Here is a 72,089-nt window from a genome sequence, read left to right on the forward strand (position 1 = left end):
TATTAATTCTTAAACATTATTATTCTTACATTTGTATAATCAAAATAAATTTGTCTATTTTTAAATATATTTTAATTTTCAGATTTAAAAATAATTAAGGATGTACATTTCAACTTACGAATACTACTTTCTTCTAGTTTTATTGGTGATTCCTGTATATTTGTTTTTTCGTTTATGGTCTTGGCTAGGATGGGAGCTTTTTGTAAATAATTAAATTACCAATTAAACAAATATAAAATTTTGAGATATTTTATAAATTAGTATAGCATAATACATAAAATTTATGATAATAAGTAGTTTATAATATTATATGTCAACTACATGTATGTAAAGCGATAGTAAAATATTCAGATTACTTGAAATCTTTCAGATAATATGGAAAATATTGTAATGACTTATTAAGACACCTGCGAGTAATAAATGAAAGAACAAGCATCATCTCTTTCTTGTATCTATATATTCATAACCGATTCAACTTGTCAATTGTAACTAAGATAAATATCTTGAATTAAAGAAAAATAAGTTTAAACGTTCTTAAGTTGTTGAGTATCTCATTCTATAAATATATATTAATTTGTATAAGACACACAAGATTCATACAATGATCTATTCGAAGATCCTTTTTAAAATATTAGTTCATAACAGAATAAAATTTTTTTTCTAAAAATAAAATTGTTTATAACACTATAAATAAATTTTTAAATTATGAAAATATTTTATTAAATACAAAATAATAAAAGATTTCAAATATTTACTAAAAAAATTTTCATTTTAAAATAAAACAACTTGAATTATATTTTATTTGTTATTGAAAGCTCATCAAGACCCATACGTCCTTGATGCTTCCAAATACGATATCGTGCGACATCTTTTCTGGTTATCATTCCAATAACTTCATTAATATCATTTACAACTGGTAAATGTCGAAGACCAAGAGCTCTAAATAATCTGAATGTTCTTGGTAATGTGGCAGACTAAAAACCAAATGAATAAGTTAAATATGAAGATAACATACAGTATAAAATATTTTTAAAATTAGATAAATAAAATTAATTTTACGTGTTTCAATATATAAGGTGAAGGATTCATAAAAGGCCTAAGATCGATAGTATACGTTTTTTCTTCTTCGGTGATATAAACTTCTTCAATAGTTGGATATCGTGGATATTCATCTCTAAATATTCTAATACTTACATCTCTGTCCCAAAACTCAGAATACTCGTTGAAAATCTTATTTTGCAGCACCACTATTAGTTGAGATCGTAAAATTAAGCCACGAATTCGACCGTAACAATTGATTTCGTCCTATAAAGGGGATAATATACTTGTTATTAATATTTCTTTATTAATATAATTTAATAACACTTATTACTTATAATATTTAAATTATACTTTTTATTTATGAAAATAAATAAGCTTTAATAAATAAAGTAAGTCTTCGATAACATACGTGATCTCCTGAAGGTGGATCAACAACTGGAAAACCATTGAAAGTAACACATTTCAACATTTCTATAATATGTCCAACATTCTCAGTAGTCTTCAGTGTGATTACAGGATGGCTCATAATTTCACTAGCATAAATATTATTTGATAAAGGTGGTGCTTCCCATGGTAGCAGGGGTATACCTGCCATTTGTATGTGAATATCATATATTCCCTATATAAAGTATAATTAAAAATTAAATGAATGTACTTTAAAAAACCGTTATTCATGCTTTAAATTAAAAACTTCCTACCTCATTAAAAAAATCTCCGACCCATTTTGCGGTAATTAAAACTATTATAATTGGTAAACCAAATGATATTCCTTGAGTGGCTTCAATAAGAATAGTTGTTAGACTAATTGTCATTCTCACAACTCCACCTAATTGAGCAGCAGCTCCAAGCAAAGCATATTTTCCAGGATCAACAAATGTCTATAAATAATACATATATATATATATATATATATATACAGTCTAATTCTATATTGAAAGTAGATAGATAATATATTTATTAGTAAAACGAATTATTTATTTAAAAAATATTAATTTTATTCGTCTAATATTCAAATAAACCATTTAAAACACTTAAACAATCGTTTGACTTACGCAGCTGGGGCATAATTTGGCAAATCCTGAACCAATTAAACGACCCCAAGCAGCTCCAATAAGTAACGAAGGAATAAATAGTCCACTAGACATATTAAGTCCAAAGGTACATACAGCAAGAATGAAATATAAAGGTATAAAAATTATTAATGTTAAATCATTATGTGAACCTAAAAAAAATAATTTATTTTCATTTAATGAAACTTAATAAATAAAGAATTAATAAACTATACCTATTGGATCATGGAATAATGAACGCACACTGCTTTCTGGAGTTTGGAACCATAATGCTGCAACAGCACTATGTTCTCCATTTTTACAATACATTTGAACAGGATTTTCTGTAGGAAACTGCTTTGATGATTTACAATCATCGATAAAAAATATCATAAGGAAACCCATTGTAGCACTCATCACAGCCACACAGAGAGCTTCAACAACTTTTAACCATTTAAATTTAATATACTTTACGCGAAAAAATGTGATTTTGTAGTTGATGTGATTCCAAAGGGATCCAAGTAGTCCTCCAATAGTACCCATGATCATAAATAATGGAATTTCATAAATTTTATAGCAAATGGTTTCAAATTTTCCGAAATTTAAAAGTCCTGGATAGGACAAATCTCCCAGATGTCCATGATAAGCACTGAGAATAGTATTGAGAGTAAAAGTTGAGATCATACTTGCAAAAAATGTTCTCCATGTTAAACTTTGATTAAAAAAACTTGTACCTTCTTCAATACTAAATAATACACCCCCTATAAATAATGACATTAATAAAAATTTTAAATATTTAAAAATGTAAAGCTTAAATAAACATTTCTACCAATAGGTGCACCAAATGCAGCTGATACTCCAGATGCTGCACCGCCAGATACAAAATCTCGTTTCTCATGATCCTCTCTAAAGTATTTGAAAATCCCTAAATCTCTTTTAAATGTTGTACTTTTACCTTGAGAAATTCCAGCTGCTACTACCGCACCTGCATGTATCATAGGACCCTCCTTGAAAAAAATAAAAGTATTATTTAAATTCTTTTAATATTATAAAATATAAATCGGAATGATTATATATGATTTATAAAATTTAGTGAATATTGATAATTTAAAAATCTTACTTTGCCTCCAGCAAGTCCACCAACAACAGTTACTATTACCCCTATAATTTTAACAACCAGTGTTTTTATTCTAACAACCCTAGGAATTTTAATTCCATTCAAATAACATTTAACTTGTGGAATACCACTTCCAGCAGCTACAGGCTCTATATAAGTTACTAATACTGCTCCAATTAAAACTAGTATGATATTTAAAATTGTCCACATTACATAAGGAATCCATAAGCAATTGCTTTCATCATTATATATACAATTATCAACAACTATGATAGAAAATTTTAAAGAAAATTTAGTTTATTAAATATTAGAATATAGAATTATATATATATATATATATAATATATATATATTGTACGAACATATAGTGTACTAATGTATAAAAGGATACGTTTTTTTAAATAACCATATTTTAGTTTTGATAGTTGTTCAATAGAAATATCAACAAAGCACGCTATCAAAGCTGTAAAAATACCTATTACAAGAAATATAAACCATCTTGCTATATTTTTTTTTACTACAAATTTATAACCTTTATTTCTTTCTTCATCTTGAAGTAAATTATTTTCACAGGGATCATAGTCAAGGCTCTATAAGCAAATTAAGAACTTATTATAATTTAATTTATTTCTATTATTCAATTATTAAAAAGTAAGTCATTAATTATTAAGTAGTATTATAAAATGATTGTTAAATAAAAATTCTCTTGCTTGAAAATTATGACCCATACCTCATAATTACTAGATAAAAAATTACTCGCTCCAAGGGTAACTTGTTCAGAATTAAATCTAATGGATTGTCGAGTCGAAACACTTTCTACAATATTTTGGAATGATCCAACAGATCTATAATCGATATTCTGTAAGAAAAAATTAATTGAACCAAAAATATTTTGTAAACTATTTAATAAAAGGAAAATTCGAAATAACATACTCGAAATCTCACGCTAATATCATCATTTGAATAAGATGGAAAATTATTTCTTGGCGAACTAACCGTTCGTGGCCTAATAAGCTTCTTATCACTGTCTTCATTATTATCGTCGTCGAGGCTGTTATTGCTAATACTGGCATTGATAAGGACATTTACGCGCATTGAAGGATCTGTTGTCATATTCCTTATTTTTAATTTTAAGGGTTATTAATCTTATTGTTGTTATTTCACAATTGCGACATAGACATATTTATTCTAACTTACAAAAAATATAGTCTTTCAATAGTATGTTAATGTATGAACGAAGTACAATAGTTACGAAGTAATTAATATTTATTAATTATATATGAATAATTAATAGTAAGTAATATTTATTATGGTTGTATATCCACAACGAGTAAGCATTATTTTTTATTCAACTATCTACAAAGAATAATAATCAACAAAATACAAATTTGAATCACGCGTAATGAAGAGCAATATAATGACTAAAATTTAGATGTAATTTTTATAAAAGTTGGTATCAATGAACAAATTTGTAATTAAAAAGTTGGAGGATTGGAGTACGAACTTACTTCAATAGCTGCATAATAGTATAAATAATGTTATGAGTAGCAAAAAGTAAATTTTAAATAATATTAAAAACTTTTTAAACTAATTTTTCTTACAAATTGTTTTTTCAATCTGATTTTCGATAGCACAAAATATATTGTGAACATATTTTTTATATTATATTTTTATAAATTTAAAAATATTCACTGAAATACATTAATGTACAATCAATTAAAATTTTAATTAAACGTTTAAACATATTTAGTGATGAATCCTACATTTTAGTGTCTCAGTGTGTGATAAAAAACGTAAAAGATAGTGCTAATAAAATAAAGAAAAAAGACATTGATCATGATATTGTTGCAGTTTTGTTGGTTAGTTTAGACGAACCGTCGTAGATTATAAGGTGTAAATTTACTTTATTAATTTCATGCACATTTACTGAGCAATCCAAATAAAATTTATATTCTAACTCCAAATATTTTATGAGCGACAGTACTTAGATTTCCTAATATATTATAGATCGTTTTACACGATTATGCAAAAGAGAAACTGTGTGGTCGTATCATTGACGGTACGTCTACATCCATACTTAAGCAGTTATTAATTATTGTAAATATAAGTAAACCATAAAGTAATATTCAACTAGATATTTTACATTTAATAATTATGAGTGTGTGTGTGTGTGTGTGTGTGTGTGTATGGATGTATGTATGAAAGTATATATTTAAATAAATTCTTCATCGTATATATTATCTTCATTCGTGCATATTAGCATCATAGTTAAATTCTATGGTGGAAGATTTATAACAGTCATTTAAGAACATTAAAGCAGATAGTAATGAAAAATTCCAACAAATCATATTAAGAATTTTTATACATTTATTATATTTCTTCAACAATATTATTTTCTAATTAATTATTTTTATTTCAATTAAGAATAAAAAGATTTATTTTATTGTTACTTAAGAATTCTTAAAGTTTTTTTATAAATAACAATGTTTATATTCTGGTAAAATATATATTTCTTAATGTGTTTGAAATATATAATAAAGAAATATAGAAGAAATATAAAGAAATATGGAATAATATAGAATAAAAGAAAGAAATAGAAAACAACTTAAAATATTATTATAATAGAATTTAATCATTTTTCTATTTCAGTAATTATTAAATCCTTGTTTTTAAATATCTATGTAAAAATTAGATTTGTTGTTTGATGAATATCTTAGAGGTAATAAAGTATTAGTTTATATTTGATTACCCTTGTTTTCACATTACTTGTTTTTACATGCTTTAAAATTAGATTCAAAGAATACAATTGATTAGTGTTCTTCTATTTTAACGTATTTTATATTTGCATGTACAAGAATTTGTACCTATTGTACATAAATATAAAAAATTTTCGTTTCACTTTGTGGAGATATTATTTAGATAAATTATTTAAGAAGTAGTATACTATAAAAAAATTTCTTTTCAAATTTCAAGAACTATTTTTATAGTTCTTTAAAGATTCTATTTATATTGAAGAATAAATAGTAGAATAATTTATATTTATATATATAATTCGTAAACAAAAATTATATAATACATACAAGGATGTTTTATTTTATAAGTTTTTATGGTTATTGCTGTTATATTTGTTATATAAAAATAGCCTTTTAAGAACATATAATAATATTAAATATATATATTTACGAATCGCTTTTCGAACAAATATAAGCAGTAAATATTTATTTTTATTAATAAAACAAGATTAGCGAATTTCTATACGCAAACTGTTGTTCATCTTATTATCATATATAACCTAATCGTTTGTGATGTCTCCTTCATTTTAATTAAAGATTTAGTTTACCTTTATATGCATGTACAAAACATGATATTTTTTATGAATATAACTATTTTGTAGAAGCATACACGTAAATATTAAATAATAAAATATTTAAGCTCTTTTGATTAAGTAATTTACAAGTAACCATAAAAAACAAAGTCAAAAAATGTATAGAAGAAAAGAAAACAAAATAATAAATAAAAGAAAGCAGAATCCGATAAAAATGTAGAAAAATGTGCCAAAAGTAAATTCAAATATTACCATTTAAAAGTTTATAGATGATAAATAAAAAATACGATAAAATTAACAAAAGGTTTATCAAAATAGAAATTATACTAGCATACATTGAAACCGACTTAATTTAGCATATAATAGTCGAATATAAAATCATTGTTAATATTTCCAGTTTAGTGCTGTAGAAAAACTTTTATAAATTGGTATTAAATTCTAATTTTAACAAGTTTTCGCGTATAATTACTGTAGTCATTAAAGAATAATATTCGTTAAATCTACATTATTTATTAATAATATTACGTAGTTAAAAATAAAAAAACCATGTTAGATTATTAAAAAGCTTGAAAATTAATAAAATGTTTAAATAATTTGTTAACTTACATTTCTTACAATACTAAAAATTAAAAAAACAAATATTTTTAACCGTATAGTATATTGAATAATTTAGAAACGCAATTTATTATATATAAGGAACAGCGACTATTTGCTTTTTGACACATATAGTTAATTTTATTTGAATTTGTTGCATTTCAATTTTAAATTCAAATTTGGAAACTAGTACAAATATTTCATTCTACAATGAAAATAGTCTAGAATAATTTTGTAGTAAATAACTCAAATTATTGAAAGATATAAAAAATTTGCACTTAAAGTAATTTCATTACTTACTGGTACATCCAAATTTCTTATTCAGTTGGATGAAAAAAAAGTACTAAGTCATAGTTACATATATATTTTTCAAAAATGTTATATTATCTATAAACGTATAATTGTCGAAATTATATTTTATTATTTATTATTTTATATGACTACTAATTTTCTTGTATGACAATTCTTTACTACTCTATATTATTTATTTTATTTTTAATACATAAGTATTTGTAGAAATTCAGGTTAATTGTATTTTCAAATGTATTGCAATACCCAACAATAATTAAAAATGTTTTAAAGTATAGAAATCTTGTCAGATATTAAGTAACATATATATATATATATATATATATATATATATATATATATATATATAGAGAGAGAGAGAGAGAGTAATTTTATCTAAATGATTATTCATATCATATATATATTTCAATAATTCATTAATGATTACTTAATTTATATACTATTACTACTATTTATATACACACTAACTATCTCCGTATGTTCTTCATCATATGTAGTAAACGAAATATATCATAGTAGAAAATGAATAAAGAGCAGAAATCTAAATGTGTATTAACTTGAACACGTTTTAATATGTAGTTGAAGGAAGATAATGTATAGACTGACTTAGTGAAATGATTAAGCGAATTTTAACATTTATGAAAAATGTCAGCCGTCTTTTACTTTGATTCATGAATAAATATGAGTTTATTTTTATTTAAAAATTTGTTCCAGTATATAGTATTTTTACCATTTGTTCTGTGACTAAATTCTTGTTCACCTTACACACGTTTAGTTTTTATTATTCCTATCTATATGAAAAGATAAATTGTAATTTTCAAAAGTACTTCTTTAAATAAATTTTTATTGATATCATCTTTATGCAATGAATATCTTGATTGCAATGAAAAAATCTGGATTATCGATTGATCACAAATAAGCCAAGAATTAGGGTCGCTGGTTCATTTATACAAATGTTGTTTTTTATTCTTCTTTAATCAAGGGAATGTGCATGTGACTGTTATATTAGAAAATTATTATATTCAATCTGATTCTATCATAATAGAAGCTTAATTATAATTAATTTGGGTTTATAACGACATTTAATATTTTAATAACTCTCTTTATACACATAAATTACATAAAAAATAAGATTTTAAATGAACTCTATATCAATTGCCACTATACCTAGCAGACCCATATTTAGGATTGGAAACTTAAACAGTTATACTTACATCACATCTAAATTAGAGTAGGTAATAATTAAAAGTAGAAAAATCGGTGAATATCACTGAAAAAAGGAATAAATTGCTTTTAGATATTTTAAGGTGTAGATACTTTATAATTCTTTTTATATATTTTATCTCTTTATGAATAATTCGAGAATGTATGACGCTATAAGTTAAGTTGCTAGATAATTTAGAAAAACAAATTTTACAATTTCTCAAACTGTTAAAAACTTACAAATAATATGCAGCTAATAAGTTATATACATAATTTTAAGTGGTTGATTATGCATTGTTTATCGATACTTAAAATTTCAAAAAAATCATTCTGTCAGTAAACAATATCTCATTCGACTGTATAAACAATGTTTAATTTTAGTTTCGTAAAATATTTTTTAACTTAAATTAATGTAGCATACAAATTTATATGCATGATATATATATATATATATATATATATATATATATATATATATATCTTTATATGTGTCTTTATAATAATAATGTTAATTATAACATATTTATGTTAATATAACAATAACAATGTTTATTTTACATTGTAAGTTATTTTTGTATTATTCATACAATTTTATATAAAAAAACTTATAAAAATATTTGGGGTTGATAAATTTAATTTAGTTATCTTATTTTTTCAATAATAATACACGAAAAAAATGATTTTCTTGTACAAAAATATGAATTATGAATTTTAAATTAAAAAACAAAATTCTATATTTTACAGTAAATATGAATTTTGATATTGTAATTTTTTATTGATATTAAATAATTTGACGACCTTAAATGAACAATGATACTATAAAATCATATAAATTTTAAAAAATTCAAAAGAATGACTTATAAATATTAAATTTTAGTGGTTCATTCGTCCATATTCCAGAATCTAAACATGTGAATGACAGAGTGAACGATGGGTGCAACAGAGAAAGAAGATAGAATTAGACTTGGCAGTAAGTTTTTGTTAGGTGAGTCCCCACTCGTGCAAACTTTTCTTGCTCGGTTTCTTGGCACTCGGCGCGGTTTATGTAGTTCGATAAAAATTCCAGAGATTCTAGTTATTAGTGCTAGTATTCTAAGATAAGGCTCTTTTTTTATTGTTTTTCAATACTACTGATTCAGTAGTAATCAGCTTCAATTTGTGTATTACAGTTTTACAAATAAGAAAAATACGCGAGCGTGGTCGTTTTTGTTGACGGTTCGTCTCCGCCCGGAGAGCAACATCGCCCATCCTTTTTCAACTTTCCAGATCATCTAGTTTGTGTAAGTACAGTTGTAAATAGAGAAAGTCCGAACGGAGATTTGTAAGCTGCTTAATTAGCGTAATAATAACGTGGGTCTAGTTCGAGGAGACCTGGAAAAATTATTTTTAAAGATGTATACTAATTATATATAATCCTGCTCTAGCTTTGCATACAACTCAAATACTAATTAAATCTTTTTATTAGGGATCAGTGCATTTTTTGGCTTAGTTGTATTATTGTTGCTGTCGATTTTGTTTCTGTTGCTGCTAGTGATAACTCTCTTGGTGACGTTACATATTTATTATTTACTAAATTAATTATCTACAGATCACAAATTGTTTACCATTATTAATTGATCCAAAAGAAGTAGGTCTTCAAATTTACAAGAATAACAGATTTTTTCTTTAATCTTTAACAACCAAAATGTTTGACATGTATAATCATCACATTAACAATATCCTATTAAAATAATTATAATAATGAAAACTTTGACTCTTCTGATCAATATTCATTCAAACATTAAAGTTATAAAAACTATTGAAGCTCATTTACTTTATTATATTTGTTTGAATGTATGGGAATTAAAAAAGTATATCCTTTTAATTATGATTTAAAAAAATTAAAAATAAGAATATTATTTCATTTTAACAATTATGTTGTATGTTTGTAATATGTACTATCATGCTAATTATTTTACTTTTTTATTATTATATATTAAAATATGAAAATGTATGAATATATATTATTTTACAGAATTTTCTATAATTTAGGTAATTTTATGAATAAAATTTACCAAATAGAGTTGAACATATGTCGTTTTTAAATCATTAATTATTTTAAATATAAATAAAATATAAAAAATATTAAGTTAGATATTTGGTCTTTAAGATCATGAATCTTTAAGATATTTTGAAAAAGATTTGAATTCATAATAATTTATGGTTATGTATTTCAGAAAGAAGTTTTAAAAGACAATCATTCATTTTAATATTCTCAGTTAATTATGAGTAATTTTATATATTTACTCTTTTAATCTAAATTCTTTAATGTTTATTTCATTTTTTACAGCTGTGTACAATTTTGTTGACACAGATCTATATAATATTTTTAACAAATCAATTCTTTTAAACCTGTTTTCAATTTATTTCAATATACATATAAAATTTGAGCTATAGTTTTCTCACAATATTAACATATTAATAAAATGAATGTATAAAAATAAAATTATCTTTCTTATTACTTATAACATTTTATTAAATCTCAAACAACTATGTATTCAATATTTATTTTACAATCGTATTTTTAAATGATAATTCCTATATGACAGACATTCAAGAAGATAAAAATTATTTGATAAATAGGAAAAATATTTTTTTTAATAATAAATTTGAAATAATAAGTTTCTAAATTACATTAAAGAAATTAGTATTAAATGAAAATATCAATACTAACTTAAAATTAATTCTTGCTTATAACTCTAAAAGATGTATATCAAATTTTTTTAATTATAATGCTGTATTAAATTTGTTATAATCAATCTTATTGCTATAACCTGAGTAATTAAAAAAAATTTATGTACAAACAAAAAACACAAAGAATATTTATTAATATGTTTATAAGAGTTATTTATTTATTCTAATATTATATAATAACGTAAATAATATTCATTTATAAAGATAGGTATTTCGACTGTTTAAAAAATAGAAAATACATGATTATCATTTTCTCACATAACAGAATGGAGACAAAAGTTTTTGCTGATGTCTAAAACTTCGAAAATACTATTGTTTGTAACGTTGTAGGTGTTGTATAACGTTGTAGGCTTCACTTTCATCAACATCATTTTTAATATTTTCTGCTTAGTACTAATTGCAATTTACTGTATATGTTGCTTATCTCTTATTTTAATTATCATATATTTCTGCTTAAAAATAATTGATCTTTAAGCATTTAAAAAAATTTTTTAGCCGTTAATATAGATATTAATGTTGAACATAAACCCTTTTAATTATAATCACATTTTTTAATATGAAAATTCAATATTTATTATACTAATAATTAATAGTTCAGTTAATATAAGTTATCAGAGTGTTTTACTGCCCTAATAAAATTTTTTTTTTAATAGAAGTTAATAGAAGTTTTTTTTAGAGAGGTCAAGTTTTTGTCAAGTTTTTAATATAATAAGACATAAATGAATATTTTTTGTCATATTTACATTATATCACTTATAGCTATCTACAATTTAATATACTTATAATGTATTATCTTTTAATTAACTTAACTTAATTATTCAGAAATTTTTCTTTTTTAAATAACTTAATATATACTATTTCATTGATATATAATAGGATTATCTCATTGATAAATTGATAATATTCATTTGATCCAGTAATATCTTATCGATTATTATAACGATATTATTGTATCGAATTTATCGTAACAAATAGTTGAATATATTTAACTCTATATATAAGGAAGAAAAATATGTTTCACTTTATAATTAAATCAATATCATTTTTACTTACCGCGTAATAAACAATGATATCTTTTAATTTTTTCCTCTCTGTATTAACTTTCACTATCTATAAGCGATAAAGTTAAAATATTAATCTACACAAGGATAGTAACTAATGTTGGTACAAAAGCTCATTGTTGAATATATATTTGTAACTTAGAAGCTAATGAGATAAGAATGCTAATTATTAATTTTTCTATGAATAGGTATAATGAACAATGGTGGCGACAAGCAGCAACGTGTATGAGGAAATTGTGGGGTCACGGGGCAGCTGACCTCAGCCACCCCGGAATCTCTTAATGCACGCCATGCCACACAATCTAAATAATACCTCGGCTAATTCAGCCAACTCAGGCCAAAATTACCAGGCGTTCGGAAATCTGCAATCCTGCCATCGGCTTGAACAAGATGGATTCCAGCCTGAGGTAATACATTTTACGATTTTCTAATCACCAATTGTGACCAATATATCATTTGTATTGCCAAGCTTTCAAACTGCTTTAAGCAATGGATCAACATATATAGTGACCGATGCTTCATAGAAAATTGTATTTAGCTTCTTCAGCATTGGATTGCACGATTTTCATTTTTTTAAAGATTGTACAATTTTAGTTTTTCTAAATATTCTACATAAATAAGTTAGTCAATAATAGTATGTAATAAATGTAAAATTAATTAGAACGGCAATAAATTTGTAATTAATTTAGTATTGACGGTTTTGTATGATCATTCAAGTTTGAGTCATCCATGTTTATAAATTACGTCGTATTCCATAAATAATAATATTCAATAATAATCGAAAATTCATTTTTTGTTTAATAAAATAATTATTTAATCTGGAGAAGTTATCTAGATATCTGTAAAGTTAATTAATTGTGAATTTATTCTTATTTATTTTATTTGAAATCTCTAATAATTGTGTTTTTGTAAGAGAAATATATATACTTGTGCAATTATTAATAGATTAAAAAATGAAAGCTTAATATAATTATAGCAAATACTTTTTTAAAAATACACGTAAAATATGTAATCAATCTCTGTAATCACAACAAATACAAGAAATAAAATGTAAATTAATTTTTGCAGACTTAAATTATTTTTCCATACTAACAATTTTCAAGTTTCATTCACAAGTATTATTAACTAGAACTTTTTAGCACTTAATTAAGAAAACATTAATGTAATTGTTTTAACTATAGAATAGAATCTACTAAAAAAATGCAATAGTTTTTCATTGCCATAAAATTATGAAGAAGTATCTTTGACAATACAGAAGGAGCCAGTGGAGTTCGATAATAGGCATCTGCTGGGCGCTCCGGCGGAAGTGGAAAGCCTTGTATATAACATTAAAGAAGTTGCACAGCAGTTCCTATATCACTGGAAGAAGTTTCCAATTATACTACCGCCGGAACTATTTACGTGTACCGTACCTTCTGTTTCCATCGGCGATGACAGCCTCACACGAAAAAAACAACAACCATACCATTTAAGGGACATGTTTGTGGCTCCAAGTTTTGATGAACTCGACGCTGTTGCTGTAGATAGTAAGGGTGAATCTCGACGACTCACCAATAAACAACTAGAGAGCATCCGTGAGAGGGGGTTCGTATCAACTGCGATTTTTTTTAAATTTATGCTCGATTTATTAATAACAAAATTACATCATTTAAACTATGTGGCGATGGTTTTCTCATCATCATAAATGCTATAGGAACTCGAGCACTTAGTATTATTCATTGTGTCAAACAATTGTTTATCATACGCCTCTATTCGTATTCGAGTTTATTTAGCCAAATAATCATCGGCATAATAGTATGTTACAAATATTTAATTTAAATGAGATTGTAACTATTTAATTTCATATAATTCTGTCCTAACTTGAATAAAGTTATTTATTAAAATAATTTTTAAAATTAAATTGCTTCAAAAAATATTTTAGATAGAAAATTAATATAGAAAATTTTTTAATACTATTATAATAGGTCTGTTTAATATTTACTATTGTTGATGATAGTATATTGCTAATAATAGTATATTTACTTAAAATATATATATGTTTTAGTACACGAAAAATGTATATGGTATGTTTATTTCTACTTTTCATTATATTTTCTTATTCAAATGATAACGCAAATTCTATAAGATTATTATTAGTATATCATTACGAAAATTGCTTTATCAAAGAAATGGATCTTAAATATGCATGCCCGTTTCATCATTCATTAAATTCATTTTCTCATTTTTTTTCTTTATTAGTGTAATGTTACTTTCCTTCTCATACACATCTTTGTTTGATATAAAGGACTTTTATAATTTATTTTTATTAATTAATCTGTAATTTTCAATTTTATAAAGTATTTTATGTTTGTTAATGACATCAATTTTAAAAATATATAAATTTAGTTATGTTTTTTATACAAAAAATAAAAAAATGAAGAATAAACTTTAATAATGAATAATTTTTTAATTTTTTTATTTTTTATTATTATTATCATTAATATTATTATTATTATTATTATTATTAATATCACAGTTCATAGTACAGTCTCAGAAAACTAACATATAACAAATTTGCTATTTTCACATCTAAAATATAAAGCGAAGTAGGTTTAAAAATATTAAAAATTGTTGGATAGATAGATGGAGTTTTAAGTCTGATTTATTTATAACGATTTTTGGAAAGCTTGCACAAGGATAAGTACGGAAAGCCGAAGAAGCTGAATGCCACTCAATTGGAGAGCATTCGCAAATGCGGGTATGTCACGATATCATGAAACCAAAAAATTTACCCACAAATGCAAAATATATTCCCGATTTCAATAATACGTTTCCTTTTTTCTTTTTTTTGTGAACTTACATGAGATCAAATTTTTTATGGTCACATGCATATTTCTGACGTTGCATTTGGAAATTATGCCTATTCATATTTATGTGGATTGTCCTTATGAATATCTTTATCTATTTTATTCGTTTTTAAAATAATATACAATTTATTTATAATCGGACCTCATTTTGTTAAACGATTTACATTGGCTAATTGAACACTACTTTTGTAGTTTTACTTTGCGATTATTTAATATCAATCAATTTTATATCATGTACATTTTTAATATAGTTGTATAATTATTTAATTATAGGACAATCCGGTTGTAAATAAAATATTTAAGTATTATAATTTAATTGTAATTTCTAGCATGCTGTAATAAAGAGATGTAAATAACAATTTTTGAATTCTAGTCTTTATATTAAAGGTATAGGGTAACTAATATGCAGTAGCTTATTCAACAATTTTTTTATTTTATAATATTTTATTATTATCCAGGGTGTTATACCAATCGATGTTTTTTATTATGTATAAATATATTGTATTTGCATATGTAGTTGGTTTCTTATTCTTTTTTTTTTCATACACGCTATTTATGGTTTACAAGTGCAGCTATAGCTTGTTCATATTTATTTATTGATATATAATACATTTTAAAATTTATTTAAATTCAAGCATTAAGAATTTTCATATATTTGTATGTGGGAATATTGCACGTGCAGTGCATCATTAAAAAGTTTTGTACATACAAAAATACTGATCATTCGTTAAATTAAAAAAAAGTAAAATAATAATTTTAATTTGTCATAAACTATTAAAAATCTGTCAATGATAATGTAATCTATGGTAATAACTGACAGTACTCTAATAACGTTAAACAATAACTACCAACAAGCATCACGATCTTATAGTACACTCACTATTCATGAAATATAGTACGAATATATATGCAACTTATACTCAACGATAGTCGACATGAGATATCCGATAACGCTTTTAACATCACTCATAATCCTGGGTTCGTAGGGAGTTCGAAGTGGAATCGATCAATTTTGCCGGCCAGACTCATCGTTGGCGCCTGAGTGGATTGCTGCAGCGTGGTAGAGATCGACGTCGAGATGCCCTCCTTAAAGATCTCGCTCTGGCCACCCGGTTCCTGGTCGTCACAGCTAAGGGCAGACTCGTGTCTCATTGTTTCAGCGTGTCTGAGTCCCTCAAGGCCCTGTTCATCGGTGTCCTCAGATTGCTTGGTAAGCTCAAAGCGAAAGTGCCATCTTAAATTGTATACTACTTTGAGCCTTTTAAATTAATTTGTATTAAACTGTTTTACATTTTATAATAGACTGGTTAGTTTATTTTCATTGCTCGAGATATTTATGTTGATGTTCATTACATCATACTATAACTGCTTTTATGTAAATAGTATCAATGAAATCAGTTAATTCTATTAATAAAAATATTGATTCATTCAACGAATTTTCATTTTTCATCAAGATCAACAGTATATTTCAGCCTAAACAATAATTAATGTAGTTTGGAACACATTTATAATAATAGTACATCTAATATGTTTGAATAAACTGTATGTTTTTAAGAAACGGCTTAACTAGTAATTAATTTAAAAATATTATTAATGTTAATTAATATTTAATTGTATTATTATACGATCAATATTATTTATTATGTTTAAACTTTGGAAAATATAAAATTATTGATTAAAAATATTCAAAAGATATTTGCATTTTTAAAAGAAAATAAACAGATGTAGGAATATCAATATTTTTAATTAAATTTTAAAAATGTAATTTTAAAATCAATTAATCATTATTTATTATATAGCATACATATATAATATATGAATATGTAATTATTTTTATTAATTGCTTATTATTTGTTTAAAATTCAAATATCTTAAAAACTATTTAATAAATTTAATAAATTGAATAGAATGTAGATCTGTCACTGAATTTTAATAATGAAAATTGAGTGGGTTAACATATTGCCACTTAAAAACTTGACTGATAATATATAAATTTCTAAATTATTTAATGAGATAAGTGATTGAACAATTGAATTAATCAATTCTCCAATCTTGCATCATATTCTTTTGTATTTTGGTTTTATTCAGATATCATAATTGGAATGCCATCTCTTCAAGCACAGAATTTAGATGCCAAAATTCGTGAAGAACGCTGCAGATATCTCGTAGCAGAATTGATTTGCAAAGTAAGTTTTTTCGTAAACCTTTATTTTAAAAACAAAAATGCAAATTTTTTTCAAATATAAACTAATATAAAACATTGAATGTAAAATTTATTAACAAATGTAAATTTATCGAATGCTTCAGCCTGAGTACGAGGATTCATTAGAGTTGTTGTGTGGTTTCGTACGTCGTCAGTTACAGCGAGCAACGATGGAGAAATTCGAAGTAGAACGCGAGTCGCAAATGCTTCCAGTGCCGGTGCCATTCGTCTTTGGTACACCGGGTGGTGCAGCAGTAGATCTACGGCTCTTCAGTCGTGACATCATTAAGAAGGCGTTGCCTTCACTCCTAACGATACTAGAGAGAGAGACTCGTGGCTGGTTTCTTCATTTTCGCGAAAAACTTATTTCGGAGCTTCGAGCACAGAAGAAGACAGACGAAGAGATCGAGAGAGTAAGCATCAGAAGCCGACTCAAAGCTCAATCGCTGGGTCAGTTTTTAGAATTGTAATTTCATCTTCCTGCAGGAAGTAAATGAGGCCGTGATGCACGAATATTTACAACGTGTATACACTTCGATTTTGTCGCATCCCAACATACTCGCCCTCGGTGAGGGCATATCTCATCTATTAGTTCAACAAGCACAGTCAGTGGTATTGATGCATCGTGCAGTAGAGAATGTGCAACGGAAGTTGGCACGCACGAAGCAGGTACTGCGTGAGCGCATTGAACGCGAGCATCCGGTGCTGTCACGCATAGGACCATGGATGCGGGACCAAATGCGCGAGGCCGAAGCCAATTTTATCGAAGAGTGTGAATGGAGTGCTCACGAAGAGGCCCTTATGCTTTGCGGAAAGCAAAACCTTCAGCAGACACTATATTTTCTTAATCGTGACTTAACTTTTATGAGAGAGGTGAATTATATCATGTTTCATATAGTCAAAATGTAGTTAAAGGAATAAATTCTCCATATCTATCATAATATTTGATAATATATACATTGTATCTATTATGATTATATTATTATTTACATAGTAGAATAAAAATGTTTCTTATTTTTACAATAAAAACTTTAAATTAATGAACCTTAATTTTTAATTTTATAGATCCTGTGATTGTTTTATATACATTTTTATTGTTAACTTTACTTAGCGAGAGCCAGTACTTCTAAAGGAGTTAAGAAAAGTCAAAATGCCAACAAGAAATTTCCAGTGGCCTACGCACATTTGGCTACCTAGAAATTGGATTGTTAGTCGTAGTTTTCAAGGTCAATCGGAAATTATTCCAACGGTATTAAGTAGTACACCGACGTCGATTACCACACCACGCTCTGATCCAAGTCAACCTGTTTTTTTAGTTGAACGAGAAATCATTCATACAACAACCACAAGGTAATTTCTTGAACAATTTTTTCAATTTTAATAATTATTTATATATATACATATAATTATTATATCATTACAATTAAAATGATATAAATTATAATCATAATAATTTGAATAAAATGTTCATTGTTGTTTGTAGATGGCCTATGTGGCGATGGATAAATTACGTATCACGCACTTGGTGTTGGACATGGAACGCAATGTTTTTATTTGGAGTAGCGTTACCTTGGTGTAGTCCGGTTTCTTTACGAGCTCTTCTCCTGATTCGACCCTTTACCCCAGACTTCGAGTTAAGTCAAATCAATGGCACACTATTTCCACGCAAGTCTTCCCAAACTCCCACACTTTATTCTCGACTGACTACACTTTGGAGGCATATAAGTAAAAGTCGAACTCATTTTGAGACAGAACCCGATACAGGTTTATATTAATTTATTCATAAGTCATAGTTTATAAAGAAATGTTGTGTTTTTGTTTAATTATTATTAATGATTTTTAAAAATATTTTTAAATTTAAAAACAAATCTTTTCATTATAATTAGAATATTATGAATTTAATTTCATTTTTTCATACGCATTAAAGTTTTTTTCATCTATTAAATTAACAGTTATTTTTTCAGGATTTATTGGAAAAGGAATGACAAGACATATAAATAGATTATGGAATTATGGAGCAAAAGGTCTTCTTGGCACATTAGTTATACTCTTTCTTTTCCCAGTAGCATGCCTTTTAATAAGTTTTACATCACTTTTTATTGCAGTTACTGCATTTATATGGTTAGTATAAATGTTGTTTCTAAATAAATTTTTTCTAGATTAATAATAATTCTAATAATAACATTTTATAGGATGCCAATAGTTACCTTAATACTTCACGCTTTCATGGCTCTTATTATGGATCTGGACAGTCCAGAAAATAATCGAAATCGCTACTTAGTCGTAATAGAAGCTTTAATTTGGAATATTTGCCTACAAGGATGTATACAACCTATTGCGGCCTTATTTGTTTCAGCTCTCCTCTGCCCACTTATTTCATTTGTGATATTAACAAGTAATTATTTTATATAACTAAAATAGTATATTATCTTAAGGTTATAAAATATAAAATATTCTTTATAGCCACAAATTTTAATCTACTACACATATTACTTAATTTATAGTTAATCATAATAATAAAAATATATTTATTATAATTAATTTTACATAACTAATTTACATTACAATTTGCGCTACTTGCTAGCTGTAGTACTATACTTTATTATTTAGATCAGAGTTAAAAATTAAAGTTTCGGATGAATAGTAATATTCTTACAATGATGATATTATCAAACTGACCTTAGAAAAATTATTGTACTCCGTCTACAATCGATAATACTACTGGTTGTAAAACAGTTGGTTGCTTTCTTCATCATTTTTTGATTTTCAATTTTCAGATATTTTAATTGAATATCTCCTTATACTGATATTAATACTTTTGTATCCTAAGGAAAAATAATATAAAACTTTTACAGCTTAATAATGTTTAATTAATTTCAGGCTTTTAAAAATGTTTAAGATATCAGATTTTTATTAATTAAATTAAATTTAAAAAAGTAAATATCTATTTACTACAACTTTCAATTTTATTTGTAGTTGCTATCATACGTTATTGGGTGAGAGTATTATGGGACACTACCTTGTTTCACTTAGTTATAAAAAGCCGAGGACGTATTCCTGCAAGCAACAGTTTTGTTGTAAAAAGAATAGCTGGACCAGGATTAGCGTCTGATTATTATTATCAGGTAGCCAAAAAATACTAAAATATTTATATATATATATACATTTACAATTAACATTATTATTAATATTGCTTTGATAGATTAAACCAGAACAGGCACTGGCTGCGTTTGAAGCAAAATTGGAGCTTGATGAATTACTGGCGTATCAACAGGAAATGGAAAGGCTCATTACCCAACCTCAGAGAGACTTTACTCAATTTATTGAAGCATGCTTTGGTCCATTTGCAGCAACTCTCGAAAAGACAAAGGAGCCTTACAAATCTTTGGAAAAAGAAGCTAGAGATTTAGTTGCTGCACTTCATGAGAAATTAGATAGACGCAAGAAGGATTTGCAGACTGGTTTAGGAGTAGCTGTTAGAACTAAAATTAAACTTACGACATTTGACTTGAAGGTTAACTATACTTCAATTTTTTTCTATGAATGTTGCTTATTTGAAGATTATTGTGAAATAAATATTTTTGGTCTAATTATTTATTGACGATATTATTGTTAATTTATAATAATTTTTTTTTAATTAATTCTTAGTTTAACTTATATTAATAATTCATTATTATAAATGTCATTTGAATACCTCTAGCATTTATAAAAACTATTAATAGAAGTTCATAAACTCATAATAAAAATTGCATCAGCCAAAATAAAGAGGTAATTTCATTGTAGATAGTTATTCAGCAAGGTGCATTAATGCTGGAACGACTATATCCAAGTCATGTGTTTGCAAGATTATATTCATCGGAGGAGGACTTCTGGGAAAACAAAGGTCTGGGTGTAGCGGATTGGGCAGGCCTTGCTGGACTTATGTACTCTGACATCTTTAGCCTTGACTTCTTGCAGCCTCTTGATGACGCCGACACTAAATTCAAACTTGAACCTCATGGAGCCATTGATCTCACTCGATATACTGACATGATTCATAATACAGAACTTGGAGTTGGCGTCAATGGCCCTGACCTGCTTGGAGCGGTTTATGCACCTCGCGGCAACATTCAAGTACACAGCCCGTACCTTGCTGTCTCAGTTTTCAATCCGCGCGTTAAACCCCCCAGCAACAGTAGAAAATCGGACAAGCACAAGTAAATTACTTTCATTTGTTATCTGCTATTTATATATACATAATTTTTCGCACATTGTTATTACTATATAATACAATTTATATATTTATAAAAAATGTTATATGACTCAGTGATACAATGGGTCTGCTGATGTCCACGCGGATTGGTCAGCACATGATAATGAGCAATAATAGCGGTGGCGTGTACATCAACAGCCGTTGGCAGCCTTGGAAGCGATTAATACGTCCTTATAGTGCAGAAAAACTACTTATTCCCCTACCGATACCCCACCCGGCTCACATTGCAGTAACGATACATAACCGCGATTCTGAAGATCCTATACCTCTCGATTCAGAAATTTGTCAGAACATACTTAAGGCTATTGAAGAGTCACCTGATGAAATGCCTTTGGAAAGCGTTATTGTCAGCAGATATCGAGGAGGAGACTCTAGTTTTGATTCTGTTGCCTCTCAATCATCAGTATCAATCGAGGCTGCCTTCAACAAGGTCTTAATTTTCTTTTTTTTAAACTTAATCAAACAATCTATTCATGAATTCCAGCTAGATTTATTAATTAAAATCATGATAACAATAAGATCGACCATTTATATCTGAATTTTAATAAATCTTTTTCTTATTCCCTAAACTATTGAAGATATAATTTAATTTTTTTAATGAGTTTTAATAATGGTTTATTAACTTTCAATTAGGAAACTATATTTGATTTATAAAATTAAAATTAAATTAATAAAATGTATTTAATTATTTCATGTATTATCTAAATAATATAAAAGATATATATGTAAATATTCATATTTTCCACATACTTGTAATTAAGTCAATAAAACTTATTTGAAAAATAGGAGAATACTTATTAAATGTATAACATTTTAGATTGAAGAAGTACAGAAGCAACAAGAAGTAGATACACCGGATGAAAAAGAAATTGAAACGTATCATTGGACGCTGTCAAACTGGAGTGGTGGAATGGCCAGGCGAAGAAATTCTGGGTCGATTAAAGTAGATCTTGCGTCTCCAGAGGACGTGACGCTGGATACAGATAGCACACGAGTTATGTTCAGTACATATGGAACTACAGTATAGTTTCATAAGCTTTTACTTTTACTAGAGCATTTCGATATGCACAGCCTCGCATTGAATCTCTTAGTTTTAAATTTGCATGCAACATTTTCCAATAATCTTCAGTATTATACAACGCAGTTACTTGCAACGAATGAATTTTAAGTTTCACTTGCATTTTATATTTTATTATTGATTATATTTTATGTAAAAAAGAAATTCGAATTATTTGCTATCTACAAATATCAATCTTAATTGAAACAACTGAAATATCAGCTATTCCTTGTTTGATATCTGAAGACTTTAATTCCTATTTTTTCATTTTTTTTTTTATATAGCTTTATTAAAAACCGTATATTTTCGGATTTAAAGATTTTTTTGAAAAATTTTAAATAAGTACATAATTTAAAATAATCCATATATTGAACATCAGAGATACTAAATAATATTATTGAAGCAAATGTATAATGAATTTTGACTAATTATTCTTGAAAGTTAACTTTTTACATTGCATGAAATGTACTAATATATAATTGTAAATAGATTTGTGTATAATTGCATATAAGAAAAGGCAATTCAATAATTGTTAATCTATATATAAATAAAATTACTTGTTAATGATATTGTACCAATGTGTCAATAAGTCGTAAATTTTTAATGATTAAAACTGCTCTCTGTATTTGGTACACTTAATTGATTAATATAAGCAAATAAATGTTAAATTTTCAATTGAAGATTGTAACTAATATTAATCCCATTTCGAAACTTTACCATTGTTTAAAATTTATATATTTAACTTGTAAAATTAGAGATCCTAAGATTATATAATGGCAAATCCAGTTCTTGCTATGTCTCATTTAAATTATAAATGAAATAATATAATAGCACATAATCTGCTAATATAAAATTGTATTCTTAATATTAAATGTTTTATTATATACTAAATATCGTACTAAATATTCCGGTTATTGCATTTATATATAACTTCCATACTTAAATAATCCACATGAAAATAAAATCAATATTCAAACTGAGGAAAAAATTACTTACTTGAATTAGTTTATTTTAATATTGCTTCTAAAAAAATAAAAGTGCTAATAAAAATTAATAAAGCCTTAATCATACATTCTTTTTAAGTTAAATATTTTTATTTTGTTATTTAGCAGTACTGATAGATAAAAAAAATATACTTTTTAGAAATATTTACTTTAAAGGGTAATTACTTAAGATACTCTAATTTTATAAAATTCAAGTATTTTAGAGAAATTTTATGAGTATAACGAGCTGCATTCGTAAAATTATAAATGTAAGATTAAACTATCCGTATAAATACATATTTTTACGATTACTTAATATTGCTCAATTTTATCATAATAAATATCGACGAGATAAATGACTTTCTTTATCTAAAATGATTTATCTACCTCTTTAAATTGTATCTCTTTCATTTTCAAGCATATTTTGAAACGGTTTTGTTTAAATTGTTACAATTTATATAGAACAGGCTGTATATGTCTTTAATTGTATTTAAATATATATTTATACATAAAACCAAATATTATAGAAAAATAATAAAATTTTCATTCTATTCCTCTTTGCTATATTAATTAAAGTTTTAAACAAATAAATTAGTGAAGTTATATAATCGATCTCTGTCCAATTAATATTTTCTTCTGTGTTTAACCAATTAAAAACCTAATTTAATCATTTATTTAATTATATTTTGAAGTAATAAGTTCTACTGAATTATTTAATATTTCATTTCTTATTGTTATTCTTGTAAACTAAAAGTTTTTATTAATTAATTAGTTTTATTTGTTAATTTATTAGTTATTATTTATTAAAAATATATACTTTTTAGAATGTATAATTATTATAATATAATTATTATATCCATATAATTATTATAATGATAATATCTTTTAATCTGGCATACAATGTTATTTCATAAATATGAAAAAAAATAAATAAAACATCGAGTGCAACAATTATAAATTCATCCCAAAATGTACAAATCTCAAATTAATTTAATTTTTTTTAATTTAAGAAATTTTTAATAACTTACATTAGTTGATATTAATATCTATTAAGTTTAACGACACAAATAATTTTGTAATTTTATTCTTATGTACTGATATTTATGCAGAATAAATTAATCTTGTACAATTTTGTACAATATGCAGAAATATAAAAATATGTTAAAATAAATGATATGAAATTAAATCGAAAAAAATATAAATGAAGATAGGAAATATAAAAACAAATGATAAAAAATAGATTATTTAAATAATAATATTATAATTGGTTGACTAATATTATTTCTTATTCATAGTTATATTATATTTCAATGTGCTTAAATAACATTAAATATTTCATTTATAAATTGATAAGAAACAACCTATTAAAGAAAAATAAAAAATAAAAATATTAGTAACAGGAATTGTAGTTACAACTACAAAATATGTATAATAAAAATTAAAATCATTTTTAAGATGTAAATGTATGAATATATTTATATATTAGGCATTTAATAGAAACACTATTAATAAAAAATATACAGATGTGTGTATATGTATATACCTAAATAAATTAAAAATTAATCATTACTCCAAGAAATCACAAAGTACCAGTTTGTGCATTGAATAATTAAAAGTCTACAAAGGCAATAAAATTATTCTAAAGGACTGCTTTATATTTTTTAAATTTTATTTATATAGTATATATTGGATTTATTAACTTAAAAACTTATTTAAATTATTTTATAATTGTATAATAGATAATGATTAGTGTAAAAATTATTTTTCGGTATTCCTGACCCTCTATGAAACTGTATTTAAAAATATAAGTTATATTTATTAAATGTAAGCGTGAACAAATTGCCTTATTTATAAGATGCATGAACCCTTATAATATACTACACTGCGAGTATGAATTTCTGAAATAATATTAATATTTTAAAAAGAAATTAGATTAATATTATTTCATAATATTCAGATCCTTAAATAAAATTCCTACAATTAAAAAGAATTAAATTATTTTACTTATTATAATGTAATGAAAATTTTTCAATAATTTATGTAAAAATATTAATATAAAATTTTTTTATTAAGAACTCAAAAGTAATTAAAATAATTAATTAAAAATTATTTTAATTAATTACTTTTTTATTTGTTATTAAATAATTAATCTATTTATGGAACATTGCATTCATTTTCTATTGCCATTTTTAAATATTAAAAATACGAAATGTAATTTCGAATTAATTAAAAATAAACAAATAACTTATATAGAAAATTAACAAATAGATATGTAAAATTTATGGGTTTATTAGATAATTATATTTAATTCTTTAAAGCAATTCTCTATGTATATTATTATTTGCAGTGTATAATACAGTAAATTGTAATTGAATTCCTATTTGCAAGAAAATGCCTAATATCTATGGTTTATGAACATATTCCTTACAAGCTCCACGCATCATGAAATCGTAACATAATGTATTCAAAGATGATGGATCGTTTGTATGTCAATGTTATAGACTTGGGTATAAAGAAAGAAAAGCGTATGCAGGGACTCTATTCTCGCACTACCATAAACGGGTATATCGAGGAGCGCACAGATGAGGTCAATTAGCTGAAGAAGGTCGCAGTCTAGCTTATCGAAGTCAGCAGAAGTGCCGAGATAAAGCTTATTCTCGATCTCGGAGGGCCACTGGCACAGTAATGCCTCCATATCTGGGAATTGCTTTGATATTTCGACAGTAGGCAGATACTTGCTTCGGTATAGTTCTCCCATATCCTCGATCCATTTATTAATCATTCGACCCTGTTTTGATACATCCTCCAGTCGTTTTACTACTGATGCCTGTGTTTGATATGTTCACTTTTTTACAATGAGAATTATTCTTTTTAAGTATCAGGAAAAACTAAATGCTACTGACAATTATTATAATCATTCAATAGTATTGATTAATTATAAAAATCGATGTTACTTATATTTATTATTGTAATTGATTATGAAATAAGAATTAATTTTTTCGAAAAATATTCTAAAACTGAAACGGTAGCTATTTCATATTATCAAAATACAAAATTTTCAAAAGAAAGATTTTTGTTTTGATTTTGCGTTCATTTAGAAATATTTTATAATAGAAAGTAGAAGAAACAACGAACCTTGGAAGAACCAGTGGCACTACGAGTCTTACTGCGTAATTGCAAATGAAGCACTGCGGGCTCGGATTGTTCAACTGCAGGTTCATCAAGAACGGTAAGGCCTATTTGATCAGAAATACCATCAGGTCTCGGAACTTTGAGAAAAGCGTCGATGTCACCCACTGCTGGGATGTAATCGGGAATAAAAGGAATCAGCTTGTAGTCCAACTCAATTTTTTGTGGGGTATACCTAGGCATACAAATACTTATCATATGGTTCATTAATGAAGCTATTGCATAATATAAGAATATAAACCTTATGATATTTTGAAAAAGTTCCCTTACTTCAGTCGACACTTCCAAGTCCTCAAATTGCTTGAAATTATATAATTCAACTTGCTTTGTTTTAGAAATCTTTGGATTATTCAATTCTTCGCTGTCTTCACTATCTGAAGTTTCGCTACCCAGCCCTATGACTTTATTAAACGATTCTTCGGGCACTGAGTATCTATGATTATTATAAATAAAATAAATTAAATCGTCAATCAAACATTATATCTTGTAAAACTAAATATTTAAAAACTAAAAACTAATCGTTTTAAAACATTTCAAAAACTCAATTGAAACAAATTTGAAAAAACATCTCAAGAATATAAATATTTGCTATTAAAAATATATCAGTAGGTGCAAATTTAATGAATAAAAATAGTATTTCAGAAATTATACTTTAAATTAGAAAATTTTTCAAAAGACCGCGTTCATATAATTATTTAAGAAATTTAATCAAAAAATAAAATAAAAAAACCACTCTAAGAAGAATTATATTAATAGGAATTTCATACAAGTAAAAAGACTATTCATACATTTTTAGTTACCTTCTAAAATCCATCATCCTAGGGGATCGTACATCGACTTCCGGAGTTACACCGTTAACTATTGATCTTTTACTCTTGGGGAGTTTTATGCTTGTCGTGACTTGCTTTTCGATCACGGGACTTTTAACTTCTACGGCGTTCCGAACATCAATACTTTCGTCAAAGTTTGTGAAGGCGGAAATATCTTGAGATCTCTCCTCTTCCTCGCTACTATCCTGTGCCGCCATCGTTGATACATAATCTGTTTGAGACTACTCTTTATTTCCTGCTCGTTTATGCTATTTACTATATCGTCGTTTATGGCTGTGTTTATCAATGTAAGCTGTTTGAGTTGTCATGACTACATATTAATATACATTGTAACCATTTTATAAGCCTTTATATACACAAAAGATATTTTTTGGGTAGATTATTTTGCATATATACTTTCGAATATATATGCGTATATTTATTCAATTTAATACATTTATTCGTTCCCATAGTGGTATATAAAATACAATACAATACGATATTCAAAAGAATATAAAATATCTATACGATAATAAAAAATGCTTAAATATACAATTTTCATTTAACAAAGAATTTCATTACACAAATATACATAATACATTACATGGTAAATATTTAATAAGTGAACAATAAAATAAGTTGCGCATGCAGTTGTTAATAAATAATTTAAATCGGATATTTCTTGCATATTTGACTGTTATGCATGCACCCAATTGATTCCTCTTGATCAACTATTTTACTCAAAGAATAAATTGAAATCTGTCATCTTGATTTATCTAACATCACCTGGATTTATCAAGATAAATCCTGCAATACTTATGTAAAGATCGGTTTTACCATTGATCTCGTTATTTTTTATATAATTTAAAAAGTAATAAAAATATTACTTTGTTGTCTAGTAAGAAATATAAATAATTAATCTTAATAACTACTAATGAATATATTATTTATTGACTATGGATCTATTAATTATGTGATAAGTTTGCATGTTCACGCTCGGTAACGACCTATTAAAATTAGCAGGGGTTAACTGAAATTTCATTATTCGTTCGTATTTTGTTTCGTCTCGTATCAGACAATTATCTGATTTATATAAAACTCGAATTTGTGTGTCTTTACAAAATGTATATATAATTTTCATCAGAGCACTAAGAGTGAAAGAAGAATAAGTACTTAGTATTTAAGTATTTGAGTTTTAAGTAATGTTAATTAAATAATATTTAAGTATTTAAGTATTTGAATTATAAAATTCGAATACGATTTTCAAAAAATCGTAAAAATCAGTTACTTTTGTTTTATGGACACATCCCAGGTCACGTTTCAAAATATTTGATTATTACCGTACTCTTCATATCGTTTTAACTAACGTCTTCTTTCGAGAGAAAATTGAACGATCGTTAAAGTATTATATCGAGATACGGATACATACTAGATAAGGGTTATGAACGGCGAAACTACTTTAAATAAGTTTTTCAAAATTGACTGCTGAAAACTTATTACAACACATAGACCTTGTTTCATTTATCAAGTTGCGTTGATTTATTCGACATGGAACATGAAATATTTACAATTATTAAAATTTACAGCTAATTGCATACTTTTATTGTTTAAAAAAAATTTAATTACACGTGTTTTTTTTACAAATTCAATTAAATCTAATATTTTCGTTATTACAATTTTAATAATTTTTATATTCAATTTTAATAATAATTTTTGATAATAAAGAATTAATTTTTTTTAATCATATTATGAATAAGTAAGATACGATAAGTTGTAATGAAATATACTTGATTAAATACAATACTAAATAGATTTTATTAAATATATATTTCAACTCTAATATTTACATATAAATTCATTTTTACAAAAATATATTATAATATCTTTAATTAGAATTCCAGTATATTTGGATTAGATCACACTATGATTTAAATAGCACAATTTAAAATCTATGTTAAAAATCTTATTAATCAATTTTTATTATGATTTTGTAAATAAATTTGTGTTTATAATAATGTATACTATAGATTCAATTTCTTCATGAATTTATCTACAGTATTATAATTTACATTTCAACGTTTCTATTTATATTTATATTATATAGTTTTTTTCTGAGTTAGTTATATCTAATTGTTATTCTTTCTCATAGTATAAGGAATTGAAATAAAATATTGATTGCAATAATATTAACATACTTTAAGTAAAAAATATTTCGTAATGTAAATGTAAAAGTTTGCGAAAAAAAAATTTTTAATTTGTGTTTCGTAAAAGATATTTAAAAATTTAATAAATAATAATGAAATACAAATTTTTGCTCATTCAATAATGCTTATCTACGGCTGAGTAATTGTCATTTATCTATCTTAGGTATTATTTAATCTAATATTCAAAAGATTTAATAGTTTTGTTTGGTCATTATCTATTTTTTAAAAAATAAGTATACTTACGTCGTTTTTTAAGAGCTTATTTATACTGCACCCGAAACAATATCAATTTATGTCAGGATATTTAAATACTTTTTTATGCGTTTAATCAGATTCAGAAGATTGTGAAAAATATCTCCTCATTTCGTCAATTAAAGTATTTCTCCACGAGAGGTAGCAGTTATTCTCTGTATGTTATTAGTTGTGAGACTCATAACCTCTCATTAAGTAAATGAGATATTAATAAATAATAAAGAAAATTGAACAAGTACTAAACATTTTATAATCAGTAGTACATTTTTTGACATAAATATAATTTATGATTATTATATGTCGTATATTGTTTAGCATAAATTTTTTTAAATTTATTAGCAAATGGATTATTTATAGTAAGGTATTTAAAGTAAAATTTATAAAAAATTTTACTAGAATATAATTATGCATATGTATTAATAGGCATCTATTTTTAGGTAAAAATAGAAATTTGTAATTACAAGCATTACTTTATACATTAAGAAGTTATTGTAATTGGTAATATATAATAAAAATATAATTTGTATAACTAATACAAATATTTAATATAAAATTCTAATGTGCTTAAAAAAGTAATATGTTCAGTATATTTATGAGATGGTATGAGCCAATATTGAGTATTGGTAAATTATATAAAACAAATGCCAATAAATATCAAAAAAATTTATTTTTTAATTTTCAATTTGTACATATTAATAAAAAATATATTAATACCTATGTGTTACTCTTCAATCAACAAAATATAAAAGAAAAAGTTGCAGACCCATTTATTGAAAATAATAGTAAAGAATACATTTCAAAAGAAATAAATCGAAAACAAACTAGTAGTCAAAATTCCAATAGAATTGATAAAGAAAATGATAAAAAACATGAAGAAAAAACACGTAGAGAAAGCATAACAGGAAAAGAGTTACAAATAAGTACTTTTCATACAACAGAAAAAAAAGATAAAGATACTTATTTAGAGTGTTTACGAATATACAAGAGTCATATTAGTATAAGAAGTGACAGTGTTATTTTTATTACAATTGCATTGAAGTATATGAAAGAATTTGGAGTTCATAAAGATCTAAATGTTTATAAAATGTTATTAGATATTTTCCCAAAAGGAACTATGATACCAAGAAATATGTTTCAATCAATGTTTATGCATTATCCAAAACATCAATATTGTGCTGTTGATATTTTAGAACAAATGGAAAATAATGGAGTTATTCCTGATCCTGAAATGGAATCAATGTTATTGAACATATTTGGCAGACATGGAATACCTACAGAAAAATATTGGAAAATGATGTATTGGTTACCAAAATTCAAAAATTTAAATCCATGGCCTGTACCAAAACCTATACCTGATGATGTATTAGAATTGGCTAAACTTGCGATGATTAAGATTTCTTCTGTTGATGTACGAAGTTCAATTACAGTCTACGATACTATTGAGATTGAAAATTCTATTGAAGAAACTTGGATTGTATCTGCTATTGCTCCAAAACAAAGTGAATTACTTATACAGCATAATAAAAAAATTCCAATTTATGTAGAAGGCCCGTTTCGAATTTATGTTGCTATAAAGGCTGTAGATTATTTTGTTTTAAAAACAAAACCACCAATATGTAGAAAATATCCAGAATATGAACCAGATGGTAATAATTTAATCAAAGTTTAATATTTTCTTTTTATGCTTTTCCTTCTGTTAATATTATTAATTATTAAATTATAGCTGTTGACAAAATACAGAATCCTTATTTAAGCAGAAAATCTAAGGATATAATATTGCCACCAAGTGTACATGAACAAGTTGATGCTACTATTTTTGCTATTTGTGCTACTGGAACATCTTCACATGATTCACTCTTGTCTTGGATTAGATTCTTGCAAAATGAAAATCCTGTATTAGCTGAAATTCCCATTGTCTTTACTCTTAAAACTTCTTCTAATGAAAAATTGTTTATTGAAAGTAATAAGCCAAAACTACCTTCTGACGCATTAAAGAATAATAATGATAACGAACTGTTACAAGGATAATACAACTTTTAATAATAGTGCATTAAATATATATTTAAAAAATTACAAGATATATTTATTCTACTTTACTCTAATTTAATTTTACCGAAAACGTAATATAACTAGTAGTGCATAAAGATCGCTATTTTATTAAACGATTTAAATACAAAGTATTACTAAGTGTTTTAAAAAATTTACAAAAGTTATTCACCATTAGAAAGTGGAATGGAAGCATAATAATGTATGAAATTTCAATAGATAAATGAACTTCCGGTTGCGCAATCCATGACGCTTCAATTCTCGTTTTCACGAGTTATGGAAAAGTATCCAAATTTTTTATTACCGCAGTATTGTCGAAGCGCCTGCTTCGAACAAACGTGCATTCTATTCCTCAGAGAGCTGCTTTAATTATTATACATTGAAAAAAAAAATGCATTGTTAACTGAATTATATATAATCTTAATAAACTATTTAATTTTCTATTTAATTGTCAATAAGACTATATTTACAGTACAGAAAAGTATATATATTTAAATATTGAATTTCTATTTAATCAATTCTTTTTCTAAAAATTACTGAAACCACAAAAATGACAAGAATTGCAGCAACGTGTAAGTATTTATTTTTTATTGTGATTGATGCTTTAATATGTTAGATTAAAAGCGAATGTTATTTAATATACCAGGGTAAGCAAAGGATATTATTAACAGTAATTATAATCAATTAAGTATAAACTAATTTTTATATTTGTTGAATTGAACAAAGTTTCATTATAATAATATTTTTATATTTTATAAATCATCAAAAAACATCTTTCAAGTTTTAAAATGTTCACAAGTTTTGTATTGCTTAATCATTAGAAATAAATTTATACGCGGATTTTAATTTTGAACAAATTTTCTGTTTTTTTCATATTTATTTTAATTTAATAGTTCTATTATTTAAAAAATGGTCCTAAAGAAATTTCGCATAAATAAATAGTTTAATTTTTAATCGTTTTTAATTTAATGGAGTAAATAATGGATTAAATAAACAATGAAAAAAGTTGTATAAGATTATTTATAACTAAAATAAAAAAATAAAATCATTTCGATTTAAATAAAATAATAGTTATCTGGAGAAAAGAGTAGCGTATCTATTAAAAAAACATGATGATATCTATTAAAAAAAAAAAGAAATGAGTACTCCCAAAGTAATAATTATAAAAAAGAACATGGTAAATTACATTTAGAAATAAAGATTAAAAAATTTCTGTTAATATATGAAAAATTGTATTTTATGAAAAAGATTTTTAATGATTATACTTTTTCTCAAATTCTTACGTTATTCTGATACATATTAAGTACAATGAACTCAGATTCTTTTATAAATCATATATAACGTCTTTCACTAGTATTAAAGACTCTTTAACTGTATCTGTTTCAATTCGTGACGATGCGATGATTCGTGATTCAGTTGAAGCTTATCTTTAAACAGAATTTAAAGCAGATGAAATGATGTTTGATTTCAATGTCGGTACATAGTTGTATTTATTGTTATAATTTCTGCAGTTATTAAGACTCGCAAATACAACAATCATTTAAAATTTTCTTACTATTACTTAAATTTTTATGCCTTCCATTTAGTTTTATTTTGCATGAATTTAAATAAATGATTATTTGATCTCTGCTTATTCTTAAAAATCTTATTTATAAATGTGTTTATAAGTAAATATAAATTTATTTTCGCCTTAACTTAAGACAAAGATAAAAAAATATTACTTTTATTATTAAAGTAAAAAATAATAATTAGGTATAACATATATAACAATTTCAATTTTTACCGAACAAAATTATTTCTTATATATATTTAGTATTTTTTAGATAGACTTTTAAGAGAACTGTTTTTTTAGCGGAAATTATATTAAAAACATTAAAATTAGTGTTTATTTAATTCAATATTTTAAAAGGCTATTTATATGTTAGAAATTTTTTTAATTACAAATAATTTATTTAAACATATCAAAATATATGATAAATTATTCACATTAATATAATTTATTAAATATTATATGAATATAAATAAAACAAGAATCTGGTTGTTATTTCATTATAATGCCAATGAAATCATAAAAAAAATCATTTAATGTTTGTTATTAATTATATTATGTTTCCTTTTTTGATTATAGTAATTTTATTAATTTAAATAACAAATAAAAAAATTAAATTCATAAATTATTTTAATTATGAATTTACAAAATCTTTTTATATGTTTTTAATTAAAAATAATAACAGCATATTATTTACAATATTGTATAAAATTATTATTATAAAATATCGTAATAAAAAACACAATTTAATAATATGGTTATTTTATTTAGATTCATCTAAAATTAAGCAAAACAAAATATAATTTTTTTAATCCATTTTAAAGTTTTTTACAAAAATTAATATGAATTTAATTACGATTGAGTATATTTAAAATATAGACAAAAATATAAAAATAATATATTAAATTGAATACGTCATAATTTAATTCTAATAATAAATAGCATCGTATTCTAAAATAAAATTCATATTTTTAAAATAATAAAAATTTTAAAATGAGTTTTATATTATTATATAATTAAGCAATTATAAATTTGTACATATATTAATGAACTTTTACAACTTTTGAGAATAAAATTCTTCATTGTTTTGGTCTTTGACGTGTCAAGGCCTTTTATTTGCAGAAATATTGTTGTGTTTAAAATAAGAAAACTAGTTTTTTACATGAGATTTTGGCTTTTGAGAAGAAAAATTTTGTTTAGAAAATTCAACAAAGATATTTTAACAATTTAAACATTTCGTTTAAATGTTAAATATGCAATTATTTATGAGCCAACAAACGAATAGATATTTTTAAGTAGAATTTTAATTATATTGTACGTGATTACAATATATCATATATCATTATGTGTATGATATATATATATATATAATATATCATTAATATTACAAACTAAACAATTCAATTTTTGAAGGACCAAATTAACGTTTTCAGTAGTAAAAAGGAACCTATGTTGCAAACAACTACGAAATTTCTACAATACGGGAATTCATAAGGAAGCATCATTTCCAACATGTGATTATACGCCTTCTGTTTATAAAGTAAGTATACAAATGTTAATGTTTAAGTAATAATAAGATTCATCTACATATATTTAAGTTTTATACGAAAGACTGACTAACGTGGGAACGGAATTTATATAATTAAGCAGGTAAATATTGGTTGGCATAAAAAGTATTTATTTGAATAAAGCATAATTTTAACGTTGTCAGTATAATTCTAATTGATTATTTAAATATTGTGTTGTTATGCATTTGTAAATTAATATTTTCTTTCGTAATTATAAAACGATGTGCATTTAAATTATCAGGGTGCCAGCTATGAGACAATAATAAAATCTAGAGAGAATTACGTAATACCGAGTCAGAAACCTTATTACAAAAAGCCATTGTTATTACACGAAGGTCGAGGCCAATGGGTCTGGGATAACGAAGGACGTCGATACCTCGATATGTTTGGCGGAATAGCAACTATATCGGTCGGTTATTGCCACCCGTAGGTTCTTACGATACTTCGATACCATAAGAAATAACAGCTTAAAATTATTTTTAAATGTGAGTTCCATTCATAGAAAAGTAGTATGTGCAATGTCGGAGCAGTCGTATAAGCTGGGGCATGCGACTGCAGTGTATCTGCATCCACGTTACCACGAGTATGCAGAGAAATTGACGAGTCGTCTGCCTCCGGGCTTAAGCTGCGTATACTTGACTAATAGTGGCTCTGAGGCTACGGAACTTAGTATACAGCTCGCACGGCTGTACACGGGCCGCAACGAAATAATCTCCCTTAAAAATTGTTACCATGGGGCTACTGCCGTTGCCGCTGCTACAACTGCTATATCTACCTATAAGTATCCACTTCTCCTGCCTCCTGGACATATTCATGTTTGTACAAGTTCCTAATGTTTTCGCCGTTATAACATGAATATATATATAAGTATATGACATGAAGCTGGATAGACGGAAAGTAAATAATAAGGAAAATATTAAGGCTTAAAAGAAATGAATGCTTTTAATGGTAGTCGATTTATTTTAAAAATTTACGTAGATATAAAAAATCCAAAATTTTAAAAATTATCACCAAGAATTTTTCAAACTTACCTAATATAAACCATAAACTATAAATAATCGATGGATGAGATATTCGCAGGTGACTAATCCAGATGTGTACCAGGGCCCCTGGGGTGGCTCTAATTGTCGGGATAGTCCTGTGCAAGCAGGAAATAGGATATGTAATTGTGCGGAGGGCAAGTGCCAAGCGGAAGATAATTACTTTAAACAATTTCAAGACACGTACGAATCCCTTGTGCCTGCAGATGGTCAAATAGCGGCTTTTATCGCCGAGAGTATTCAGGTAAATAATTTATATTTAGGAATTAATTTTGCTACCACGTTCCTTTCTTTCTTTCTTTCTTTTTTTCCTTTTCTATCGTGTATCCATATTTTGCTTTTACATTACGTATTAAATATAGTTCTTTTCAATAATATATGTACTAAAAATTGCTTCAAGCTTGTTCATTTATACTACACTTTCGTAATTAAGTAATATATATAATAAACGATCACATAAATAATTACATTTATAATTGATTTTTTCATCGTATTAACAATACTTGTAAAATTTTGAGTTATGATATTAATTTGAAATCGATTAATGTGCATAATTGTCACGTTAAAAGTTCTTTTTATTTATGAGATATAACTAAACCTTATAATAAGACACTTTAAGTTTTCTTGAAGCAGCTGGCTTTGTAAGAAAAGCAGGATGATATGTTGACAGGGCGTTGGCGGTACGGTGCAGTATCCACGTGGTTACCTAAAACGCGTGCAAAAGCAAGTACACGAGCTTGGAGGTATTTTTATTGCGGACGAGGTACAAACAGGTTTCGGAAGAACAGGTGGGAGTTTCTGGGGCTTCGAAGGCCACGGCCTAAATCCTGACATCGTTACCATGGCCAAAGGCATCGGCAACGGGTTTCCCCTGGGCGCAGTCGTCACTAGGCCCGAGATTGCTCGAGCCCTCACCAAGGCCCATTACTTCAATACTTACGGTGGCAATCCGATTGGATGTGCCGTTGGTGCTGCCGTCCTTGACGTGAGATTTTATTTTTAACCACCTTTGACTTTTGATCTTGACCTTTGTTGTGGCTCTTTTAACGAACGAATTTCAATTAAGCTTTAACAATGGACATTGCATTGGAATGGTCAATTTCTTCCTTCTAATGAATTACAATGGTACGCATTATGTATCCACAAGAAGTCAGTGCTGTTTTATAATGCTTTAACTTGCAACTTGCGATTCTTTTTTCTTTAGCCTAAAAAGTATTTTCATATATCTTCGGGAAAAAAACATGAATGAGGTAATTAAACAAATATATTATAAATATTTTCAAAAGTCAAGCTCAATACAATTAATTACATCTTGTGAAAATAAAAAGTATTTATGGAAATTTTAGGTAAATATAAAAAATGTTATTTAATCGTTATGACGAGAGATATAGCATCACATTAATTATATTTATTAGTAAATAATCTTAAATAAATATTATTTCTATGTTTCCTTATAATTAAACAACTATTTTTTTCAAATAAATTACTTTATCAAATATTGAAATTTTGTGCAAAAAATGACAATTCAATCAATAATCTAATCAAAATAACATTGAAAAATAAAATCATTAGACGTTACGTTTTGTCATTTTTAGTCTTTCAAAATTAAAATTATTACATTTTGTAAATTATATAGATAATTGAAGAAGAAAGTCTTCAAGAAAATGCTTTGAATGTTGGAACTCACATATTGTACAATTTGGCTACTTTGATCAAAGAATTTCCATCAATTATGGGTGATGTCCGGGGAAAAGGGTTAATGATCGGTATTGAACTTGTAAATGATTCAACAACGAGAGAGCCCTTACCACATGATGAAATGGCTCAAATTTTCGAAGATATCAAAGATATGGGAGTTTTATTTGGAAAAGGTGGAGTTAAGGGAAATGTAAGCTTCAATGAATATTCAATTAAGCAAGCTAGTATCGAATTCTTCTCTTTATTAAAATTTAAATTAAAATCAATATTGTATATATGAAAAAAATAATTTTTTCTTTATTTTTAATAGTATATATTTACATTAGCAATATTTCATTAAACACCTATAGGTATTGAGACTTAAACCACCACTTTGCGTTACAAAAGAAGATGGAGATTATGCTGTTGAAGTTTTAAGATCTGCGTTAAAAAAACATCAAACAAATATAAAATGTTGAGCAAAAGGATAAAATAATCTATACAAATCTACATAAAAACATCCTGTTAAAATGAATGTACGTTGGTATATAGAAGCATAATATGTATATGTATATGATATATTATATAAAATAATATTAATTAATATTAATATTATTAAATAATATTAATAAAAAATATTGTATTTATAAAAATATAAAAATATGTATATATTATTGCCATAGTTACTCAACGCTAAAATTGATTAATTGCAACCTTACAATTTTGATAACTCCTTAAATTCATTACAATAATCTAGATATACTTAATTATTTCTTCGTTATTCAATTATATCAAAAATAGGAAAATATCAGTTTAAAACAAATAACTAATTAAAATATATTAAAAAAACAAATGACCGAGTTAATAAAAAAAATAATTATATTTTGTCACATACTATACAAATGATACTTAAATATTCTACGTACAATACTTAAATTTAAGATGATAATTATAAATAGTTCAAATAACATTCAATGTGGAAGACTGCAAAATCAGATTATATATAAAAATTATTAAATTAAAACTTTTGTATAATGTATGATGTATATTTAAATTTTAACATTTAACCAAATGATAAACTTATATATCATTATCAATAATAATTTATAAAATTATTATTCATAAACCAAATACTCACTGTAATTCGTTGTACAATATCCGAATTAGAATGAATATAAATATATATACACACATACTTGTGTAAATGAATCTGTAGGTATACATATAATCTTAAGCAATTATACCATTCCATTCATACATATTTGAAGTACAGTCATGTATGCTCAAGTTTTCATTACTTTTTTTACAGTTTATACTAAGATAAACTCTGCCTTAGTTCAAAAAAGTAGATAGATATATTTATTTTTGAAGCATATTATTTGGAATAATAAAATGTATAAAAACATTAATAAAATAAAATAAATAAAGAAAATATAAACATTCAAAATTTTAGGAAGCAGTAATTGTTTATATAATAAAAGCAAATTCCAAATAAATGCAAATATCTCATATAAAATGCAAACTATAAAAATGAGATATGTTGGCACTTTCTTGATTCCGGTTTAGGGTAGCAAGAAATAGAAAGTAATAGGCGTTTAAAGTTAAAAATATTTAAAATTAGTAGTATATAAAAAGCATATCCAGATACATTGAAAAGAATTACAGATTATTTTTAACGATTAGAATAGCTAATACTTTTCTAGAATTGCTAACTCATAATGCAGAACATACTTTAAATATTTTTGGATATAATATTCTTTTCAATATACCTGTTCTATTATTAAAATTAAAATCTTTGGAAATTCATGCTTCTTAATAATAGACTCAGGTAATTAAATTATTAAGTAATATTTTAGAGTCTGCTGAAGTATCAAGAAAACAGTGTGGAGATTCCGCTACTGATGCCAGATCAGCTTCAAGTAAAGCAAGGTGAAGTTCCCTTCTAGCTTTTTGAACAACATACACCATTAATGAAGCACCAATTAAAATCTGTAATTTTATTGAGTTTGTAGCTAATAATATCTAGCCTATAAAGGAATATAATTTAATAAATGAATTATTTACCTGAAAGCAGAATACAATGTATCCTGTTGTAGCTGTTGATTTGTCTTCCAAAACATCTTGCATAGAACGCAAACTGCTACCCAAATAGACATTAATTAATTGAGCTGGAAGCAATCCAACTGCACTAGCTGCATGATATCTTATACCTTTTATATTGCTTACCTATAATTAAAATTAATATTAAATATTAATTTAAAGACTTTATAAACCAATGATAAATTAAAATAAAATCTGATAAACTCACAGCAAAAATTGTATTTTGTAAGCCAAATGGAATTGGAGTTAGTCTTGTAAAAAGTACAACCTTAAATGCTTGAGGTCCTGAAATTACTCTAAGTATAGCTCTTGCAGTATCACTTTGCAAAAGTGATCTGATTGGGCAACTAGATGACAGAGCTCCAAGAACAAAATGAGCAATAGCAATACCAAGATTAGCTGAAAGTACTACCATGGCTATTCCTTGAATAATTCCAAACAGATAACCACTAGCAATAATTAAAAATAAATATCCAATGGCTATGGGAAAGGAAACAACAGTAAAAAGAGTAATCATTATTATTGTGACTATCCAAGTATTTTGATGTTCAATTAAACAAAGAAGTATTTTAATATAGTCACGACATATAAAAACAATAGCTCCTAAAAATGCTAATGTTGCTATTATTACGATAACATAACATATTGAGTTTGAATTTATATAACTTGGGCGTATAATTGTATAATTTTTTGATGGTCGAATTCCAGCATCAATCTCCTCAATACTAATCATGTCCATTATGATGTGAATGGAATTAACCTAAATATAATAATAACTACATAAATGGTAAATTGTTTGACAATAACTTTTTACTATTTTGAGAAAAAACTTACACAACAATTTTTTGTTGATTCTTAGAATTTTCTCAGTCATGGACTATTTTGTATAATTAAAAAATTTAAATTTTGAAAATGATATCGTCTAAGTTTAGAAAAATAAATAAAAGGCATGATGCGAATTGATTGCCAAATGACAATTTCTTTCGTTTTTACATTTCACTTGTATAACCTGTAAAATGTTTATTTTTGTATAATTCTCTTTTCACTCATGACAATTAAATGTTTATTAAAACAAAACACAAATTTTCTTTTACTCATCAAATCAAGATGAATTTATGATATATAATCTTGTAAAACGTAATTAATAATAATATATTAATCGAAACATTATTTACCGTTTGATGTGCGCACGACATATAAAGCTCATTTACACATAAAGTTTAAACACAAATTGTATTTAATAGGTTGGCTGCTATCAAGTAAAATACTGAATAAAGGCTTCCACACAATAGTATTGGAAATATTTGTCTAACTTCTATGACAGATTTTGGCTCTGATTTAAATGATTTATGGATATTGTAAAAAAGTAAAAATAATGTATAAATTTATCCGAAAAGTTCTTTATAATTTATAAGAATTCTTTGTAATTTAATATGTAAAATTTTAGTTTTATTTCAATATTTTATTTTACTCATTATTAAATATTATAATTAATCTTATTCATTAGTATCATTTACAGATTTAATTACATAGTATTCCTAAGGCACAGTATTTGGCAACAATAATTTTTATTTTTCAGTGTTAGATAAGACATAAAAAGTGTACATGGCACTTCTATATTTAAATTAAATTATTTTTTAATTTTTAAAAACATTCATATAATCGAAATACATTACAGATAACCTAGCTTTATAATTATAGATCAATATACAAGACAATATTCTTGTATCTCAATCATTAAATGTTAATTATCAAACTACATCACCATTATTATTATTTGGTTCTTGTGGTGAAACGATAACAGTAGATAATAACTGTAAGGCTAAATTGCGCCTTAATGTATTTAAATCTGCCAATACTTCGTTTGATGATGAAGACATATCATAAGCAAGTCTGTTAAATTCCTGTTGATCATTTGGATTAAACTGTGCTGCTTGTTGAATGGGATCTTCTACATTTATTTGTCTTGAGGAATTTGGAAAATTCTGTTCTGTAATTGTAGTTGGAACAGCAGGTTCATTAATTTGAGTGCTTGTAACAGAATCTATTAACCTTCCTAAATTTGAATCTGAACTTGTCCTTCTGACATTTGTTTGATTTAACATATTTGCATAAATTCCCATATGTCTAAAATTTGCAAAATAAGGTGTATATCGATTATTATTAAGAGACAGTCTTCTTGATAATAAGGTTCTTTCCATATTATCTATTCTGTTTTGTTGCCTCCTGAAAGATGGTGGTAGCCAATCTATTATAGCATTTCTGAGTCTATTTTGCTGATTTTGAAATTGATTGGCTGAGCTACTTAAATCATTAGATGAATTTATAGAATCAAAAGAATTCCTATTATTTAATGTACTACTGAGTGACCCTAAAGCATTTTGTGAAATATTTGCTTGCATATTATTAAAACGAAGAATAAATTCAAATATACTATTTCCTTGTTGATCATGTGATTGGTTATGATTATTAGGATATAATTCACTTATATTTGTAGGTGGAGCAGATTGATTTTCTTGAGCAGGACCTACAATATTTTCTTATGTAAATCATTGAGATTATATTTTTTATCGGTAAAAAATAATTGTATTTATTGTACTTACCAGTATTTATGCATTGATTAAAATTATTTGCCAACCATGGTATATTTCTATTGAGTACATTTCCAGAATTCATGGTTCTATTATATTCAAATGTTGTAGGTATATTATTAAATGAATTTCTTGATAATCTAGTAGAATTTCTAGTCATGTCAAGTAAATATGCTTCATTTCCTAATTGTAAATTACTGATAGAGTTAGAAGTTGATCTAGATGTAATTTGTAAATTTGAATTTATAGGACTATGTGTTTGAACCGAAAAAAGTCCATCATTCAGTATATTATTATTATTATTATTATTATTAATATTATTATTATTATTATTATTATTATTATTACTGTTACTGTTATCATTATCATCATCCTCCTCATCATCATCATCATTGTCATTATGATTATTATTGCTGTTATTATTACTGTTGCTGTTATTATTATTTATACCACTAGTACTGCTATTGTTATTACTATTACCGCCACTGCTACTACTGCTGCTACTGCTAATGCTACTACTACTACCACTACTACTACTTCCAGTAGATAGCGATTGGTAATTTGTTGAATAGTCTCTAGTTGGAACATTGATTTGATTACCACCGTTATTTCTATTTCTTAATGAGCCTCTAACCCTCAATAAAATTCCGTCATTTCTATTATTTGGATTATATGGAAGTTGACGTTGATTATCTTTTGGTATAAGATGTTTGAACTTATCTAATTCAGTTGCAGTCAATTCCCTAGCATCAGTATCTACTTTATAAACTGGAATTTGATTGTATAGTCTTGGCTGCGTAACTAAAGGACTTGGTTGTTGTTTCATCATTTGATGCATTTGTTCCTAAATAAAAGTAAAATAATAAATTTTAATAATATATTTATTAATATCTTTTATTAAATACATTATCTCTTCTTAGCATTTTTATATAACATATACATACTTGTATTGTAACTTGCTTTGAAAAATCTGTTAAAATCTTTATATGTGACATAATATCTGCTTTTTTCTCGATTTTTTTATCACAATTTTCTTCATTTATACTATTTATAATATCAGGTACAACTTGTTCTTCTTCATCTTCTTCAATAGGTATAGGCACTTTAAAAGTAGCTATTATCGTTGATAAAGAATCAAGAACTTGAACTGCAGTTAAGCGTTTACTTGGTTGAAGAACCAATAGTTTTGTTATTATTGATACAGTTCCTTCAGATACTCTACCATCACTGTAAAGATATAAATTATCTAAAATTATTGACGAATTTTAATTGGCAATAAAAAAATTTCGTTTTTATACTTCGGTACATAATAGCTTGCTGCTTTTATTTTACTGAATAATTGTGTGGGACTACTATCATAAAATGGAAATTGCCCATATAACATAGTATACAATACAACTCCTAATGCCCACATATCTGAAGGCTTTCCAAGGTATGGTTTGCCACATAGAACATCAGGTGAAATGTAAGCAGGTGATCCACGTTGATCTTTTAATAAATCGTTTTCACAGGACAAGTGTTTTCCCAAACAAAAATTTGTAATGGTAACCTATTTATAAAAAATTAAAATATTATTAAAAATAAAAATCGAATAACAAATTACTTACCTTTCTTGTTCTGCGATTTAAAACCAAATTTCCTAATTTAAGATCTCTATGAACTATATTTCTCTTGTGTAATGATGCAACAATTCTTACAGTATCAATAAATATTAAAAGGCTTTCTTTTTCTAATAATTTTTTTTCTCTTATAACATAATGCTGTAAATTTATCAATTCATCACTGTTTGGATTAAAATCATGACAAATTAAACAATCCAAAACTAAACACAGTCTCTGTCTGGTTCTTCCAGTATATACAGATCCTGAATTTGTAATTTTTTCTTCCAAAGCACAATCCTGTAAAACAAAAGTAAATTAAATAAATTTTTATGTTATAACAAATTGTAAATATATATAAAAATATATATTTTTATTTTATGTACCTTAAAAAATCCATAATGATGGACAACCCCATCTTGATTTTGTAATAAACTCAATAACGAGTATTCTGAATGTAATAACATTTTACCTTGTCGGTCATCCTGAGTTTCATACTCCATCGAATCTTTTAAAGTTAATATTTTAATAGTATAATATTTGTTGGTTCCCTCTTTTCTAGCTAAACACTGGATAATACTTTGAACAGGAGATGAACCGATCAAAGGTCCTAAAATATATGGTCCAGCTTTTTTAACAACTTTTGGACAAACTAAAGTTCCAGGTTTTGGAATTTCATTATTTAAAATAGCAGTTTTTAAAACAGTTACTTCAGATTCAGCATTTATATTTAAAAGTTTTTTCATTTTGAAAAATTCTTGGTCAATATCTTGCTTTGAATCATGTAACTCTTCCATCATTCCTATATTTTTTGAGCATGTTGGTAATCTAAGGTGTCCATTTTCATCATTATTTACTCTTATATAAGGCTCAATTATATTATCTTCATGTGATTGACTAGGTTGATTACCCACATTATCTAATGTCACATCTAAATTATTGTACGATTCACTTCTGTCTGTTAATTCAATAGAATCAGTTATAACGGAAGGATGTGTAATTCTATTAAAGTTTTGATTATTGGAAGCCGAAGACATTCTAATTAAGTATGTAACACTTTTCACATTGTTTATACTTTCGAAACTAAATATTTACACTTGTTAATTTTTATAATTTCAAAATAATTTATGTATTATTTACATTTATAATAAATATAGAAAATCATTGTACATGAATAATGTTATATTTATATAAAATTAAAATCAATCAAAATTTCTAATATTTTTGCATTTTAATCATAAAATAATAACGATTTAAATATTATGGTAATAAAATGCACTTGCTTCCTTAGAAAGTGAATTTCTTCAATCCATAAACTAAGAACTAACCTTTAGAGAAACATTTACAGAAAATAACAGATAAAAAAATAAAAACATTTAAATTCTTTTTTAATTAATCAACAATTATGATATTAAAGATAATTTATAAAATTAAAATTATGTTATTAACTAATAAAATCTTTTAATAGCAGTTTTTACTTTAGAAAAAGGATTTTGGATATGTTTTCATTCTATTCTTTATGTTCCCATATTACTATGCTTTTAAAAATATACTATATGAATGAGGCTTCACGAAGATCCATTAGATGATGTAAATTGCTAAAAATTATTTCAGAATATCATGGCATTTGATTTGTATATAAACGTTCAAGATAAAAATATAGTCATATTAAATGTTTGATTATAAAAAATTATTTAAATTATAAAAAGTTAATTATGCATCGAAATTTTTCTGAATAATATAATAATTTTATTTTTTACAAAATTCATATAAATACTTAAAATCTATTACAAGTATAACGTAATTTTACTAACATATCATTTTTGCATAAAGTATAAATTTACATTTCAAAACATATTACTAACATTTATTTTTTATTATTATAAGTTTACTAATAATAACATTAATTTGTAGATTAATTATTATACAGTAATTTTTTAAAATTGGTATGATATTTTTTCTCCGTAAAGTAAAAAAAAAAAATAATTTTAATTTAATTCTTTTTTACGAAAATATTTCAACATTAAATTTATGCAACAAAAGATCAAATATTTAATGTAAATTGAAAAATTATCTGGGCACTAAATTCGTATTTGATTTATCATGGTTCTAACAATTTATTCTAGTAATATTTAAAAATTGTTCTACTTATTACAATTAAAATTTAATAACAAATATTTAGATTAAAAGCTAAATAACAAATATTTAGATATTTGTTATGAAATTAATATATAAATATATATCTGAAATATTTCTGGAAACATATTTTATATTTAATATAGAGTACAAAATAATAACAATTTAAAATTGTAAAAGTATTACTTTTTATTGTATTGCTATTTTATATTTTACTTTTTGAAATACAAAATTATAAAAGTTAATTTGTCTATGGATGATATAAATGATATTTATCTGCACCAGTTAATAGAATTTTATAAATTCAATATCCATTTTTAATTAATATCCTCTCTAATTTTATTTAAATTTGATAAATTCATCAAATAATAAAATTATAGCATTTTTTTTGTTTAAAAGAATTAAAATTCTATTAAAATTATTCTTTTATATTATTATAAAAGTGTAATTCAAAGGAAGGCTTTGTTATGAGAAAAATACCCTTGCATATAACATCATTTTTATGACATCATTTAATATATAATATTTAATTTGATAAAAAATAATTTTGAGATGAAAATCTTGAGTTCTATGATTTCTTTAAAAAACATTTAATGTTATTGGTTAAAATATTAAAATTGGAGTATATGAATATACATATTTTACATATATTTTGCATTACTATTGTGTAGTTACATGTTAAATACTATTATTAATAATTACTTGTTAATAATAATTACTAATAAATATTATTTAAAATCATATTCAATATTTTATACATTTATTTATAAAGTTTTATTGTTTGCTGTAGTAATTTTTTAAACTGTAACATTTATTTTAGTTAAACTATGAAAGAAAAAATGTATGCTTTAATATTTTTTATAATATTTTTATTTTACTTTATTTTTATTTATTATTAGGTAATTATAGTACCATGTAAAGCACGACGTTAACAGTAATTAAATATATGATATGAAATTATAATCAAATAATTTAAAAAGAAAATTGGAAAAATATTAATATCAACAATTTTTAATATAATTCATTGAACGTTTAATAATATATGTCATTTTATTTCTTAATAAGAATATCTTTCATCAATTTGTCCATTCAAATTTCACTTTAGTTAATTTTATTTTTTAAAATACAGAAATTAATTATACAAAATACTGATGAAAAATTATTAATGCTGAACTTAATGCTGAAACTTAAACGCATAAAGTTAAATATTTAAAAAAAATTTTATGAGTTACAGGTTTAATGTTTCTAAAAATGATATAACATAAAAAGTAAAATATAAAAAGTAAAGACATAAAAGTTAAAAAGTAAATTTTAATCAGGTTTTTATATATTTATAAAAGTGTTAAGTAAATAGTCTGCTTTTCTTCATTATATTTGATATCCAAATATATTTTCTGAAGTTATATAAAAATATATTTGAAAGTGGAGTGTGAATGCGTTCTGTTATACTTGTGAAATTTCATATTAAGTAGTACGTAAAATCTACTAATATAATAATAACTAATTATATATAATATATTGATTGTTATCTTTTATTGTAATTGTAACATATATTGCAATTCTAACATTTTCATTATTCTAGCTTTATAATAATTAATAAATATTACTATAGTTGTACTGAAATAGATAAAATATATCATTTATAAGAAAAAAGTATTTTCTAGAATAGTATTATAATCTATTTAATGTGTGTGTGGAGGGGGAGGGGATATTTAAGAAAATACAAACGATTATACCACATGATACAATATAGATTTGAAAAGAAAAAGTATTTCTAAAAATATCCTATAATAAATAGAATAACCATAATCAACGTATCTTAAGTGTTAATATGTTGATGTGTATTTTTAAGGAACAATAAAATATATACAACAAAATTAACAACATTTCAAAAAAGAGAGACTGCTTATACGTTGGCTAAAACTAATGCCAAATAGTTCGCAAATCGCATAGTTGTTTTTTGTAATCCAAGTAATCGAGTAAAAATATTGCACTTTTATTTTTTTACTACATAACACAATTGTAAGCCTTAATTTTATTGAACTTTGTCGATGATCAATATTTTTATTACAAAATAAAATTGAATTTTTTTTTTTATTACTCTATTGTTTTCGTTTAAAGCAATAGTTGATTTTCTTTACCATACAGTAATTCAATTCTAATTTACTCCAAGATCATTTCTAAATTCAACGCCATCAATCAATGAAGTGACGTATATTATTCTACTTAGAGTGCTTTTCTATAAAAATATATTTTATAACCATTATATGGATGTAATAATTTATAATTTATAATAATAATAATAATTTATAATTGATTTATAATAATTTAAAATAATTTATAATAATTTATAATAGCACTGCAGAGTAGACAAATTTTGAAAGCAGAAACGAATTCTAAAAAATTCTATAAAATGTTATCATTACATTTTAAGTTATATTCTATCACTTACACAGTAACGTAATAATATTAAATAACGTATAATAGACCAAAAACAATATGAAATAAAACGAAAATAAATTGTAGAATTTTTTATTTTTGCAAGTACTTATATGAGTGACAATAAATTGATGCTTTCCACATAGTCGTTATTTGCTTATAGTTAAAATCTTCAGAATAATTATAATAATATGTTATCAATTCATGAAAATCAGTTGACACTCGATTCTAATCAGGGATATAACAAAGGAGTAAAAGATATGACATGCATACAAATTTTATCTTTCAGTTCTGTATGTTTTAATAAAACATAAGTAATATACTATTCTTTATAGGTAAAAGATACTAAAGCATAATATAATCATAATATAGTAGTAAATAATAAGCAGTAATATACATATCAATATAATTATATTTGTTCCAAGAGTATGTATACACTCATTGTAGCAATTACATTGTTATATTGAATTTGAATAAATTTTTTACATTATGAAATAATAAATAATAAATAATGAGTTCTCAAGTAATCAAAATTTGTTTTGAATAAAACATTATAATTAATATGCTATGTCTATTAATTATAACGTTGATACTAAAGTTTATGATTGAGATTGAGTTATTGATTGCATATATTTATAAATATCTTTAAATAAAAAAAAATTAACAAAATTATGCAAGATTTAGGGCGAATTTCTGGTATATCTTTTATATGGTTTATTAATGCCATCATTAAATCATCAAAAGTGCTAAAATCACATACGTATTTTTTTTTGCAATAAAAAATTATAGTATACAAGAGGTTTTTAATTTTAGTTTTTAATTAGATTTTTAGCTAATATCAAAATTGCACGAAATCTCTTTAATAAGGGATCAACAGCATATATTATCTCTATTGTAGAATTTCGCGAATTATTATCAAAAGTAATCCTTTCGTCCGCGAACATTATGTACTTCTATTATTATTTTAATTTTTCAATTTCTTCGTTTTTCTATATTTATTGAACCGCACCCGCGTTACCTTTTTGTTCCCTCCTTCTCGTTACTTTTACATATATTCTACGGAGTATCTAATTTATAATTTCTGGTTTATTTGTCATTCGTTATTATGTATAAATATTACACCACAAATCTGTTAAGTAAAATATGTTTTACCCTTTTCTAAAGTATATATTTTTTATGGACTTATGAAGAGGCGAGGATAAAGAGTATATTAAAAATTGGAAGATATTTAAATGTATAGAGAAACAGAATATTTTTTATTTTTAAATTCCTTCAAAAATTTTATTTCCTTAAATGGTATTTTTAAATATCATGAATTATATTGATTTTCTAGATTCGAGACACAAGGCATTTAGAAAAATTAAGAGAGTATTTCAAATTATCAAATGTAGTACATTATTAAATTATTAAATTAGAAAATAAGAAAATTCTTATCTAATAAATTAATCTCATAAAGATAGGAGAATGTAATATTTTCAAATTATTTTTCGTATAATTCTTTATGTACACTTTTTCTTTGCTTTTTGGATTAAAGCATTATTTCCAAACTAAAAATTCTTGGTTGATTCGATCTTATCTCGATTCGATTTATCAGTGAAATAAATAGCAGATATACACATATCTATATATTCATCAAGTAAAGTTATTTACGTAACGATCAATATGGTAAAATATATACATAAATGCTTGCGGGTCAGTGGACTTCTTGGATTACATTGCCTCTACTTCGCTCTCATCAATCGTAATCATCTCATCTACTATTCTATTTTATTTATAATAATGTATTTATCTATATTTCATTTATAATATTTTATTTATCTATAGTTTATTTTATTCTACTTTATTTATAATATTGTACTTATCTATATTTCATTTATAAAATTTTATTTATCTATATTTTATTTTATTTTCTTTTATTTATAATATTGGATATTTTTAATATGCTACCCAAGTTCCTTATAGGAAGTCTTTGCTTTTGAACTTTACTATAGAATTATTTGTTACTACATAGTAGAATATATATTTTTATTTAATTTAAAAAATTACTTTAATGGCAAAAACGAAGCGTTTACATATAATCTCAACAAATGTTCCAACAAAATTAGCTTTGCTTATAATATTTGTACCAATATTTACAATAAAATTTTAAAGAAATAATGAACATTTAGAAGAAGGTATAAATAAATTTGTAACAAAATTCTATATACTGAAAAGTAAAAATATCGTATCAATATTGTTGAAAGAATAGGGATATATGATAATAATAATAATAATAAGAAGAAGAAGAAGAAGAAGAATTATTATAATAGTTATAGTGTAAAAAATTAAGATATAAAAGATGAAAATTTGAATTATTTATGAGTTAAAATGGGAAAAATGAATAATAAATAAAAAAAATATAAATTAATTATAAAAAAGGGAAATAAGATGTAATAATTAAGGATGAAAATCTAAATTTTATGCATACCAACTTTAATTTATATGCGTTATAAACGTCGGTTGAAATAGGATTTAAAACATAATATCCAATTGATACAATACTTAAATTAAACCATATGAAATTTAAATAATTTGATAAATAATAAATAATCCTATTATTGATTCCTACTTCAATTAATTACGCAAGAAATTTTTTTGTTATTCTGAAAATACTAAAGAATTTCATTTATTGTTAAATAAAATATATACATCAAATAATAGATATTTGAAAATTGACTTCTAAAAAATGTTATCATTCTATAATTATCTGCACATTCTCATTATATCTGCAAAAGAAAATTAATATTTGTATCATTTAGTATCTAAATATTTTATATTTGTTTACAATATTAATTTAAGTATTTACAGTATTTTATTTAAGTAAATATAAACATTGAATTTTATTTATTTAATTTATTTTCAATTAAGCAATGCTTATTTTTTATATTTACGCAAGATACAATATAACATAATTTCGTCTAGTTTTTTTTGGTAAACAAATTTGTAAATTGAAAATATTAAAACAAAATTAATTTATTAAAATTGTAAAAAAAACTTTCTAAATTATTTACTTATTATATTTATAATTGATACTGTTATTGTATTTAGACTATTTGAATGAAGTGTCAAATACTTATAAGTAAATATTATACACATTATTGAGGATAAGGAAATTGAACACGATGTCGACGGTTAAAGTATATTTTTAAGGAAAAGAATGAGGGAGAATTAAACATCTCTACAATGGTCTGTTAAATTTTATAGACTCTAGAGAACTATATGTAATCTATTTTTTCGTGTTTAATCTTATAGAAAACGCAAATATTTCCTCTGTATATACATTAATATCAAATTATATTTTTGGCCTATAAATTTATTTGTACAGTATACAATTGAAAATATATGTCCAATTAAAAATTACATTTAATTAAAATGCTTTTAGTGATTAATTATTAAGAATAAGTATAATGATCTCGATGCTGCAATTTGACCATGGCTGTGCGTCATTATAACTCTATCACATATTGTACCTAGGCAACATCGACTGATAACATCGAGTCCTATTACGAGATGCCTCTCTATGCGTTTGCTACTTAATTTTTGCTATTCTATCTTCAAGATTAAAAAAATAATCTATTGCCCTCTCCAGTCAGTATACTCGAATATGCAATGATATGGTGTAGTAGGTATTTATTTTTAGAATGTATATTTTTCTCACTATATTGGTCTGAATGTCTGTAGTTCGGAAGCGGAAATCAACGTTACGGACAAAAGTAAGGTAAATGAATGGTAAACATGTTAAATTGAGGAATAAATCAACCGGTTACATGGACTTGGATTTTATTACAGTCCAGACAAAAGACAAAAAGACAAACCATCAAAATAAAAGCGAGCTCTGCATTTAGCAATAATAATACAGGCAGTATTGTTAGACAATTGTCTAAAAACTGTACGTAATTAGTTGAGACAGAAAAGTATTTGTCGGTGAAAGACCTCCACCATTAGCTCCTGTTAATTCAAACTCCGATATCCGAGAAAAACGATCATTTAATTAAGTGGCTTGTCATGTGATTTTTTAAAATTTCCTTTAATTATTAGTAATAACGTTTTATTATATTGATTTTCATGAATTATGCTTCTGATTTTAGTATTAAATCTAATATGTTTCTTTCAAGTCTAATACAGTTCTTTTTTAATGCGCTTATAAATATAATTAATGATTTCTTTAGCTAAAAAGATATGTAAAATAGATATTTAATAAATATTTGTATTAATTTATATTATTTTTCAAATTAATGAATATTAAATGTAAATTTGTAATTATATTTGTAATTATATTTATAAAAAGTAAAATGAAATAAAATTAAAAATTACTAAAATCAATATATCTAAAAAATATTATCAAAAATAATATATGATTATTCATAATTATTAATGTGAAGGACGTTATGTCAAAATTAAAACTTAAATAGAATACGAAAAATTGAACAAATTGTAATTCATTACTCATAACTTTTGCAAATATGCAGAAGAGCGATTTTAATTCAAAATAATTGGACCTTATATTAGAGCATATGTCTTCAGATTAAATTGCAATTACATTAAAAGTTGGATCTTATATTAATGTCATTTTTTAGAAGCTTGTATTTGTACCTCGTTCTTTCTTTAATTATACATAATTATTAACAGCTAGTATTTATATTATTTAATTATAATTTCTTTTACCTATTATTTCCTTTATTACATAAAAATTTTAAAAATTAATTATTTAAGTTAATTATTTACTTTTAATAAAGCAACAAAATTAATAACAAATTAGTGATAGGTAACAGTATTTTTCGATGAAATATTTTATCTTAAAAATGCAAAGTTTCTTTAACCACATTGTTTCTCATTCGTATGATTTTGTTTATTTTAAACATATTCAAATCTTTGCTATAAATTTATTAATTTATTTGAATCTTATTAAAGTACTCTCAACTTTATTCATCATTAAATGAATATATATATATATATATATATAATTCATAAAATTTGTAAGTTTAACCAAACTTAAAAAAAATAAGGATAACTTTTGAAACACATCAAAATTCCATATACCGTATTAAACTATAATAAAGGGGGGTGTAAAGATTCAAATCAGATGCACGACTCATACTCTCGGTATGACTTATTTATAAGCATCTTTTAGACGTTCGAACATTATTGTTTAATGAAAAATACATGTATATATATATATATGTTAATATTTCCAGTTTTATGGTTGGCGGTAAATTATCTGCAAACACATTTACAATTTCGAAGCCAAGTTACTAAGCAATGCAATTATATTGCTACTGATAATAAATCGTGAGTAATCACATCATTACAGTTCCTTGTCGTAAAAAAACAAAGGCGAAAACTAAATTTTAAGAAAATAATAAGATAGAAATGCGATGGTAATTAACTTCATTCATATTTGATAAAATTATTATGCAAGTATAATATCAATAAAAATGGATTTAAAAAACTTATTAAATGTTCATTTTTAGATTTAAAGTTAAATATATTTTTCCTAGAAATATTTATATTAAATCTTATGTGCGGACTCACATTACATACAATCTTAGTTAAAATTATGAATTTTAAAATTATACTAAATATTGTATATATATAATATATAAATAGATTAAGTGAACAAAATTGAATTATTATTATTATTATATATATTAAAGGAATAAGTATAATTCTAATTGTAAATAAAAATTGCGAAATCAGCTTAATTATGGGCTTTTAAAAATTAAAATTTTTAGTTTATTTCTGTTGAGAAAATTCATTATAAATTTACAATAATTTTTTTTGTAGTTCAACAATATGGTTTCCTTTTGTGGTGTAATTTTCTCTTCGTTCATATTTACTTCAATTTCTATTTTTGTAAATTCTGTTTCAACTTTAGTGTCATTTAACCTACAAATATTTTTGAACTTTACAATTTTTCAATTGCTATCACATTCTTTCAATCTATTTTGAATTTCGACCTTAACTAAGTAACCACCCAAGAAATGTGTATTATTAAAATTTTTCTTTGTTAAATGTGTACATGCATGAAAATCACATTAACAGAACCTCATTATTACTAAGTACAATATTATATTTCTACATTCTTCTAACGTATTTAATATTTTTTTTAAATACTTAAATTTAAAAAAAAATAATGTTTTTATTATAAAATTGTTCTTTTTAATATTGTTATAATATAGCAGTTTAAAGGAGTGAGTTAATGAAAACGAAATGTTTTTTGTAATTTATATATATTTTTCTATTTACACCTTACATTTATGTTTTCAAATAATTCACATTATGTAATTTATTAACAGGCCTTAAGCGTATATTACAGAATATACTTTTTAGACATATATTTAAATTTTTAGAATATAATTTTTATTTTGCATTATATCGTCGATTTTATTAATAATAAATAGTAACCTTTTGAAGTATTTTTAAATATTTTAAAATGTTTATAGATATTTTTTATTAAAAATGTATTCTATATTATAAAATTACAATGTATACACAATCAATCTTCTAATCAAATTTATGTGCAATAAAATTTTAAATCCACAGAAATATCACTTATGCGACAAAAAGAAATTTACTATTGATTTTAACGAGAGTTAATTATTTATAAAAAATTTGTAATTTGTATATATATAATTAGTTTGTTATATATTGTAAATGATAATTGCAAATATATATATATATATATACGTAAAGTATTACCTAATTATAAATATATAACTTTATAATAATAATAACTAATAACTACATAATATAGGTTTCTTTAATAAAATGTATACAAACGTCAAAATATCATGTATATTATATATGTAATTAGATATATGGAATAATTTATTTTCTTTAAAATTGTCGGCAGGACGAAAATGTTCTATACTGTCTGCAGATATGAAATGATCTCTCATCTTGATTGTTCCATTCAAAATCAATTTTTCAACTGGCTGAATGTAAAAAAGGCAGATAATTTTTGTTTTTTTTTAAAATATTAATTTATGATAAAAATTCTCTGAAACTTATGAGTTCTAATTAACGCATTATTTATACAAATTATAATTTTAAATGTCTAGTGTACTGATACATTTGAAGCTAAAGGACAAAAACTATTCTATAATCAATGTTTTTAGAGTTTATAACTTTAAGTATTTAAGATAGATGGTATTATAAAAATACTTTTGCAGTAAAATATTGCGTTATTTATAAAATGAAATTATCGAGCACGCATATTTATAAATTTACAATAATTATTAATTACATCTATAAACGGTATATAAAAATAAAAATTAAGTATGCATAAGTGTACATTGCTTCTGCACGTCTATAATAGTATATTAAATAAAATATATTCCTCAATTCAAATATATTTTTCAAATTCAAATATATTCAAAAATTGGTTGTTTATGATATATCCTAGAATTGGTTATGAGAAAACATAAGATAAATTGTAGAAAATAAAACCAGGAAAACAAGCTTTGGTTTATCGTTGTTAATCGATGAGAAGACGTATGTTAGGAAATAATATCAAATTAGGAGATCTTGACTGAAAAGACTAAAGGGATTTAAGAAATTAGAAAATGCAAGTGTCATTGTTTAATTACAAATATAAAAACAGATGTGATGAACAGTATTCTTTTTTGTTGCGAAGGTAGAGATTGCAGTAAGAGGCTTCGTAAAAGCAAATCGAGTATAAAGACGGTGCTAAGGAGAATGGAGAAGAGCCTCGTAAGCGGCAGGTGAGCCATCTTCTCAAGCACCTGCCCAGATTCTCGGCAAGTCACATGGAAAGGGAACCGACAACGCAGATTTTGCCCTCTTGGAAATCTTAACTTACCTGAGGCAATCACGTGGTTGATCTAACGGTGTATATCCAAGCTTTTTCTTCATTTTTCGTTGAATACTTTCTATATAGGGTTTTGTAAGATACCCTTTCTCTTTAACATTAGCTGAGGATACAGCGCCTGAGAAATTAAGTCTTCATTATATTACTTTAAAATTTTGTAGTGTTGATAAAATTTTTTTAGAAGAAGTATTTTTTTACCTCCACAATACCGCAACTCCAGACCTTTTAATATATATATATAAATATATTATTATTACATATATATTATATTTCAAATCATAAATATATTCTATACATTTAATGTATATTTGAACGGTTCATGTTTTTTTAACAATACATTTAGATTTTATTCTTTTATTATTCGAATAATACTATATATTTTACTTGGCTAAAGCTATAAACTTCAGTGATTATTTGGAGTGATTAAGTTATATTACACTTTATTTATTGTAATTTGTTGATAAAAAGAAACAACAAATGAATTTATTTAATATTTTCCTTTGTTTATGAAAAATTTTGTCAAATATAAATATATTAAATTCAAAATCAATTCAAATATAAAATTTTTTGTCAAATATAAATGTATTTCAAATAATATATGTTCAAAGATATATTTACAAAGGGATAATAAAATGAGATAACATATATGGACAATCATCCGTAACAATTTTTTTATATTTTAAACGATAAAAAATATTAATATAATTCATAACTAATTTTATACTTTTAAAGAATAATAACTTTAATATAATAATGAAAATTTAAGACGTTATTTTTAAATTTATAATAATATTATTTCTTACTTTAATTGATTTTATTTTTACTCTAGAATAATTAAAATATTCATACATTTTATTTATTTATTTCAATGTATCAATGTATAAATAAATATTTTTTGTATTAATTATTAATTTGATTAAGAAATTATAGTAATTATCAAAATTTTGTACTAGCCCGATATTAAAGATAATTTAAATAATTGTATGAAATAGAAATCATATAAATACTTTCAAAATCTTTTAATCAAAATCAACAAAAAAAAATTATTAATAACACATTTATTTACATTCCAGTTCCCGTTTGTATGAATTATAAACTGTATTTATAAAATTATGTTACACGATTACTCAAGTTTCCTGCCTACTTAGTCGAATTCAAATGCAACAAATTTATTTTTAGTTACATTTTTGCAAAATAAAGTAGTATTAAGTTTTTAATACATTTTTTATAATATAGTTTTAAAATTTTATTGTAATTTGAAGAAAAAGATGTATTATATTAATACATTCAATTAATAATTAAAATGTTTCGATAAATCAGATCATATTCATCGTGATTCATAAATCACATCAAATTCAATATTGGAAGCATTCTATGAAATTTGAATAATCAAAACGGATAAAATGAATATAAATAAATATTTGTATATATAAAAATAACATATTATTTAAATTCGATGATGCTATTTGGAAATTATGAAATTTATAAAATTAAAATATTTTATGAATGATTTGAAATAGTTTTATTCCATGTATAATTTAACATTTTAAATAATAAATACAGATTTTAAGATCTTGGCTATAAACTTCGGTGTCATAATTAATTTAAAATTTAGTAATAATGACCTAAAATTTTTTTATAATTTTTCAATCCATAAAATTATATTTTTATTGAAATACTTATTGAAATTATTATGTAGTAACTGTTGTTTTATCAAGAAAATTTGAAGTTTACCTTGAGTTACAAAAGCAAGTTTGTATGAAATTAATTTGCCAGGCCAAATATACATTATAAAATCTTTTTTAATTATAAATATTGCAATAATTCATATTTATTTGAAAGCCATAAGACTGCTTTATAAATTAAATTTAATTATATTTAACAGAGTATTTTTTGTATATAAAAACATAAATATAACATATAACATATATTATATTATATCATATAACACTCATACTTTAGTACATTAACAATTGTTTTATATGTGATCTTGAACATTTTTTTAAAGCATTTAAAAACTCATTTAGTATGCTTTATAGAAAGATCATGTATTAATAGTATTTTTTCAAATTTTATCTACGTAGTATATGCGATGATTAGTAGATTTTTCTACATAAACATGTATAAACATTGATTGATGGCCCTTTAAAAAAATCAAACTAGTTGCAACATTATATTAAATTTAATCTCGGAAATGTTCGGGGTTCACTCATTTCTGTTGCGGTTTTGAAAAAGGAAAGGATGGTGGCCAAGTGCGCAGGCAGTTGTAAAATCATTATTCGGGTTATTTCGTGCAAGGCCCAAAGCGAAGAAATGACCCCAAGAGTTTACTATGGGATACAAAGAAGTAATAGTGTGCAAGCATATGAGTGGGGAGAGGAACAACCACTCTGAGTTCGATTCTGCTCCACTCTCAAGTTCGTCCCTGCGGTTAATGGAACCCGAACGCGTGCCATCTGCCGGCTCTTGTCTCCTAGGGTCCGATTTCTCTTCCAGAATGCGTACACGTGCATGTTTTCGAGGCCATAGCCGGATTCTCTCATACTAATATACCTCATAATGCGCAAATGTGACGTGTACGCATGGACTCCTGAGATCGTGTATCGATGCTCGGGCTCAAGAAGCCTTCAATGCTCCTGAGTTTGTTATTATATTACAAACAAGGAAAAACGATTAATGTATTATACGATATAGATATAATCTAAAATAAAAAAGCTTTCTTTCTTTCTATTCTTCCTGGACGTCATAAAAATAATGTTCCATACTGTTTAAACTTTAATTTATCTTCGTTCTATCATCCGCGTGCATCACACAGTGGAACTTTTTTGTGGTTTTCTTCTTGTTCCTTAATGCATCACCCAGAACCGAGGTCATCGAGATACTTTTAAAAATGTACTAAGGTGCAATCTGGACCAGCTGCTGTTTAATGTCATATTTTGCAAGGTTAACGTCGTAAGCGTGAAACAAAATGCCTAGTTGAGAAGTTTGTACAATGAGACGTGCTTCTATCTTGGATGCGTTTTTTGTTTTTTACTAGTCCAATGTTCACGAATTTAAAATATTTTTCATTTATATTTATTAATTCTTATTGTATGGATAAAAAGTTTTTTAGGGACGTGTAAGTGTAGAAGCTATAAATACTTCCTTAAATATATTATTCAATAGTTTCATTGTTTAACATTAAAAACGAATTAAAATCTATATTTTTTATTAATGATTCTAAGTTCATATTTTGAAATAGCTTGATCATATAATTTCTCAATATTTTTTATTTAAACACTGACGATATGAAAATTTTCTTTTACAAAACAAGAATATATAATCAATATACAGGTTAAAATTTGTATTATATAATAAATATTGATATTATTTATAATTTATTTAATTGAAAATTACTGCGTTACTCAATAATTTTTGAGGGCATTAAAAAAATGTATTTTGCAAACATATATACTAACAGTTCTAAAAAATTCTTATTACCTTCTCTTCTATATGTAAGAAATTTTGGTTTTTATTGAAAATTATTTGTAATTGGTTTTATTAATATATATATATATATATATATTCTATAATATTTGTAGACCTTCTTCTTATTGTTAAAACATTAAAAAAGACACTGAAAAATGCAAATAAAAATAATTGCAATGTGATGATAATAATAAATATAGAATCAGTAATATTAACTATATTTATATTTTGGCAAATATATATACAAATTTACTGGATTTTGAATTAAGTAAATATAAAATTATGATAAATTACTTCTTTATTATTATTATTTATTTTTATTATAACTTAATACTTTATTTGATGAGAAATATTATCTCAAAAGTATGAGCAATTGGAATTATCTTATTAGTTATTAAGTTTTCTGTAAGTAAATTAAATTTTAACACTGTTTACACGGTAAGATAGAATTAACGAAAAATGGAAATACTTTTAGTGCATTTAGTATATTTAATAGTTATTGATTTGAGTTCTTTTTTAATGTTATACGAAAAATATTATTTACATTATAGTAAAATATTTTTCTATTATGTAAATAAATATATTGGAAAAATAGGTTGATAATTATATCATTACAATTTCAAAATCAAATGTTTGAAGAATCCAGATACTTGTTATTTAACAAACACAAGCTTTTAATTAGTATAAGATTTAATATTTTGAATTTATCACGTAAAGACAAAGAGTTCGTTGTAATTATAACAGCATGAAAAGATAGTATAGCCCTTGTCAGACGGTACACAGAATGATAAAAAAATATCCTTTTTTGATGCTTCATTTTCTCTTTATATAGTATTTCGAGCAATGAACTTCCATAATAAACAAGAATCTTTCTGTTTTTGCAAATACGATCGCAAAAAAAACATGAACACCTGTATCGAACGCTGTACTCTGCTTTCATTTTCAGTATATCTTGCCGCTTTTCTGTACTACTGTTAAGTACTTTCTTTAATGATTCATCTTACGTTTATGAAAATACATATATAGTCACACGTCATTTTTTTGAACAATAGATATCATTTGAAAATTATTGACTTCTTTAATTATGTAATCATAATTTTAAACATTTTAATAAATTTATTAAAATATGTGCATATAAGTCTTTTTTAAATACTGTATATACTGTGCTTTATTTAAAAGATTTATATAAGACAAAAATAAATAATATTCTGTTGCTAAACTTGCTTCATTGACTTTTTCGGCGTATATGTTAGTGTTATAGTAACGATTCAGAAAATGTAATAAGCATAATGTATCTTAGTATAATATAAAAGAATAGATTATTAAAATTTAAATGTGTAACTCGAATGCTAATATCTGCATCAATTTTCTATCTAATAAAAGCAAAATAATTATCGTCTATGATTCACTAAATGTAGATTTTCATTCGGATATACCTATTAATATCATTATATTTACACTTCAAATAAGTACACGTAAGTTTTTCTGTAATATTATTTTAAATGATTTTTATTAGTGGATTATCGACAATTTATAGTCAATTAACAGATTGATTGAATAATTGTTATATACGCAGTAAAATTTTGTACATTTTGAATGAAATTGAATACAAACATACATATTAATTATTAAATTTAAAAATTTTATTGATACATTTAGTATTATATTTTATATTAGTTATTGTATGAGACATTTCAATTTAGGAAGTTACAAGAAGAAAAGGAATATATTTATATATTACCTCTGGCACTTCATTTATTTTTATTCAAATCGAATATGCAATCAGTCGAATTATTTAAAAGATAATCTGTTTAACAGTTTTTATTTCATGTATACCAAACAGTATGTATGATGCCTATATAAATTTCCCATTTTCTCCAGGATAGTATTCGATGTTTAAGGGTAGACTATAAATTTAAACTAAATTAAAGTATACCTAAACCACATAAGCGAGTTGATTCCCGAATTTTTTGTAATTTTTACAAATGAGAACATATTTTATGCGAGTTGTATAATCTAATTGATGCTTCAATGGATTCACGAAATAAATTTTAATATGATTAATGATCTATTAACATTATTTTCGTATTGATTTAATTCTTTTATAATGTTCGTTAAGTTATCAAACAATAACAGAGTATCGTTTAGAACTAATGCTTCATAATTTAATTTAAATTTTATAATATCAATATTTGCAATTTAATATAATTTTGATGCCTTTTACGAACAAAAAAAAATGTAACCAAGAAAGAACATAAGCTTGCATGTAAATTATATCAGTAAAATTACTCAAAATAGAATTTCTAAGTTTTTTTTTTAAATATGCCATTAGCTATCTTTACTGATGTTTGAAATCTAATTTAGCAAATAGTATATGACAAGTTTTTAGGACTCTGTAATCGCTGCATAAATTTTAAGCAAAAAATGAGCTATTGATTATTGCAAGAAGTACAATAATTTTAAGATAATAATTATATGTTAACATACAAGGTGAAATGGTATCGTTGGCTCAAAGCTACTAGATTAGAAATAAAAATTATGTTCCATTCATCAAAAGCTTGTTAACCTTAAGATTTGCAGTATCAAAATAAAAAAATTTACTATATCAGATCTTTATTCGCCGGTTTCTTTAGTTAAAATCTTTTTCATTAAGACTCTGCTTACATATGCACGCATTTAAATGCAATATATCTCAGTTTAAACTTATTTTTATCTAGTCTAGTCATTCATGGCTCGATCCTTTTCACGTGTATTGCTGCTGAAACTTTCTCCTTACCTTCTGTCATTTTTCATTCACTTTTTCCCATATTTTTTTCTTATATCTCGTTTAATATTCTTGAATATTTTTTTATATATTTTTTATTAAAAATATTTATAACGTTATTTTTATAAAATGATCATTGTGCCATATAAAACAACTATTTACAGTTTTTGAAAATCGATAATAATTTAAGATAATAAATAAACTGGGGTTAAAATTAATATATATATATATATATATATCATTAAGTAATATAATTAGATAATATATACAAATAGTACAATAAAAAAAAATTATACAATTATGTAAATTTATTTTCAGTTACATAGCCAAAAAAACGAAAATCTATTGATATACAATAGATACAATTATTTTTTTATTATTAAATACTGATAAAAGCGCCTAAGAAATAAGAGATTCAAATACTTTAATAATGATGATATATTTTACAAAAAATCTATTAATGGTATTTAAATATATTTTTAACATTACATTATTCCAATTTTATAAAAGAAAATATTTCTTGACGTAAATAGAAATAAACATTGTTTAGGATCCTAATCTATCTAAGAATACATAAATTATGATTAATCATCTGTCTAATGTTTAACGCTTTAAAGCGACAATTCCCCTACTTACCTTTTAATTTTTCTATCACCTTAAAGTTTTTTTTTTTTAATATTCTAGAACACTAATTATATACATTGAATCTAATTTATTATTTATCGTGCCTTTTATCCTTGCAATCCTTGAATACTCTCGATAATAGTATTTGAAAAAACACGTCTATGTGCATAGATTTACTGGAATTTTTTTACTAGACCTATGAAAATGTGTTAATTGCCAGAGAATAAGAAAAAATAGTGGCTTGCTTTAAATTGTATGTTATTACCGTATCACTTTGGTTAAATTACATATTTCGTTATTTATGATAGAATTCGTTTTTTCTAGTATTATGTAGGATCAATTAGTTATTGATTAAATATAATAGCTGAGTATGTAAAATAGTTTATTGATGTATGAGTGTTGTAAGTATACGAATACAAAAAAATTTGTTAACAATAATAAGCATTTAATTTTAATTTCATCTGCATTTTAATCCTTTTCAAAATCCTTTTACGTTTCGGTCATGTTCCAAGTATCTTTATCTTGACTATAAAATGGTAGTTGCTTTAATAACAATATGGCCTCTAAAGCAGTCTAACGATATAATATGCAAGCGAATTAGTATTGAAGACAAATAAAAATAAATTATTAAAAATATAGTAATACGTACTTCTTGAACAGATTTATCTCTATCTTCCACAAGACTTTCAAGGCTACTTCTTAAAGATTTTCCCCAGATGCGCTGTAACATCTTATGATTGGATTTTCCCAGCAATAAAAGGAAAATACAAACTTGTAATCGAACTTTGCTTTGTTTATGAGTTACAAGCTTTGTAAAAAGATCTATTAACTCATCTAATTTAAAACAAGTGACAATGATTTTTTATAATTTTTTTTAATTGTACATATTTTTAAATAAAATAGATGTTTATTTAGGACATGATTTAAAATAAATTTCAAAATTAATAAATAAAATATATTATTCATCATACCTATTTTTAAATAAAATAGCTATTTATTTAGAGCATGATTTATAATAAATTTTATAATTATATAGAATAATTATAAAATGGATAATTTATTTTATCGTGAAACTTACCAGCTGATTTATTTTTCAACAAAATGCCATCGACAATTTCAATATTGCCAGTCCTTGAACGGAGAACTTGGCTCATCATCGCAATAAGATCAGATACTACTCTTGCTTTTATTTGTTCCAAATCTAATAATTGCTGAAACAACTGCAGTCCGTCAGGTACAACGCAAATGGCGTCGCAAAACTGTATCAAAAAATCTAGTTTCTCATGGACAAGTCTACACAATAACAGCATCGTATTTTCTAGAGCCTGTGAAGTTTGCCCTTTTTATTTGTCTTATTATAAAAAACTATACACATAAATAAATTACGAGTCGTTGAAAAATTTCCAAATAATAATAACAACTTTCGAACGTTAAAAATTCGAAACGATATGGCAGGCGTTATATCAGTAAAGATGATTATATTTTTCGTGTGTTTCTATATTTATCATTCGATAACATTATATGTACAAAAGTAATAAATATAAAAGCAATTGCACGACAATTCACCGAATGAAATACCGTGTTATAACTTACTCTAAGTTCATCCGTTGAAAAAGTATGGCTGGATCTCCATTTATTCATCGCAGCGGAAGAAGAAGCATCAGTTTTTGTGTTATAACATTTCATGCTCATGAGCAATTTGACCGCATATACTAGATTCGGTACGATTCTCACGTCTAAATAAACTCGCTGAATCCTTTCGAGATCTTCACCCGTGATGCATCCAAGGACGAAAGGTAGGGACATAAGGCAAGATATATACTCAACAACTCGACAACTGGATGCTGGATTTTTAAGAGGCGATACGAACACGGACATGCAATTCTCCTGGAGGAGGGACTCGATCTCTCCATCCATCATTTCTTCCATGGATCGCTGAAGGAATACTACCCATTCTTCGTTTTCGATAGGCTGCTCCGTGTCGTTGGGAATCCAATCGGGTATTCTAGTGCGTCTCTGCATGATATTGTTCTACTTGAAAATAAAAACAGGAACGGAGACAGGGATAAGATCAACTTTCTATACTTTGTGTAAACAAATTATTTTCAAAATGACTACTGAACACTAAAGTTTGATCTTAACTTGGGCGTAGGATTGCTTTTTATTTAATTTATGACTTTTAAGATACAAGTTATTTAATAAATACACGATTGAAATTTTTATTTTATTCTTAATTTATTCATTAGTACGAATATGTAAATTTTGTTCCTTTTATCTTCTTTAAAATATGTTGAGAAAACATTTATGTCCTAACTTTTTTATTATTATAAACTTCAAAATTTTCTGTTTATGTATACGATAACATCTACATTATTAACGAGTTTACTATTACTTCAATTATAATATTTTGCATATACATAAAATTAAAATATGAATAAATGTAATTTTTATAATAGAAATTTATTTTACCGCATTCAAGACGATATCTTTGTTTTGCTCACAACTTTGTCGTAAGAATGTTTGTTTATAGTCGGAGTTAAGATTATCCATCGATGTTGAAAAACATGTAGCCGAGTTGGCTTTGTTAAAATTTGGCAGACAGCAAGTTTCGGATTTACAGTTATTCTGTAATGTAAGACAACAGCTAGGCGCCGTCACCCCATTGACATTGTCTATCGGCCAAGCTGCTTGCATGTTTGCATTATTGTGATGCAGTGCAACTATGCAACAAGCTGCAGGTACCTGTTAAAAAATCTGTGCTAATCATGACTAGTGACTAGACGATGTTTCATGGAATTGGACCAAACTTACGTACGAATTTATTTATTCGGAAGTTTTCATTGACACAGTAGAAAAAATTTTGAATGCAGCAAATATGAATTACTTTTTAACGTACCTAATGATCCATTATACTGTCTAATTAATTTTAAGTCAATGAAATGAAAATCATTGTATTAAATATTGACACTGGTACTTAGGTAAATTGAAAACGAACTAAATACAATATTAAATTAGAATATCGAATAATAGAATCAACTCAATGGTAGTTTGTCGTTATATATATATATATATATATATATATATACCATAATAGGATTCTCGGAGGTGTTGGCATTAACAAAACAGTCGCTCTTGGGTTTTATGCTCTCTAGATGCACACCAACGAACTGTTGCTCGTGTTGTTGCTGCTTGACTTGGAATTCATCATCGATGATCGGACAATTGACTTGACACAAGACATGATCGGCAGCTATAAGATCACTACGTAACGACGCCCTCAAGCTAAGGTTGTTTAATAAAACGTCGACACTGGCGCTAGATTCCGAACCACTCGGTTCACTTCTACGCAGTACTTGTGAATGTATCTTCTTTATTTGTTTCTCCAAAATTTTCCTGTGAAATCGATCACTATTTAAACACCGTAGATATCGTATGCAACGAACCATGTCCGGTAATATAGGTTGAATAAAAATTTGCATAAGAAGCGAAGTATGTTACTTTGATTGACTTGTAAAACGCGAGGCCAGACTTTGAAGCTGCTGCTGCTTGGCGCGTGCCTGACTTGCTGAAAGTGGTGTAGTCAAAGATCGGGGCATGTTCTCGTCCACTGTCAAGATCCGACCCTTTACGAAAGAATGCTCTAAGAGATTAGGCCATGTTAATCTCTGAGATGGATCCTTCTGCAGTAAACCCTATGAGTTGATAAAACGTCTGGCGTAAGTAACTTAGAGTATGTGAATTGCGGATTACATCCGTTGCTTTGTACCTGCAGAAAAGTTTTGCAGTGCGCGGAGATGTGATCGGGCCATTTTATTTCATCGTGTCTTATTAATTTAACAAGATGACGCATTGAAGACGTTGGGAATGGCGGTACACCTGTGACTAATTCATAAACTATGCATCCAAGAGACCTTGAATATTATAATACGTAGTTATATGTAAAAATGAAATTTAATTTTGTATGAGCACCATTACAGTCAATGTATAGTGAAAAATAATTTAAAACAAATTTAAATGATTTGAATCAAATAAACTATTTATACTTTTTAACTCAGATTTTTAATTAATTTTAATAGTTTACCACAAATCAACATTGTGATCATAAGGAAGTTCGTCAATAAGTTCGGGAGCCATGTAAAGTGGCGTTCCTTTAATGGACATTAAGACGTGTGTGCCAAGGCTCATGAGGCGGGCGAAGCCAAAGTCGCAGAGCTTCGCCACCCCATTCGTATCTAACAAAACGTTTTGCGGCTTCATATCTCTATAAATTCAGTGTCAGTTAGTCGCAATATTTAAGCATCTGACCGTCCGCACGAACGAAATGTATAAATATCTTACCTGTGTACGATTCTGTTTGAGTGTAAATAATGAAGGGCAGATACAAGATCGCAGGAAATTACCTGCGCGCGATCCTCGGATAGTCTTCCAGCTTTTCCCAGAATTTCGTATAATTCTTTATCCACATATTCCGTTACCACCACAATCTATTATATGGGTTTCCATTTGTACGGTCATTCGATATTATTTCTTACGATGGACAAATGTCCTTGATTATTCATGAAATACCTTAGATCTGCGTATTGCTGAGCTCTTAGGATTTTTTTATGAAAATATTATTCAAGTTGCAGTGTAAAGAACTACAAATATTTGTAATAATTCAAATAAGAATAAATAGAATTTTTTTGGAAATACAATCACAATATTTGAAACGTTTTAAAAGAAAAAATAGGTTTTTATAGGTTAAACAAAATTTTAGAAACTTAGGTTTCGTTTCATTCATAAATTTTCTATTAACAAATAAACATTTAATAATGTTATTTACTTAATTAATGAGTACTTTAAATTATAAATTAACGATTTTAATTGTTTATTAATTCTGAAAAGTTGTAGATTTATGTAAATATAGTTTAATTTCTGTTTTATTAATCATACTTAAAATATATTTTCATAAGAACATTCAAAATAAGTTAAAAATAATTTTCAGTAATAATAGTATATACATAGATTCAAATATTTATTATGAGTTGGTCATTCAATTTTTATTATTAAGTTACATATTTGACTAATTCTGATTAATAATAATTCTTAATAAATAGCTTATATCGATGTAGATGATTTATTTGTTTAAATGATATTGAATTATACGTCAAGAGTAATAAACAAGATAATTTAGTATTTTATTATATTAAACATGATCATCACTATATCAATATTTATAAATGAGTCTTTTTTTTTCTAATTCAAGTATTTTAATTATTATTAAAATTTATTTGTTTCATTTTAAAAATCAGATTTAATCAATACCCAAATAGAAATAAAGCAAGTAGGAAATAAATATTTAATAAATATGAAAGATTTTTATAAGTCTTTAATTATTATCAAAAATTTGAACAAGTTTCTTAAAGTTAAAAATTAATTTTTAAATAATGTTTGTCTTATTTTAAATTATTAAAATTTCGTGTTTATAAATTCTTTTCATGTTCTAAGATTTTATTTAAAAATTGAAATATAAGTGAAATTTTTAATATTTGAACAAACATAAAAAAAAACAGAAAAAAACACTTATGGAATTTAGAAATATCAACATATCAATGACAAAATATTTGTTCTATGTTGCTTAACAATTTTTAGAAGCCAACTTTTATATACAAATACAAATATGATAAATAATAATGTATAAATTCTAAGTCATTAAATTAAATTAGGAATACAATATTCATAAAATATAGTTGTATAGATTTGTATATAATTGGTATACCAGTAAAAAATGTATTTTATTAACAAGTTATTCAGTATTGCAAGCATTTCATAACAAGAGTAAAGCCTATTGCATTAAAAAACACTATTTGTATTAAAACTAATGCTCCTCAGAAATAAATTTTAGTCTTTAATTACATAATTAAAAGGCACCATGCAATGTTACTAATCCTGATGGAAGAAGCAAGCAATACGAAGAGTTAGATGAAAATTAAAATAAATGATTACCTTTGTTTCAGTTTCAAATGAATCAAGCATCTGTATTATGTTTGGGTGATGCATATCCTTTTGAATCTCACACTCGCGACGCAAACTCTTGAGCTCTTTGGATGATCGGCCTTTCTGTAATACAGTAATCAAACAAAGACGCAATTATAAAAAAATAGATAGCCTCATATGTTAAATACCCGCTGAAAAACTTACTTTTCTCGTGACTTTATAAGCTACGGTTGCACCATCGCACTTTCTTTTGGCCTTGAATACTTGGCCAAAGGAACCCTCGCCAACTTGTTTTAGTAATTCGTATTTGTCCATTGCGCAAAAAATTAAAGTTCTATCACTATGTCCAAGTTCAGATTATCGTATCTGCTTCTTACTTGGCTTCTTCGTTGTCTCTGTTGTCGACGCTGCCACCGGCAAGCAATGTGTGCATAATGGCGTTTTCGTCCCCTACCAACTCATCTTTCCATTACATGATTGGTTACATTCTTTCGCCGGCATCTCTTTTATTGGTAGTTTCACAAAACCAAGCTAAGAGCCCGCGCAATTTATGTTCGTAAATTCATGTTCACTAACCAAACATTAGCTCGTATGCATTGTCAACGATAAATAGAATATGCAGATCGAAAATAGCGGTGAAAAATATATTTAAGTTGAAGTTGAGTATAAATGTAATGAGTGAGGGAGGGGGAAAGGATTAAGAGAACAAAAAAGAATTAAAGGTTGAGAAGAAAAAGAACTGCTACAATTTTCAATGCGCGTTCGAAAATACAAGGCGGATGTGAATCTCATAGCTACTTTTCCTCTCCCATGTATCTTGTAAACGAAGTAAAATAAAAATGAGGTAAGAAATTTAGGTTTTTAATTAATTTATATATCATGGTTTTTGTAATGCAATCGGCTACGAAGTCTGACGCTGGAAAGTCATGTGCATATTTTTTTCTCTTTTTATTATTTTATACCAGGAAAATTATTAGTGCTTACAACCACTTAACAATACTTATATGTAAATAAATTAATTTAACGATAATTGCAATAAGATTATTATTGATTATATTTGATATAAAAATAAAATTTTTTAAACTTTAATAATGTTAATTTACAATAAGCTCAGAAACTATATTCGTTAAATTTTAATTTATTTTATATTTTCTAAAATTAAGTGAAAAATATTTATTTGAAATATTTCTAATTTAAAGAAATTTTAAGAATATTTATTAGAACTATTGTTATATTAAAAGGAATAAATTAACATAAAAAATTTCTGTACTACTGGAATAGAAATTGGAACCAGAAATTGGGTTGTTATTAATATTGTAATACACGTATTTATTTAATTTGCATGAATACTTTTTAATTGGTGCAAATAAAATGAAATATAAAATAAAATTATACCCCAATATTGTTTTGAGTAATGAAAAGTAGTGATAATAAATTAAAATTGTAATTTCTAACATTCAGGCACAATAATTATTTTACTGATATAGAAAGAACCTAACGAATTTAGGCAAATATTATCGTGTTAAGTCAAAAAGTAAATAAACATAAATTTGATAAGAAAACTCGGGATTTTAGCAATGAGGATTGTTGATAACGGTGATAGAATCACAATTTCAGCAATGAGAGCTACTTGATTCAGGATCTGTATGTTGAGACTAGGAATACTCTAGCAGATACAGATAGATCTCCCCATTTTTGTTATGTACAGAAGTACGAAATAAAGGTCTTTGGTGTTGATTCTCTTCTGGGGAGCCGAAACGAAAGATGGGGAGGGAACTTGAGGGCGCGTGCGCGATTGGAACTACGGCGGTGGTGGCAGAAGCGGCGACAGTGCTCGCGAGGTCGTCGAAGAAGAGCTTGGCGGCTCGAGAGAATCGGTTAAGACAGCAGTGGTAACTAGTAAGTAATCCTAGTTGTGTTATGTGGTGCTATCTGTTCCAGTGGAATTGAGCCAAACGTATGTGTCTTCACGTGGTGACTGTGGATCGATTCAAGAGCAGTGTTCTGAGGCTCGGAGGTGTTTCCGCGTACAAGGCTGCCCCTCCCCCATGCTTATTAGTGCGCGCAGTGCTGTCCAGAGAATAACGCGACTCAGCTTAGTTAATCAGTGACAGGTGCTTGAGGACTCGGTTGGAGCCTACAATACTCTTTAAGAGCTTATGAGAATTCGGTGTTAAGGGTGATTAAGGGAGACAGGCAGTCCTTGTGACGCGATACTTCACTAAACCAGGGCCGTTTTCAAAACGCTAGCGCACCTTATTTCCGTGGCAAGCGTAAGTAACTTGTTATTTTGTCTCTGTTTTTGAATTTTTGATTTTTTGATTTTATGGCTTTTGAGAGCTGCTTCAGGGAAGTGATATTATTTAAGATTAAAGAACCGTAAGTTGCATATTAATAATTTAAAAAATAATTTGTG

General features: G+C 25.2%; 8 protein-coding genes and 1 long non-coding RNA gene across 9 annotated transcripts; 4 read left to right on the forward strand and 5 right to left on the reverse strand.

Moving 5' to 3' along the window:
* Positions 1–755: 755 nt before the first annotated feature.
* ClC-b (chloride channel protein 7) lies at positions 756–4,381 on the reverse strand. Its single transcript, XM_011504902.1, has 11 exons — positions 4,141–4,381; positions 3,938–4,066; positions 3,599–3,797; positions 3,211–3,473; positions 2,920–3,097; positions 2,327–2,851; positions 2,094–2,263; positions 1,740–1,919; positions 1,451–1,660; positions 1,060–1,305; positions 756–974 (listed from the first exon to the last, which is right to left on the reverse strand). The coding sequence occupies exons 1-11, from the start codon at positions 4,318–4,320 to the stop codon at positions 792–794; spliced, it is 2,463 nt and encodes an 820-aa protein (XP_011503204.1). The 5' UTR covers positions 4,321–4,381; the 3' UTR covers positions 756–791.
* A 538-nt stretch (positions 4,382–4,919) lies between these two features.
* On the forward strand, positions 4,920–5,342 carry LOC105366454 (uncharacterized). The gene is made up of 2 exons (XR_913008.1): positions 4,920–5,128; positions 5,225–5,342. It is a non-coding gene; the product is annotated as an uncharacterized LOC105366454 (long non-coding RNA).
* A 7,283-nt stretch (positions 5,343–12,625) lies between these two features.
* LOC105366455 (uncharacterized) lies at positions 12,626–23,014 on the forward strand. Its single transcript, XM_011504903.1, has 16 exons — positions 12,626–12,839; positions 13,688–14,016; positions 15,098–15,169; positions 16,265–16,488; positions 17,367–17,464; positions 17,586–17,894; positions 17,968–18,354; positions 18,593–18,831; positions 18,965–19,245; positions 19,446–19,602; positions 19,674–19,876; positions 20,458–20,606; positions 20,684–20,995; positions 21,265–21,677; positions 21,788–22,163; positions 22,551–23,014. Exons 1-16 carry the CDS (start codon positions 12,714–12,716, stop codon positions 22,758–22,760), a joined length of 3,885 nt encoding a protein of 1,294 aa, XP_011503205.1. The 5' UTR covers positions 12,626–12,713; the 3' UTR covers positions 22,761–23,014.
* Positions 23,015–26,102: 3,088 nt separating this feature from the next.
* Positions 26,103–28,093, reverse strand: IFT46 (intraflagellar transport 46). The gene is made up of 4 exons (XM_011504904.1): positions 27,763–28,093; positions 27,204–27,395; positions 26,909–27,137; positions 26,103–26,600 (listed from the first exon to the last, which is right to left on the reverse strand). Exons 1-4 carry the CDS (start codon positions 27,987–27,989, stop codon positions 26,238–26,240), a joined length of 1,011 nt encoding a protein of 336 aa, XP_011503206.1. The 5' UTR covers positions 27,990–28,093; the 3' UTR covers positions 26,103–26,237.
* Positions 28,094–30,804: 2,711 nt separating this feature from the next.
* Positions 30,805–32,255, forward strand: ECSIT (evolutionarily conserved signaling intermediate in Toll pathway, mitochondrial). Its single transcript, XM_011504951.1, has 3 exons — positions 30,805–30,850; positions 31,031–31,873; positions 31,951–32,255. The coding sequence occupies exons 1-3, from the start codon at positions 30,805–30,807 to the stop codon at positions 32,253–32,255; spliced, it is 1,194 nt and encodes a 397-aa protein (XP_011503253.1).
* Positions 32,256–32,823: 568 nt separating this feature from the next.
* Positions 32,824–38,675, forward strand: LOC105366494 (alanine--glyoxylate aminotransferase 2, mitochondrial). The gene is made up of 8 exons (XM_011504952.1): positions 32,824–32,849; positions 35,236–35,362; positions 35,632–35,816; positions 35,893–36,205; positions 36,471–36,674; positions 37,101–37,415; positions 38,067–38,318; positions 38,479–38,675. Exons 1-8 carry the CDS (start codon positions 32,824–32,826, stop codon positions 38,584–38,586), a joined length of 1,530 nt encoding a protein of 509 aa, XP_011503254.1. The 3' UTR covers positions 38,587–38,675.
* An 898-nt stretch (positions 38,676–39,573) lies between these two features.
* Positions 39,574–40,967, reverse strand: LOC105366457 (transmembrane protein 64). Its single transcript, XM_011504905.1, has 3 exons — positions 40,416–40,967; positions 40,172–40,333; positions 39,574–40,096 (listed from the first exon to the last, which is right to left on the reverse strand). Exons 1-3 carry the CDS (start codon positions 40,944–40,946, stop codon positions 39,932–39,934), a joined length of 858 nt encoding a protein of 285 aa, XP_011503207.1. The 5' UTR covers positions 40,947–40,967; the 3' UTR covers positions 39,574–39,931.
* Positions 40,968–41,940: 973 nt separating this feature from the next.
* Positions 41,941–45,484, reverse strand: LOC105366495 (probable serine/threonine-protein kinase DDB_G0277165). The gene is made up of 7 exons (XM_011504953.1): positions 44,783–45,484; positions 44,406–44,696; positions 44,097–44,347; positions 43,743–44,025; positions 43,292–43,642; positions 42,811–43,099; positions 41,941–42,734 (listed from the first exon to the last, which is right to left on the reverse strand). Exons 1-7 carry the CDS (start codon positions 45,431–45,433, stop codon positions 41,959–41,961), a joined length of 2,892 nt encoding a protein of 963 aa, XP_011503255.1. The 5' UTR covers positions 45,434–45,484; the 3' UTR covers positions 41,941–41,958.
* Positions 45,485–64,100: 18,616 nt separating this feature from the next.
* Positions 64,101–70,093, reverse strand: fu (STKc_STK36 domain-containing protein fused). Its single transcript, XM_011504906.1, has 11 exons — positions 69,878–70,093; positions 69,683–69,796; positions 68,036–68,181; positions 67,779–67,958; positions 67,464–67,608; positions 67,196–67,389; positions 66,784–67,090; positions 66,167–66,439; positions 65,291–65,728; positions 64,776–65,022; positions 64,101–64,531 (listed from the first exon to the last, which is right to left on the reverse strand). Exons 1-11 carry the CDS (start codon positions 69,986–69,988, stop codon positions 64,224–64,226), a joined length of 2,463 nt encoding a protein of 820 aa, XP_011503208.1. The 5' UTR covers positions 69,989–70,093; the 3' UTR covers positions 64,101–64,223.
* Between the last annotated feature and the right edge of the window lie 1,996 nt (positions 70,094–72,089).

Source organism: Ceratosolen solmsi, unplaced genomic scaffold (assembly GCF_000503995.2).
Source record: "Ceratosolen solmsi marchali unplaced genomic scaffold, CerSol_1.0 scaffold4, whole genome shotgun sequence".
NCBI lineage: Eukaryota > Metazoa > Arthropoda > Insecta > Hymenoptera > Agaonidae > Ceratosolen > Ceratosolen solmsi.

Excerpts from the sequence above, each read along its gene's own strand:
- LOC105366494 (XM_011504952.1), top strand. The coding sequence starts at position 32,824 with ATGACAAGAATTGCAGCAACGTGTAA. Across the intron at positions 36,206-36,470 it reads TGCCTCCTGGACATATTCAT|GTGACTAATCCAGATGTGTA; the intron begins GTTTGTACAAGT and ends AGATATTCGCAG. Across the intron at positions 36,675-37,100 it reads TTATCGCCGAGAGTATTCAG|GGCGTTGGCGGTACGGTGCA; the intron begins GTAAATAATTTA and ends ATATGTTGACAG.
- LOC105366457 (XM_011504905.1), bottom strand. The coding sequence starts at position 40,946 with ATGGACATGATTAGTATTGAGGAGATTGATGCTGGAATTCGACCATCA. Across the intron at positions 40,334-40,415 it reads TACAAAATACAATTTTTGCT|GTAAGCAATATAAAAGGTAT; the intron begins GTGAGTTTATCA and ends TTTTAATTATAG. Across the intron at positions 40,097-40,171 it reads ACATTGTATTCTGCTTTCAG|ATTTTAATTGGTGCTTCATT; the intron begins GTAAATAATTCA and ends ATAAAATTACAG.
- fu (XM_011504906.1), bottom strand. The coding sequence starts at position 69,988 with ATGGACAAATACGAATTACTAAAACAAGTTGGCGAGGGTTCCTTTGGC. Across the intron at positions 67,390-67,463 it reads ACTGCAAAACTTTTCTGCAG|GGTTTACTGCAGAAGGATCC; the intron begins GTACAAAGCAAC and ends ATCAACTCATAG. Across the intron at positions 65,023-65,290 it reads TTTCAACGGATGAACTTAGA|GCTCTAGAAAATACGATGCT; the intron begins GTAAGTTATAAC and ends CAAACTTCACAG.
- ClC-b (XM_011504902.1), bottom strand. The coding sequence starts at position 4,320 with ATGACAACAGATCCTTCAATGCGCGTAAATGTCCTTATCAATGCCAGT. Across the intron at positions 3,474-3,598 it reads ATATGGTTATTTAAAAAAAC|TTGTTGATAATTGTATATAT; the intron begins GTATCCTTTTAT and ends TTTCTATCATAG. Across the intron at positions 2,852-2,919 it reads TGCATTTGGTGCACCTATTG|GGGGTGTATTATTTAGTATT; the intron begins GTAGAAATGTTT and ends CATTATTTATAG.
- ECSIT (XM_011504951.1), top strand. The coding sequence starts at position 30,805 with ATGTTCAGTATATTTATGAGATGGTATGAGCCAATATTGAGTATTG. Across the intron at positions 30,851-31,030 it reads TGAGCCAATATTGAGTATTG|AAATAAATCGAAAACAAACT; the intron begins GTAAATTATATA and ends ACATTTCAAAAG. Across the intron at positions 31,874-31,950 it reads TCCAGAATATGAACCAGATG|CTGTTGACAAAATACAGAAT; the intron begins GTAATAATTTAA and ends ATTAAATTATAG.
- IFT46 (XM_011504904.1), bottom strand. The coding sequence starts at position 27,989 with ATGGCGGCACAGGATAGTAGCGAGGAAGAGGAGAGATCTCAAGATATT. Across the intron at positions 27,396-27,762 it reads AGGATGATGGATTTTAGAAG|ATACTCAGTGCCCGAAGAAT; the intron begins GTAACTAAAAAT and ends TAATAATCATAG. Across the intron at positions 26,601-26,908 it reads GTGCCACTGGTTCTTCCAAG|GCATCAGTAGTAAAACGACT; the intron begins GTTCGTTGTTTC and ends TATCAAACACAG.
- LOC105366495 (XM_011504953.1), bottom strand. The coding sequence starts at position 45,433 with ATGTCTTCGGCTTCCAATAATCAAAACTTTAATAGAATTACACATCCT. Across the intron at positions 44,348-44,405 it reads TAAATCGCAGAACAAGAAAG|GTTACCATTACAAATTTTTG; the intron begins GTAAGTAATTTG and ends TTTTATAAATAG. Across the intron at positions 42,735-42,810 it reads TAATCAATGCATAAATACTG|GTCCTGCTCAAGAAAATCAA; the intron begins GTAAGTACAATA and ends AAAATATTGTAG.
- LOC105366455 (XM_011504903.1), top strand. The coding sequence starts at position 12,714 with ATGCACGCCATGCCACACAATCTAAATAATACCTCGGCTAATTCAGCC. Across the intron at positions 16,489-17,366 it reads CGGTGTCCTCAGATTGCTTG|ATATCATAATTGGAATGCCA; the intron begins GTAAGCTCAAAG and ends GGTTTTATTCAG. Across the intron at positions 19,877-20,457 it reads TTCATTTGTGATATTAACAA|TTGCTATCATACGTTATTGG; the intron begins GTAATTATTTTA and ends TTTTATTTGTAG.